Raw genomic sequence first — 72,089 nt, 5'->3', positions numbered from 1 at the left:
ATGCACCTTGCTTTGTAACTTTTCCAGTGAGTATAAAAGGGTGTCATTAATGTCTCCATTTGGTTCATAACAATCTCAATTTATTTAAATGCTCTTCACTGTAATTTAGAAGATGGAGCTGATTCTTCTGGTATTGCAGGATGATAGGAATTATTGGAACCACCTATTTTAGAACTTTTCTTGCATAAATATCCTGTGATCATAAAAACTAAGGGGCAAGAATAATGTAGTTATTGCTTCTATTTTGCAAACATGTATAACCTATAAACCAATATGTTCACTGCTGACAAGGAGAACAATTTCTAGCCGGTGGAGTTTAAGATGCTTAATTTTCCAGCCCAATAGTTTTAGTTTAGTAACTGAAAACAGAAATCTTTTTCTATTCTTTCCTGAGGCCTTGGCTTCTTTTACTTCAGCATGTTTGGGGCTTCTCTCTTTTCTCTGCTTTCCTCAGAGGAGCTTCCTCTCCAGAGTCTTCTTCTGGGGAGATAATAATAAAGAGGAAGGCGACTGTGCGGCCAAAAAAATGGATGGAACTGAAAATGGTGGCGGCACGTCGGAGGGAGGAAAGGTCTGTATGGGAACCTAATGTGGACTCTGGGCCTCTGTGGCGGGAAAAAATGGAAGGGACACCTGGGTGTCCTGGTGACGGGCTGGATCCTCGTCACTGGGTTCCTTGTGGTGGGAGGAGGGGTAAGTGTAAAGATCTGGCAGTCTGTAGGCTCTGCATCATTTTGTGAGTCTCCAGGAGGGGTGAATACGTCTTCCTGTCCTGTGGGGAGAAAAGCGCAAGTCAGGAAACAGGCCTGATGACAGGAGCAGAGGGGAGAGTCTTCAGGTGGAGGCAGGGGAGAAAGAGGGGAAGAGAGAATTCTAGAGTCTCAAAGCATGTTTGAGAGAACTGCCCAGGCCAGTAAAATGAGACACGGACACTCCTTATGACCCAGAAATTCCACTCGGGGGAATTTACCCAAGAGAAATGAGTGCTTATATCTACAAAAGACTAGTTCAAGAACGTTCACAACAGCCTTATTCATATTAACCCAACCCTGCAAACAATGCCAGTGTCCATCAATAGGAGAATGGATAAACAAACTGTGTATTCATACAATGAAAGAATACTCAGCAATGAAAAGGAAGAATTACTAATACAACAACATGGATGTATCCCATGTTATGTTGAGCAAAGAAGTTAGACACAAAAGAGAACATCCTGTAAGATTCCATTTTTATGAAGTTCAAGAACAAGCAAAACTAATCTATGGTAAAAAAAAAGTCAAAAATAGTTAGCTTAGGGTTAGCGTAGGTGTTATTTAGTGGAAAAAGTAACTAGTGAATTCTTTAGATCTCGATCTGGGTGGTTGTTACATGAATATGGAGATAGATATACACACACACACATTTATATTTACACATACATACATATATACACAAAAATACAAATGTACACACATATGTATACACACACACATATCTAAAATGTGATCAATATGTACCTTTAAGATTTGTGCATTTTATTGTGCATAAATTATAAATAAACAAAGAAAATTTGATGGAAAAAAAGTAATGTAAATAAAAGACCTGCTTCACTTTCCCAGCAGTGAAATCATTCCCTGAAGAGGAAGGGAGGGAACATCTACTTGCTCCAGGGGAATGAGCACTGAGGACCAGTATGACATTAATTTCTGAGAAGAAATTTGGATCAATCTCCAGTGTCAAGGTCTTCCCTCTAGCTGTATCATACAATCAAACTGGCTATGAAAAAGCAAGCTTTCCTTTAGGAAATTATTTCTTCACTTCCTTAGAGACTTACCAAAACAGGCCTGGAAAGGGTTGCTGAGTGTGAATGATGGAAAAATGAATTCCTCACAGTAAGTTGAGAGCTAGATTCCCCTCACCTTTAAAACAGCTGAATTCAGGTTTCTTGGTTGTACTGGGTATGCGTATTCATAGCCTCTTCTAGAGATTGTTTCACCCATAATACCTGGAAAGGTCAGTACTACACTCCTTTGGCTATGGCTGATTGGACTGTTGTTAGACACTCAACTCATTCATTGGCTGGCCAGTGACCAATCAGATTCTCACTGAAGAACTTCAACAAAGAGACACAGCTAGTGGAAGATGTTAGTGGAAGGGGTAGGGAGGGGGCTGGAGTGTCAGGTATTGGCCAGTTGAATGTTGAATAAACAGAGAAACCAATATTTCCATAGCCGTGAAATGGGAAAACCTCTCAAAGAGAAAAAGAGACAAGTGCCTATGTGGTAACAGAGTGATGATGAGAGTAACCTTGGCTCTTGACTTTCTCAGGGCTGGTCTTTTTGAGGGCTGGCTGTACTTAAGGTCCTTGGAAATATCTTTATAATAATCACCACACCTCCAGCTCTATTCTTTTCCTTTTAAGCCAGCTTGAATGGGTGTCTGTTTCTTGAATTAAATATTGACCCTTTCTCCCATATCCACCCAGGCTACTGAGTATTAAAATCTTATGGCTGAAACTAGATTAAGACATTTCAAACTACAGAAGATGATGAAATCCCGTATTACTCATTCTTTCCTCTACACAATCAGATCAATTCTGAACCTTTGTAACATGAAAACTTTGTGCTGAGAATCCAGTCACTAGGGGAGAAGCTAGCCTTATTCTTATTATTTTTTTTTAATTTATATATTATTGGCTGCATTGGGTCCTCGTTGCTATGCACGGGCTTTCTCTAGTTGCGGCAAGCAGGGGCTACTCTTCGTTGTGGTGCGTGGGCTTCTCATCGCGGTGGCTTCTTTTGTTGCAGAGCATGGGCTCTAGGCACACGGGCTTCAGTAGTTGTGGCTCGCGGGCTCTAGAGTGCAGGCTCAGTAGTTGTGGCGCACGGGCTTAGTTGCTCCGCGGCATGTGGGATCTTCCCGGACCAGGGCTCGAACCCGTGTCCCCTGCATTGGCAGGCGGATTCTTAACCACTGTACCACCAGGGAAGTCTGAAGCTAGCCTTATTCTTAAGCTCCATCTTGACATTTTGCTATCAGATCAGGCTTAGCTAGGTCTTGGGCTCTGCCACTCAGTAAGCTGGACTCCAGTTTTTAAAAACACCCCCCTCCTTGTGCTTTTTCTACTTCTTAAAACTGAGGCTACTCTCCAAATCCTCCTGACAATGGTGCTCTAGGCTTCTGGAACCAGCTTTTTAAAAGCCCAGGGCCATGGATGATTTTTGTTGAAGTAGTTTTTGTGGGTTGGAGGAAACCAAGTCAGATTCCAGTGGATTAAATAGGTGGGAAAAAATAGACTCAGAAGTGTGTAGACTTCTCTTTGAAGTGAGAGAAGTAGAACCAAAGAAGTTTATGGTAGATCATGTCTCATTTCCTCAGGGAGGCCTTCTGTCCCCTGAGGCTGGCTTAAGGCCCCTGGCAATATGCCTCCCTAGCACCCTGTGAGTCCACTTTCATCATACTCATCAGTCACGTGATTACTATTCAGCGGTTATCTTCCTCCTCCACTGAAGTACCTGTCTGATCATTCTGTATACCTGGTCTCATCGCTAGCCCAGTGCCTACAGTGGACTTGAACAGACTGAGAGAAATCTCAGTTTCCACAATTTCAAAAGTTACCACATTCCTACCTCTCAGGGATAATGTGATCATTAATAAGCAAATATTTCTTATTATGTAACATACTGACATGACACCAAAGATACTGAATATCAAACACGAAGAGCTCTTTTGCAACCATAATTAGACCAAAGTAGGTCAAATATTTAAGTGCAGATTGGAAACATTTTGAGAAGCAGAACGGCATAGGATCCCTGAGCTCTGCCGTTTAATAATTGTGTGACCATTGACAGCTTCCTTAACTTCTCCCAGTCTTCTTTTCCTTATTTGTAAAATGGAGAAAATAATACTACCTATCTCACTGGCTTGTTGTAGTGTCTAAAATAAGATATGTGAAGTGCTGAGATCATGCCTGACATATGCATTTAGTAGGTCTTAGCTGTTGTTATTGGGCCTCCATCAAGACAAGGCTTGTTGACTCTGTTGGTCATTGCTATGTCCCTAGTACCCAGAACAGTCCCTGGCTTAGCCTCGTGCCCAGTACATAGCTGATTAATTGAATGAGGCAGATGTTGAGTGTAGATGCTGAGTTCCTCTCTGTAGATTTTTGTGAAGCTCAGTATTTCATTCCAGTCCCAGAAAAAAATTAAAAAAAAAATTTCTTTTGGCCTCGTTGCCCGGCATGCAGGATCTTATTTCCCCCACCAGGGGTCGAACCTGTGCCCCCTGAAGTGGAAGTGCAGAGTCTAACCCACTGGGTAAGTCCCTCCAGTCCCAGAAAAATTGCAATAATAACTTGCATTCAAAATTAGAGGATAGGGCTTCCCTGGTGGCGCAGTGGTTAAGAATCCACCTGCCAATGCAGGGGACACAGGTACGAGCCCTGGTCTGGGAAGATCCCACATGCCGCGGAGCAGCTAAGCCCATGTGCCACAACTACTGAGCCTGTGCTCTAGAGCCCGCGAGCCACAATTACTGAAGCCCGTGCGCCTAGAGCCTGTGCTCCACAACAAGAGAAGCCACTGCAAAGAGAAGCCTGCGCACCGCAATGAAGAGTAGCCCCTGCTTGCTGCAACTGGAGAAAGCCCGCACTCAGCAACGAAGACCCAATGCAGCCAAAAATAAAATAAATAAAATAAATTTTAAAAAATTAAAGGATAATAAAATAATCAAGACCCAGAATATTGCTTGGAGTTTGGACATCAATTTTAAGTGAGTTTACTATAGTATAGACATGAAATTCATCGTACACTAACAACTAGTACTTTAAAAAAAAAAAGTAAGGGTGAGATGACCTTTTTTTAAAAAATAGAATTATCTGTAGTCTGTGGTTATTTGGGCAGACAATAGCTGGTTTGTAGTGAACTACCCTGATTTTTAAGAGAACTAAGTTTTATACTTGATATATAAGTATGCAGTTCTTCTTTTACACTTGGAGTATCACAAAAATTCTCAGGTGCCTTTAGAGTCGAACCAAAAAGAAATATAAGTCCTGTGATTAATTCGCTCACAGTAACTGCAACTTAATTCATTTTGTAGACTCACAGAATAACTGGCTATTTTGGCCAAATCTCTAAGTTTACAGATAAAGACATTGGAGCCCAGTTCATACAAGTTCACGCAGGCCTCTTTCAATCCTATGCTATAAGTCTAGTAGTTTCAACAGTGTGCAGGTTACTTTGTTACGTGCTGTGACAAATACAGAGACGACAAAGACATGGGGCCCGCCCTCGAGAGGTGGGGAGACGCTACAAATGCATGGATCTATAATGCAGAGCAGAATGCAGTACGGACCATAGGTGATACACAAATTGCTATAAGAATTCAGAGATCAGAGAGAGGGAGATTGCAGTTTTAAAGCTATGTGCCTTAAGAAAGCCTTTGTGCAGGTAATACTATAGTGACATTAAACGTCACCATGTGAAGCAGAATTGCAATAAACAGAGGTGAAAGCAGGAGGGGGCGCAGCCATAGCTGCTGCTATGGAGGAGAGAGAGAACAGGGTGAGTTTGGAGACCCACACGTGACCCCGTCTGGCAGAGCCAGGGCTTGTGTAAGTGGGTGATGGCCTGGAGCCAGGGCTGCCTGGAGAGAGTGAAGCAGCATTTGAAGGTCTCTGAGGCTAGTCTGAGGGATAGTGGGGAAGAGTGAGCCTAAATCAGAAATCACATTTTAATGGTGTTTTTAAAAAAATGTGAATAAACCTCTAATCTCATTATAACTTATTTAGCTACGTATTTACAAGGTTTCCTGAAGAGTGGTTGACTTTCTGGAAAGGTGTCCGGTGTCAGGTTCTGTTTTATGGTGCCACTTTCAGATGTCACTTTTAGCGGGTGATGTCTGCAGGTCTTGTCTTGGGAATCGGGCAGATGTTCTTTGTAATCTGTCTCCTTGCCCTCTGATCACCTGAGTTCATGCAGAGATTGGACAAGGTGATCTCTGGTGGCCTCACCACCACCTCTGATGTCCCTGCCCCTTTCTGTTCTGTTGTGAGCTTTGGTGGATGGGTGCAGGGAACTTGCTAGGGGATGACTAGGGTCTGACTGAGCCCCTGCAAAGCCCCAGGCCACGTGAAAGTGGTGGAGGACTCAGTTTGACTCTTGGGGCCCTCCCCCTTTTCTTTCCTGTCCTCAGGGTTTGCAAACCAATGCTCTGGCTCAGGCCACCTGGAAATTTTGTAGTGGGGGAAAAGGAAAGAGAAAGGAGTAGGGGAGAAATTGAATCTAATAGAATCTTAAAGAAGTGTAGGCTAACCTCCGCAGCACCAAGACACAACTGACTAGATGTGATTAACTAAAGCAGTTAATAAACAGAGACTGAACACCCACCATGGGCAAATTACCGTGCTGTTGGGCATATAAAGAGGTGGACATTGCTGTAATTCAGGGTGGAAATTGTTAGCTCTATATCAATAATAACTAGTATTCATATTGTGCTTGAAGGAGGAAGAGCTTTTCTTGCATGATAGCTCATTTGGTCCTCACGACCCCCATAATAATGGACATCATTAATGCTGTCACTTCACACTTGAGGAAATGGATATCAGAGCAGTTAAGTGTGTCTAAAGTCACATAGCTAGGGCTGAGACTAGGACCTTCCGATGATAAAATTCAGCCTCTTTCTCTTTAACCACACAGGCTGATGAAAGCTGACGTAAATATTTCCAGTTCATGACATGTATAATCATGGAGCCAAATTTTGTCTTTTCACACAACTTATTAATTACTGGACCCACAGTAGAATAAAAACAAAACCCTTACCTTCTGCCACAGTTACCACCAACCAGCAGACCAGTAGCCAGTAGAAGCAGAGTCTGTGAGCCAAGGCTTCTACCCCAAGCAGTCACTGCCTTGAACCCAACATGGCTTTAAAGGGGTTGGTGAGTCACCCGCAGCCTGATTCAGGGAGTTTTCATTTGCATAGTGGACCACAGGGATTAGGGCCTGCGGTGTGAGGGTAAGAAATCAGCAAGGAAATACCAGACAGTATTTGTCAACCAGAGCTTCTTGTAATGACAGCCAAACATCATTCATCTGTCCTTGGCTGGAGTTGGATTGTGGACAACCACGCCCCTACTATCCTTTTAATTCCTTCAAATCTTTCCCTCTTAGTGCCTTCTCATTACTTGTGTAAATAGGTCTCCCTCAGCAAGAGAAATAATCTGTCCAGGAAATATTCAGCACCGCTTCCCTCTGTGTAGCTTACTTACTTAACAAAACCGAACAAGACAGGGAGGACATTATCTAAAGGCTTTGTGACCCCGGCAGTTTGAAGAGCTTGTTCACAGATCTCGGATCAGGGATTACGACTTCTTCTCTGCTTTTGTCAAGGAGCCAAGAGCAGCAGAGTCAGAAAACTATCTTCTCTAGTAGCCATCATGGTCACTGTCTAAACAAACATGAAAATTTTGGGAGATTAACTTAGTGATTTGTTCTTCCAAGGCCCCCTCTGATTCATCAAATTGCCCATAAGATGCCTGGTTTGTTTCCTGTCAGCTGCTGGAGGAATGGGAGTGGGTGGTCACGAGTGCTTAAAAGCACGGACCTTGGAGTTAGAGAATATCATACTAAGTGAAGTAGGTCAGAAAGAGAAAAACAAATACCGTATGACATCACTTATATGTGGAATCTAAAATATGACACAAATGAACTTATCTACAAAACAGAAACAGACTCACAGACACAGAGAACAGACTTGTGACTGCCAGAGGGGAGGGGGATTGGGGGAGGCATGAATTGGGAGTTTGAGATTAGCAGATGCAAACTTATATATAGAAAGGATAAACAACAAGGTCCTACTGTATAGCACAGGGAACTATATTCAGTATCCTGTGATAAACCATAATGGAAAAGAATATGAAAAAGAATGTAAATATATGTATAACTGAGTCACTTTGCTGTACAGTAGAAATTAATACAACATTGTAAGTCAACTATACCTCAATAAAATAAATTAAAAAAGAAAAAAAGAGCATGGACCTTGGAATTAGGACAAACTGATTCCAACCTTGGTTCCTTTTCTTACTAGCTGGGTGACTTGAAGCCTCAGGTGCCTCATCTGTAAAATGGGGCTTGTAGTATTTCCCTCAGAGGAGTGTTGTGATGAATAAAAGAGGTAATTGACATAAAGCTCCAACCACAGTGCCTGGCACATGAAAGGGAGTTGTTGTGGCTGCAGTTAAATCACAGTGACTCCAATTCTTTGTTCTCTTAGGAGGTTATACTTGCCAACTCATTCGATCACTCAAAGGCCTCTACATCGAGCAGCCCTTCAAAGCCAGGACCTGCGTTCTCTTTTGTTCCTTCTGCAATGGCCAGGAAAATATTCTGCTCAACGTGGCATGGCAATGTGATTCCAATGCAGAGGGCAAAGTAGTATATGTAATACACCCCAATTGACATAAAATTAATTATGTTTCTCTGTTTCGTAGCCCCCAGTACTTCCTTTATTGTAACATTCAAACCCTTTCCTGTTATTCCTTATTAATATTTAATGTCCCTGCCAGACTGGAAGCTCCATGACAGCAGGAACCCTATCTTTAGCCCCAGCACTTACACCAGAGCTAGATGTGGCACAGGACACGACGTCAACAGAACCACTGAATCTAAGGAACTGAGCTTGTTCCCTACTTCCTTTCCAAACTGCTGACAAATCGTCCATTTAATCACCTGTGTCTAGAATTTTGCCTAGGATTATCATCAAGCCTGTGGAATTTACCATGTCCTAGTTGGTGAGTGTTTGCATCCTTACTCACGTTGCCATGCCAATAACATTAGATCCACATACTCTCTTTACTACCCAGTGTTCTGTTTTATGGATTTATTGCAAATTATTTAACCAAACTTTTTGTTGATGGACGTTTGTATTATTTCTTCTGATCCTCTTTCTTTCCTGTATTGGATTTCTGATGACCTTTCATTTGAAATGCTGATGAAAATAAATAACAAAAGCAAAATTGTATATATATTTTTTCTGTTTGCATCTATCGTCCTGAAATTTATAAAGGAATAAAACTTCAAAGGGAATGAAATTTTTAAAAGTTTCATTGAATTCTTTTTTTTTTTCCTAATTTTTTTTTTTTTTTGGCCTTGTGGCATGCGGGATCTTATTTCCCCAACCAGAGATTGAACCTGCGCCCCCTTCAGTGGAAGCGCAGAGTCTCCACCACTGGGCCGCCAGGGAAGTCCCTCATTGAATTCTTATTTGACAGAAAATTCTAACTTATATATTTACTGTTGGTATATAGAGTAAGTCTTGACAGTCTTATTTATTTGTATATTGTAGTTTAGACCAGTGATGTTCAGAAAGGCTGGACTGCTCTAGCTGTCCATCTGCAGCTTTGAGGGCCGCTCTGCAGAACCGCCTTTCACATGCTCAAGGACCCCCAGGTTATCTGCTTGAGGGATGATCAGCTGCACCTTGCCTCGCTCATCTCTGCAGTCCTATTGGGATGAAGTCCCCTTTTTGCTACCAAGCCTTAGAGAACCAAAGGCGAGCTACAGTTATGTCCAATGAGGCTGGTCTCCTGCTGCAGAAACCGCTGAAGCTGTCTGGAGGAGGCGTTCCCCTTACATGGCCGTGTGAATAATCTGGGAAGCTGCCATCAGGACTTCCGTGAATCAGGATTACAGGTAGCATGGGGAGTGATTGGTATCGGGCCTGCCCCCTGAGTCAGGCTGAGAGAGTAGCGGCTGGCGCTGCGAGGCTTATTTCCCGGAGGCCTGGGGGTGGCGTTCTCTGTCGGAAGGAATTGGGCACATACTCCTTCAGGGAACCCATAAGTTCTGTGGTTGGCGCCGATTTGAAGGTGCTGCTTCTGGAATGGCCTGTATGACTCTCTTGCAAGGCTTGCTAGGGCGTCTTCTGCTGGGATTTCTCCTAAAAGGGATTTCAGGCACTTGAGACATATTTCCAACTCCACCGTTTTGCAGATCAGAGACTGAGGCCTGGAGAAGGTTCCTAACATCATCCCAGTGATTTAACAAAAGAAAGGCAATAACATCCTACTCAGGATCAGAGTGATGCCCAAGACATGAGAGCCCTCATTTATCAATGGTTTGAAACAGTATTAAACCAGTGGGATAAATCAGTGTTCTAGTCTCTGCCTTGCCACCCATTAACTGTGAGACCTTGGACCAGTCGGCCTCACTGACCCTCAATTTCCTCACCTGTATAATATATCATTTGCTTTATTCTAAGCATCACTGTTCTAATTATTGTACATACATTAAGCCATTTAATTCTCAAAATAACCCAATGGGGTAGGTAGTATTGTCATCCCCACTTAAAAGATGAGAAAATTGAGGCACAGAGAGGTTAAGTCACGTGGCTGGTATGTGGCAGAGCCATGATATGAACACAGGCAATACGGCTCTAGAATTCTTGCTCTAATCACTGTGCTAGGTGGGCTCTGATCCCCTGGTCATTAACTTGCTGCTGTAAAAGCTCTGTGAAACTATCCTGAAAATTCACCAATGTACTGTAGGACAAAAGACTTGGTTTGTTAAAACAAGTTTTTTTTCCAAGGCAAAATAAATAAAGAAAAAAAGGTAGAGGGACAATTTACAGATTAAAAGAGATTTAAGAGACATATCAAACAATTATAACGTTTGGACCTTATTTGGATCCTGCTTCAAATAAACAAATCGTTAAAGAAAATACAATTGGGGAAATGTGAACACCTACTGGATATTTGATGATATTAAGTGATTATTGTAAGCGTGATAATGATAAATGACTGTCAAAAAAAAAGTAGAGTCCTTACCTTTCAGAGATAGATGCTGAAATACTGACAGATTATAAGTTGTCTGGGATTTACTTCAAAATAATCAGAGGATGGGGAGTGAGTGGGGGCATTAGATAAAACAAGATTATCCATGTTTAATAATTGTTTAAGCTGGGTGATGGGTGCATGTGAGCTTATTACACTCTCTACTTTTGTTTGGAACTTTCCATTATAAAAAGTTTAAAAAAATCACTGTGTATAAGTTTTTGTTTTATTCTCTCAGAAATGTCAAAGCCCCATGGACCTACTTCTCAGGGCTGGTGGGAAGAATGACAGCCCATAGGGAGACAGGGGGTGGGACACTGCTTCAGAGGTTTGCCTTCCAGTGGGTCATTGATTTGAGGGTGACCCCCAGTGCTTCCCACATGGCAGACTCTTAGTGGATTCTTTCTGGACTATGTGAATGCATGAGCATATGGATGAATGAATGGGAATGAATCCAATTCACAATGACTTGGAGAAATGTTCTGTCACAAGATCAGGAATAGAATCTAATTTCTGGGCCAAATATAATGATGAAATGATTCTGTATGTTTCTCAGTTAACCAAATTGTGCATTTAAAGGCATCTTTATCTATCACCATCATACCAAGGACCAAAATATTCCTATAGCTTATCCTGGTGGACAAATGTACATGAAGAGATTTACTAACACAGAAACCTTCACTCTGAAGCTATGTCCCCACCACCACACCTCTCAGAGACAACACTGCTCTGAGCTCCACTGCCACTGTTTTTGCTTGCCCAGCCCAGGATCCTTCCCCGTTCATCTGATTACCCTGAGTTCCCTCTGGGGAACCATCATTTCCCTACTTTCCCTGGCTTCAGGATTGTCTGTAACGTACATTTGCCAATCACAGCGTAGCTTTCCTATGGTCACAGCGATTGGGTTAGGGATGGGTGTTTGACTCAAGCCAAGTCAACCAGGCCCAGTCAAAACTAGCCCTGGGTCTTTTGTATAAGTGACTGGAAAAGAGGCACACATTTTGCCTTTGGACTTGAAGTTGGGAAGAGACATACCTACATGAAGAGAGAGTCTGCTCAATAAAACAGAGTGGAGAGATATCAGATTCTGACAACATCATTTGAACCCCTGGATCCAGCTATACCTGAAGCCATACACAGTGCACAGCATGTGGTATGCTAAAATGGATTTTAAAGTATTCCCAACATAGACTTATAGAAACAAATCACATAGAGAATAAAGATTCTAAGTCTAGTGCTGCTTGCTAAATGGAAAGAAGAGCTATTAACTTTTATATTCTTGTATTTGATTACAAACTACAGAAGTAAACAGGGAGTAGAAAATTATGTCAGTTCCAGTGGTTGGGTAAGGCATTTGCAGAGATTAAGACCTATCTTTTTCTCATTCCATGCATTCTTCCTGAGAGCTGAGAGAAACCCGGTGACTAGACAGACTCCCGAGCAGGTGGAAGCTGTGGATACCTGAATGTCTTGGCTATATATGCGGTGAGGTGACTTCACCCTGCATGCTCAGCCGCCCTGTTTATGCTGGGCGGTAGCATCAGACAGATCCAGATTGTGGCGATGAGTCACTATGGGCTTTCCCCAGCTTCAGACAGGGTGAGTTCACATTTTATCCTTCAGCCTCTAACTGCCCCAGTAGGAGCTCCTGAATGGAATGATTGAAGTCTGGCCTTCAGGTGTTTTGAATATTCAATAGTAATTCAGCATTCAGTGAATCGAAATCTCTGGGTCTGGCGTTGTAGATCAGGGTCCACAACGTGTCTCTGTATAATAGCGAGAAAATGTGTCATTATACCAGCTGTGAGACCATGAGCAAGTTACCTGACTTTTCTGTCTAATTTCCTCATCTATAAAATGAGACTAATAAGAGTACCTACCTCATAGGTTTGTTGGGGGGTTAAATGAGTTAATACCATTTAAGCACTTTCAGTGGAGATTGGTGCCATGTAAATGTTAGCTATCATTACTATTGAAAAATAATAACTTTCTGTCTTGGACAAACATCTCCTCTAGAACCTGGATATCTGAAACAAAACAAAGAAAAGGCAGAATGTGAGGATTTATGAAAATTGTGAAAAGTTCTATGAGAGTGTGCAATACTTCTCAGGTAGCAGTACTTTGAAGTCCTGTTTTTAGTTTTTTGAGGTATTGAGTCAGTTGGAAAGCTGAATGGGAAATTTCTCAACAGGAAATGAAGGGGGTTTTCTTTGGGGCTCTGCTAGGTGATCAGTCACAGGCAAGCTAACTAAAATCTTGTCATCATACCTTCCCAGACAGTGGTTTCTGTAAATTGCAATAGTAAAGCTGGCAGGGGTTTGAGAGAGTTCTTTGAAATATCCAGGAGTTACAGGAAATGGTAGTAATTTAAGACTTGCATCCAACTTTAGCCAATGTCTCCAGGAGATGATGAGGGTAATGGTAACAAGCAACTACTAGTTTTTCAGAAATGGCATAGTTTTGATTTAAATTGGTAGAATGCTGTTAACATTTTATTTTCTCTCCCTCCCTCCCTGCCTGCCTTTTTCCTTCCTCTCCTTTCTCTCTCTCTCTCACACCCCCCCCACCCCCCCAGGAAGTATACGCTCCCTTCTCTAGAACTAACCACTTTTAACAGTTTGCCATATATCCTTCCATTCCTTTTTCTATATATTTACATACACGCACACTCAGAAATTGTTTTGTAGGTGGGTTTAAAAAATTTTTATATACATGGGATAACATTTTGTGTTGCCTTCTAAATTATTTCTTTTTCACTTAAAATATGTCTTTTCTTTTCATGCCAATCCATATAGATTGATCTCTTTCTTTTGAATTGTTGCTTGTTATTGCCTTGTATGGGTGCACCATAGTTTTATTTATTGATTCACCACTTGTTGGAATTTGGGTTGCTTTCCATTTTCTGCTCTTACAAACAATCCTCCCATAGCCCTCTCTGGGCACATGCAGAGTGCCTTTGCTATAAGGTACATTTAAAAATAACTTGCTGAAACTGTTTTTAGATTTAAATTATAGAATACATTTTCATTTCACTCTAAAATTTTCCAGTCCTGATGGGTCTTGGTGAGTTTGATCCTTTGGATAGCCACATTTCATTGCTGGCTAAAACCATTTCCTATCTTTTCAACAAAATATGTCCAGATAATGGTGACAGCCACAGAAAGGTGAAATGTACATCTCAGTAAGGCATTCCCTACTTTTAAGACCCACCCACAAGTCATAGTCACTCATAGAGTGGCAGCCAAAACATTAAAAAAAAAAAAAAATTATTTATTTATTTATGGCTGTGTTGGGTCTTCGTTTCTGTGCGAGGGCTTTCTCTAGTTGTGGCAAGTGGGGGCCACTCTTCATCGCGGTGCGCGGGCCTCTCATTATCGCGGCCTCTCTTGTTGCGGGGCACAGGCTCCAGACGCGCAGGCTCAGTAGTTGTGGCTCACGGGCCCAGCTGCTCCGCGGCATGTGGGATCTTCCCAGACCAGGGCTCGAACCCGTGTCCCCTGCATTGGCAGGCAGATTCTCAACCACTGCGCCACCAGGGAAGCCCCAAAACATTTTTTTAAATCCTCAGGATTTCAGAGGTCATTCCCTTCAGCTGTATAGCCTGGCAGCACTTTGTACCATTATAAAGTCTACCTCTTTTATAGGCACCCGTACCCTTCATTTCTAATTAAATTCTATGTTGAGTACACTTTGCTGGCAAGTCTGCGACTGACGCCCATGTCCACGAGGTGCTCACCTCTAGTGTTTGTGGTTGGCATTCTGCACAGCCTGTATGCTTCATTATCTTTGTTTGATAAAACACTTCTCTTTTAAAAAGCATGAGGCCAGATTTGCTGAGTCATATGTGACGTTATTTTTTAACTGCACAAGCTCTACCACAAGGATTTGGGAAGTTTATTATCTGACACAAATCTGTCGGGGACTCCTCAGCTAAGGTTAGTTCAAAGACTGTCTATTTAGTAAGTGACTGGTTACTCTGAGACAGTGCTACTCAAAGTAGCTAGTCCAGAATGAGATAAGGTGCTCCTCGTTCTACAATGTAAATCAACATGTTGTTTCATTCAGGGAGAAAATCTTGCTACGAAAAAATGTTGACTAAATAGTGGGCTTGGTGATGTAGTTGATTTACTTTCTGGTGCCAGCTCCTTCACTTGGACACTGGTCTCTGAACCACATGATGAGTAGCACTGTCTTAAGTGCTTTATGAAATCGAAAGAATAAATGAATGAATGAGACATATCTAAGGTAGATTAAATGACTTTTCAGGGTTGATGTGGGAGGATATGATTAAATAAAATTTTCCCTTTCAGTGGGACAATGTTACTTGCCTGCTTTTGAGCTGCCACAGAGAGGGAAAGTTTATTTAAGGCACAAATAGCTCAACTGGCCACTGTTGTCTGTACTACTATTATTCCCTATCTCCCAATCAAGTTCATTTTCCCTTCTTGTGTTTTGCCCTTCTTCCTGTTCTTATCTCCTTTTCCCATGCTCCTGCCATGGCATTTAAAGAGAGAAAAATAATGTATGGAGAGCTCATTGTATGGTCTATGTTTTACAACCAGTTAAATATAATTCTCACTACAACAGGGTGAGGAAGGTATTACTGCCCACTTTGTAAATAGAGTAGCTCAGTAACTTGGCCCGGGTCCCATATGTAATAAACTGACAGGCTTGAGAATCGAGCCCAGGTCTGTTTGGTTCTCCCCAGGTGGTTGGGTCTCCTACTCTCGCATCTGAGGAAGGTGCTAACAGAATCCAGGCCCTGGGACAGAACCTTTTAAGGTGCCCACACTGACGCACTTAAGTTCCATTTTGGAACTTGGAGGCTCCATTAATTTCATAGGCACCTACTTTAATTGCCACGGTCCTGCCATGTTGCCCACTTCTCTGTGTTTGTGTTACATACATGTGCGTCCCTGTAGGCTGTGAATTCCTTCATCTAATCATCTGTGTATCCCTCGCAACAGTGTATGGGGCTTTGAAAGCGGCACACTCGATGGGTTATGACGTTAAATATGCTAGTCTATAAACTTCTTTATGTGCCTAAGATAAATATTAAATGAATGAGACTGAGACTGAAGCACATACTTTAAGATGTTGCAGTATGAATTCTATTGCGCATGTGTGTCTACTAATAAAGCAGGGCACAGTGAGGAGAAAGGCATCAGGCAGCCCATCCTCCTGAAGTGCACTCCTTGGTGTCCCTGGATTATGACTTTTGGAACGTCTTACTAGTCTCTAACTTCCTTGAGGGCAGGAACTGGTCTTTTCTTTATTGGTTCTCCAGTGCCTACATTTTCTGGCATACAGTTCCTGAAACTTGAAAAATACTTGTGAAATTGTTGGATGTGCTACATTCTCAGCATTTCCTCTTAAACTGCTGTTCCTGGTGCTATGGACCCCCATGCGGTTCTTAGGTGACAGATTGTATCTGGCTTCTGCTTCTGAGGTTTCCTTGTACTGGTCCGACATTTTCTTCTCCCAACTCCATCTCTTCCAGCTCCTGCTTTGCATCAGGCATAATTCTATGACCAGAAGTACAGCTGGGAGGAAGGTGAGGGATGTGGGAGCATGGGCACCATTGTTTCTCCTGAGCAAATCTCCAAAAGGGAGATGTGACAGTTCATAGAAGTATGGTGAAATGAAGTTTGAGGAATCCAAGTCTGAAGATAATCAGGTGTAAGCTTCCAAGAGTCCTCTCTTAGTGCAGTACTTAATTCCTGTAGCATGGAATTGTGACAACACATAGGAAATGCTGCCTACCAGGGAAGCTCATGAAAGATTCAGTGTCCAAGTTTTCCTGGGGGCTGCTCATGTACGTACTCTTTGCCTAAGATATTCCCCAATATCAGCACATTATCAAATGTGCTCGGCATAAACCACATTGTTTCTACAAACTGTTGAGGCACAGAGAGCCCCTCTTATCAGTTAGGGAATGGTGGAAACCTTTCTGAAATCCAAATTCCCAGATGCCAGCCAAGAGTCAACCTTGCAATCAGTTCTTTCTACAGACAGCAGTCTCAGGCCTGCTATGTTAATTCCTTTTTTTCAGACCCCTCAGCTTCAGATTTGTGTGTGGGGTGTGCCACCTTTACAGCTCTTACAGGATGTAGGAGCAGTGGCCCCCATCATATCTCCATTTAATTCACCACTCTGGCTCCTGCAAATTTAGATAGATGCTGCAGGATGACAGCAGACTAAAGCAAATTCAGCCAAGTAGTAGCCCTGACTACGGCTGTGTGCCAGATGTGACATCTTGCTAGAGTCAATTAACATGGCTCTGGGTACATGGTATGCGATCAGTGATTGGTTGGGTGCATGCTTTCCCATCCCTATAAAAAAACAAGATCAGAAACAGTTCATATTCACATGGAATTAATAAAAAGCAATGTTAACAGCCTACGTTATAACTCTCCTGCTTCTGTTATAATTGAAAGAGACCTGAACCAGGTAGATATTCTACAGAAAATCACTTAGTTCACTATATTGATGGATTATGTTAATCAAATGGGATGAGCAAGATGTGACTAGTAAACTTGAGGCCTTGATAAAGTACATATGCTCTAGGGGGTGAGATAAAACTCATGAAATTCAGGGGCCTACCACATGAGTAAAATTTTGGGGGAGGAGTGTCCAGTGACCAGAGGCACGCTAGGACATGCCCTCTGAAGTAAAAGACAAATTAGTACAACTTGCATCTCCCACTATGAATAAGGAAGCACAATGCCTAATAAGCCTCTCTGGGTTCTGACGGCAGTGTATTACAAATCTAAGAATACTGCTCTCAGTTATATACTGGTGACATGAGGCTGCCAGTTTCAAGAGAGGCTGAAAGCAGGAAAGAGGTCTATGGCAGATTCATATTGTGGTGGAAGCAGGCCTGCTACTTGGGTCACCTAACCTAGCAGACTCTAAGATATTACAGTTATTGGTGGAGGAAAAAATGTAGCAGAAGTTAAAGCAAAACCACTGTATACATACTCTTGATTTTTCTCTGCTCATTTTATTGAATAACTGAATGTATAAAAACCACATAGAGAACATTACTGGAAAAAAATTTTATTCTTCAAATATATAATGGATTCTTCACCACTCAAATTATTTCTATAATAATTTTATCTTTTTATTAAAACTAAACATATATTTTTAATACATTTCATCTTTTCTCAAATGAATGACTATGGTATAATTGTGATTATCTTTAGCAACCAAAATCTATTTCCAGAAATTTAAATTTGATATGGAGAAAAATGCCATATCAAGTCCTTTGTACCTGATTTGGTGCTGAGGTTGGGTTTGTTCCAGGATCCAGAGGTACAGGTACAATCAGGTACAATCAGGTTGTACCTGATTTGGTGCTGAGGTTGGGTTTGTTCCAGGATCCAGAGGTACAGGTACAATCAGGTACAATCAGGTTGTACCTGATTTGGTGCTGAGGTTGGGTTTGTTCCAGGATCCAGAGGCTGTTCCAAGCGTGAAAGCGAAGTGATATCCTTAGGTTGGCCTTGGCTGCTTAAGGAACCTCTGGATGGGGGATGACTGGCTCTGCTCTGCACAGGACAGTTCCTTCTCAGGCTAAGCTGGAACCTCTGGGAACAGTGGACTGAGGGATGTACCATGTTCAGGCATTTGTTTGCGTGGCAGGTGGGGAGGACCCTATCTCTTATGTCAGATTTCTATCTATTGGTAATCATTTCTCCATAAAAATAAATGGCAAGAGGGCAGCTCTGGGTTCTTGATGATACCAATACTTTGCCCACAGTTCTCTCTCTCTCGATGATACTAAGACCAACGAAAAAGAAGACAAAAGCTGAGTTCACTGTGAACACTAGTAGTAGAAGTGACTGCGGCAACTGTGACGATAGTGGCAGAAACTGGGAACGGATTCTTGGAAAGGTCTTCTGGGATTGATTTATTCTAAGCAGCCAGTAGAGATCTAGGATTTGGACATACTGTGCTTGGATCTATCCTCTTAGTCTTCTCCACTGTCCACTGACTTTAATTTTTTTTTTACTCAAAAACAGGTTGAGGGAAAGAGTCTCCATCTCTATCACAGAATCTCCATAAAACTTAAGATCATACCCAAACTTCCCATTAGAGTGTCCACTATGAATTCAAAATTAAATAACTCAAATAAATAATGGGTAGGTAATGAGTTTTTTTTAAGGTAGTAAAAAGATAAGACCTCCGTGATTTCTTCTTAGCATAATGCTAATCTTTCAAATGTGGGTAAAATCCCATTTAGAGGGAAGGTTTGGAATCCTACATAAAAATGTAACGTGCATTAAAACAGAAAATTCTTAAATATAAAAAAATTCAAGTGACCATATCCTTACTGATATTAATATAACACAAATAAAATTACAATGAACACTGGCAAAAAATGCAGCTCATTTCTAGTTAACACATTGAAATAACTGATACTCAAATTGTAACTATTATAGCATGGACGTGTGAATGAAGTTCATGAATGTACACATGCTTCAAAGTAGAATTTGGCTTTGGGCTAGTAATTTTATTCTGATCCACAGTGTTTACGACTCTTCATTTCAGTTGTTTTTACTAAGAAATTAGGAGATAAACCTAAATTTCTGACCCTTGGATTAATCAGAAAATAACTAAGAGTTATTCTTTTGTAAATTCAGTAAGAAGCTATTCTAAAATTGCTGTTTACTTATCTATTTCTCTAAATAAAAGCTCTTGGATAGTAATCTACTCTCCTAATTACAGGAAAATATTATAACTCTCTCTCCAATTCCTATTTTAACTAGAAGAGCCACATCATTATTTTTAATGGTTTCTTCTGTATTTTGTATTTTAAAAAATGTTAGTAACACTACTTTCTGTAAAATACAAAACAGCATTGAAAGTATCCAGTTACTACTGGCATTCAGATTTTGAAGATATACCTTTAAGATGAAATAACAGTCATGAAACAAACTGTTCAGAAGTGTCAGAGTAACCATTTGAAAATCAGATTTATGACCCTCTTTAAAAATTTGTTAAAGCTGTGCTGGTTTACATCAAAGTACTCCTAGTGAGGAGAAATGATGTACTGTACCGAGAAAACAAGACCTCATCAGGGGTCTTCTTAACTTGGCTCTGAACAACTTTAAAAGCCAAAAGATCTGCACCATATGTTGTTCTCAAAGTCAGTACCATGGGATGCCCTGTAAAAAGATCTTTTGGTATTACTGATAACAAAAGCACCTTGGATTGGATCCAAGATGGACATGTGTTATAAATGAATTCTGCTTTGTGGTAAAATACAGTTAAAGTACAATTCAACATACTTACCATAAAACCTACATAAGCAAAGGTACTCCTTTGAAGCCAAAAATCTGATGCTGCTAAAGTGTCCAGTTTCTACTATTACAGCCTAATGTGGCTGATTTGAAATCATTTCCTTAGTCCTACAGAATCTTCTTGATCTTTTAACATCTTACAATAGTGACCTGGCACTAGTTTAGGTCTATAAAAACATAATTGTCACAAGTCACCCAAAAACATGAGAACCAGCACAAATTTCTGCACATCTTTAAAAAAAAAAAAGCCTTTGGATAATAACACTAATGCGTAATGCTGCGGAGGATCCAAAGAAGCACTCTAATTGACAGATATTATTTAATGATGGTAATCATTTTCTGAAAAGCTGTACCAATAACAATTTTAGGTAGAACATAACATGAAATTATTTCATGAAATATAGTCTTGTTCTGTGCTCTCCCGACACCACTCCCAACAGAAAGCTTCCAGTCTATTTGCTGTTTCTTGGCTGATGAGACATTCATCCTTTAATTCCCTGATTGTCTTCCTCAATGATTTTTGTAAACGTCTTTGTCGGCCTAAAACATTCTGCAGACTTTTCTTGGTATCCTCTAGCTCGCTGATCACTTGATCTAACTTATGCTTAAGTTTCTTTGGACTGTCCATCACACTGTAGCTATGTTCCTAAAAACATAAACACCAAGTTATTAAACCAGACAGACAAGCAGTGAGATAAAAAATTATAACTAGGCCTCAGCTATTTCTCCACTTACTATACTTAGAGAAGATCTTTAAGTTGGTGATACTAAGAGGTTTAAAGAACATAGGAAGAGGATGGGGGTAGAACAGTATTTCAGGCGCCTAGGGCCTCCCTCTTTGTCTAAGGCCAGGCATACACGAGGAGTACAGAATCCTGTGGATGGGAAGCACTTCTCACCTGGAGGTAGGTATCTGCTTATGAACAGCATGACATTCACAATGACTATACAGCTTTTGGTCCCTAAGTGTGGAGCTGCTAAGTTTAAGTTTTACCTATCACAAAGACTTAAATTTTAAAACTTTTAACTGAATTGCTTTATTTTGATGAATATTTCACTTTATAAGGTATGACAGGAAAGGAGCACTGAAGCAGGTCCTCAGGCTGGGTGTTATGGATTTAGAGAGGACTCTGGTCTTGGGGTTTTAAAGAGATAATTTAAGTTCTCAGTATTTATTGTGGTTATGTTTATGTCTGCTGGGTAGACTTTTCTTCATCCAAAAACAACACTGACATATCTTATAAATGTAACATAAAATAATTTTGAAAAGCTGTTACTTGAAATTAAAATTAGTAAAATTAGTGAATCTTTCAGCCAAGATGAGATAACACAGACTGGATTGACTCCTATCTAAAAAAACGCCAACACAAGGCCAAAAGATGTAAAAATGTTTGAAGATAAACAGACATCAGGCAACGAAGGCAGATACTGCAGAGAGATGGGAAACAAAGAGGTGAGTCCTATGATTGCCCAGCTTACTGCCTTGAGAGAGTTCTAGGCCTCAGTGTAAGGGGAGGAAACCCAGGTAGAGCTTGGTAGATAGAGTTGAGGAGATAGTGCAAAGTATCCAGGGAGACCAAGGTGGCTACAGTTCATAGGGCAAAGTATTAGAGAGGAAAGAGCTACATAGAGAGAGAACGCTGGAGACCTTCAGAGGCTCCCCCTCAAGTATTTCCTCGTAGGAAACTGCTCGAGGTTAAGGAAAGAGTGACCAGAAAAGATGAGGAGTGCCCTGAGCTCACAGGGCATAGACACTACTCCCACCAGCCAGACCAGATTCATGGGGCACTGAGTAGAGTATACAGAAGTCTTGCCTCAGTGGTGGAGAACAAACAGCCCGCGACTGAGCACGGTTCTAGTCCTGCCTAACAAAGCAAAACCTGAAAGGATCAAATTGTTTCCAAATAACCAAACTCCATAACCAAGCTCAAGAAAACAGGACAAAAAACTATCCAACATCCAGCGAAGTAAAATCTGGCACTCAAAATTTACCAGGCACGCAAAGCAGCAGGAAAATACGAGCCATAAAAAGAGATAAACCAATCAATAGAAACCAACCCAGAACTCACAAATGTTAGAATTAGCAGACAAGGGAATTAACAAAGTTATTAAAACTGTATTATATATGTTTAAAAGTTAAGCAGAGACATGAAAGATATTAAAAAAGAATCAAATAGGATACCTGGACATAAAACTTACAATTTAAATTTATTTATAATAAATTTAATAGATTTATTATCATAATAAATAATATATAATAATAGATTTACTATTATTTAAATCTCTTTAAAAGATAATTTACTGTTTAAACAAAAATAATAAAATGTAGTGTGGGGTTCATAGCATATGTAAAGTGAGATGTATGATAGCAGTAGCAGAAAAGGTTGGAGAGGAGAAATAAAGTATACTATGATAAGATTCATATACTATATGCTAAGTGGAATAATATCACTTATCATGTAGCCTGTGGTAAATTAAAGATGGAGGCTATAAACCTAAAAGCAACTATCAAAGATTTATGGCTAATGAGTGAAAAAGAGGAGATAAAATGGAATTGTAAAAAAAATTCAGTTAATCCAAAAGAAGGCAAAAAAAGAAGAAAATGAGAACAAAGCACAAATGGAACAGGAAATAAGTAAGATGACAGATTTAAACCAAACCATATCACATTAAGTCATGTGATATAAAAAAATTTAAAAGTAATGTAATAATCACATTAAGTATAGAGTTTAAATAATCCAATTAAAAGGCAGAAATTATCAGGTTATATTAAAAAAATCAAGACCCAAGAGTACATGCTGCCCAGAAAAAAGCACTTTAAAGATAAAAAGACACAAACAGGTTGAAAGTAAAGAGTTGAAAAAGATATACTACAATAACACTAACAGAGAACTAGAGTGGATATATTACCATCAGACAAAGTAGACTTCAGAGCAATGAATATTACCAGGGATAAAGAAGGCCATTTCTTAAAAATAAAGGGGTTAATTTATCAAGACATAAGAATACTAAATATTTAGTACCTAATAACAGCTGCAAAATGTAACAAGCAAAAACTGACAATTTAAGGAGAAATGAGACAAATCCACAGTTATACTAGAAGATTAACAGCTCTCTCTCAATAAAAGATAGAACAAGTAGACAAAAATTAATTAAGAATGCAGATTTGAACATTATCAATTTGACCTAATTGACATTTATAGAACATTCTGGCTAACATCAGCAAACTATACATTCTTTGCAAATGCATGCAGAACATTTACCAAGACAGACCATACTGTAGGCTATAAGTCTGAAAAAAAAGAATTAAAAGCATTCAAGTCACACAATGTATATTCTCTGACCACAAAAGAATTAAGTTAGAAATTAATAATAGAAAGATATCGGGGAAATTCCCCAATATTTGAAAACTATATAGCACACTTCCAAATAACCCATGGATCAAAGAACAAATCAAAATGGAATTTGGAAGTATTTTGAACTAAATGAAAATGAAAACACATTTAATTTGTGGAATGCCGCTAAAGCAATACTTAAGGATAAATTAATATCACTAAATGCTAACGTTAGAAAGGAAGAAGCCTCAAATCAATGACCTCAGCTTCCATCTTAAGAAACTAGAAAGATGAGCATATTTTACTGAAATAAGTAAAAGGAATAGTAAAGATGAGTGGAAATCAGTGAAGTAGAAAATAAAAACAACAAAAAAGAAAAATGAGAAAAATCAGTGAAAGCTAGTTCTTGACAAGATCAATAAAACTGATAAATCTCTAGGCAGACTGATCAGCAATAAAAGAGAACAGAAACAAATTACTGATATCAGAAATGAGACAGATGGTATCACTACAGATTCTATAGATATTGAAAAAATAAGGAAATGTTTTGAATAATTTTAAGCTAATAAACTTGACAACTGAAATAAAATGGACAAATCCCCTGGACGATAACAAGCTCCTTAAAAAACGTTCCCACAAAGAAAATTACTGTCCCAGATAGTTTTACTGGGGATTTCTACCAAATACTTATAGAAAAAATAACTGCAAATCTATACAAACTTTTCTAGAAAATTGAAAAATAAGGCAATATTTTCTAACTTGTTCTTTAAGGTTAGCATTATTCTGATACTGAAACCAGACAAAGACATTCAAAGGAAAGAAAACTATAGGCCAATATTCTTTGTGAACATACACAGAAAGATTCTAAACAAAATTTTAAATCTAATCCAACAATATATAAAAGGGATAACATCATGAAGAAGTAGGGTTTATTCCAGAATGCAAGGCTGGTTTAACATTAAGAAATTAATTGGGGAATTCCCTGGTGGTCCAGTGGTTAGGACTCTGCTTTCACTGCCGAGGGCCCAGGTTCAAATCCCTGGTGGGGTAACTAAGATCCCACAAGCCATGTGGTGTGGCCAAAAAAAAATAAAAACAAATCAATCAATGTAACTAATCACACTAACAAACTAAAAAATAAAACCCAAATGATGTCTCAACAGACACAGAAAAAGCATTTGACAAAACTAACATTCCTTTCTGATAAAAATTCTCAGCAAAGTAGGAATAGAAAGGCACTTCCTTTATACATAATACCCTCTAGGTATTATGCTAAGTGAATTTAAGTCAGACAGAGAAAGACAAATACTGTATGATGGAATCTAAAAAACAAAACAAATGAACAAACATGAAGCAGAAACAGAGTTGTAGATACAGAGAACAAACAAGTGATTGCTAGAGGGGGTGGGGAGGAAAGAAACAGGTGAGGAATTAAGAGGAACAAACTTCCAGTTACAAAGTAAATGAGTCAAAGGTATGAAATGTACAAGTGTTGGGAATACAGTCAATAACTATGTAATATCTTTGTATGGTGACATATTGTAACTATACTTATTGTGATCAGTTTGAAATGTATAGAAATATGGAATCACTATGTTGTATAACAGGAAATAACATAATGTTGTAGGTCAATTATACTTCAAAAACAGACAAACAAACTCATAGAAAAAGAGTTCAGATTTGTCGTTATCAGAGGCAGGGGATAGGAGGAGGGAGAATTGGATGAAGGCAGTCAAAAGGTAAGAACTTCCAGTTATACGAGAAATAAGTACTAGGGATATAATGTACAACATGACAAATATAATTAACACTGCTGTATGTTACATATGAAAGTTGTTAAGAGAGTATATCCTAAGACTTCTCATCACAGGAAAAAAATTTTTTTCTATTTCTTTAATTTTGTTTATATGAGATGATGGATGTTCACTAAACTCACTGTGATAATCACTTCCTGATATGTGTAAATCAAAACATTACTGTACACGTTAAACTTATACAGGGCTATATGTCAATTATATCTCAATAAAACTGAAAGAAAAAAATTGAAAGGTACTTCCTCAATCTGATAAAGGGCAGTTATGAAAAACCTACAGTTAACATCATATTTAATATCATATGAATATCTTTAATAGTGAAAGACTGAACAACTTCCTCCTAAAATCAGGAGCAAAGCATAAAGATCATTTCTCAGTACTTCTCTTCAGCATAACCTTGGAGGTTCAAGGTAGTGCAATAAAGCAAGAAAAAGAAATGAAAGGCACTCATATTGGAAAGGAAGAATTAACACTGTTTTTTTTTTTGGCCACACCACATGGCTTGTGGGATCTTAGTTCCCCGACCAGGAACTGAACCTGGGTCCTCGGCAGTGCAAGCGTGGAGTCCTAAACACTGGACTGCCAGGGAATACCCTAAAACTGTTTTTAATGACAGACACCATGATTGTCTATGTAGAAAATCTGATAACCTCTAAAAAAAAGCTTTGATAATTAATATGTGAGTTTAGCAAGTTTGACAGATACAAGATCGATACACAAAAGTCAATTTATTTAATAGAGAGCAGACAGCAGAAGCAAGAAGAACTACAATCCTGCAGCCTGTGGAACAAAAACCACATTCACAGAAAGATAGACAAGATGAAAAGGCAGAAGGCTATGTACCAGATGAAGGAACAAGATAAATCCCCAGAAAAACAACTAAATGAAGTGGAGATAGGCAACCTTCCAGAAAAAGAATTCAGAATAATGATAGTGAAGATGATCCAGGACTTCGGGAAAAGAATGGAGGCAAAGATCGAGAAGATGCAAGAAATGTTTAACAAAGACCTAGAAGAATTAAAGAACAAACAAACAGAGATGAACAATACAATAATTGAAATGAAAACTACACTAGAAGGAATCAATAGCAGAATAACTGAGGCACAAGAATGGATAAGTGACCTGGAAGACAGAATGGTGGAATTCACTGCTGCGGAACAGAACAAAGAAAAAGAATGAAAAGAAATGAAGACAGCCTAAGAGACCTCTGGGACAACATTAAATGCAACAACATTCGCATTATAGGGGTCCCAGAAGGAGAAGAGAGAGAGAAGGACAAGAGAAAATATTTGAAGAGATTATAGACGAAAACTTCCCTAACATGGGAAAGGAAATAGCCACCCAAGTCCAGGAAGTGCAGAGAGTCCCATACACGATAAACCCAAGGAGAAACACACCAAGACACATAGTAATCAAATTGGCAAAAATTAAAGACAAAGAAAAATTATTGAAAGCAGCAAGGGAAAAACGACAAATAACATACAAGGGAACTCCCATAAGGTTAACAGCTGATTTCTCAGCAGAAACTCTACAAGCCAGAAGGGAGTGGCATGATATACTTAAAGTGATGAAAGGGAAGACACTACAACCAAGATTACTCTACCAGGCAAGGACCTAATTCAGATTCAATGGAGAAATCAAAAGCTTTACAGACAAGCAAAAGCTAAGAGAATTCAGCACCACCAAACCAGCTCTACAAAAAATGCTAAAGGAACTTCTCTAACTGGGAAACACAAAAGAAAAGGACCTACAAAAACAAACCCAAAACAATTAAGAAAATCATCACAGGAACATACATATCGATAATTACCTTAAACGTGAATGGATTAAGTGCCCCAACCAAAAGACACAGGCTTGCTGAATGGATACAAAAACAAAACCCATATATATGCTGTCTACAAGAGACCCACTTCAGACCTAGGGACACATACAGACTGAAAGTGAGGGGATGGAAAAAGATATTCCATGCAAATGGAAATCAAAAGAAAGCTGGAGTAGCAGTACTCATATCAGATAAAATAGACTTTAAAATAAAGAATGTTACAAGAGACAAGGAAGGACACTACATAATGATCAAGGGATCAATCCAAGAAGAAGATACAACAATTATAAATATATATGCACCCAACATAGGAGCACCTCAATACATAAGGCAACTGCTAACAGCTCTAAAAGAGGAAATCGACAGTAACACAATAATAGTGGGGGACTTTAACACCTCACTTACACCAATGGACAGATCATCCAAAATGAAAATAAATAAGGAAAGAGAAGCTTTAAATGACACAATAGACCAGATAGATTTAATTGATATTTATAGGACATTCCGTCCAAAACCAGCAGACTACACTTTCTTCTCAAGTGTGCATGGAACATTCACCAGGATAGATCACATCTTGGGTCACAAGTCAAGCCTCAGTAAATTTAAGAAAATTGAAATCATATCAAGCATCTTTTCTGACCACAACGCTATGAGATTAGAAATCAATTACAGGGAAAAAAACGTAAAAAACACAAACATATGGAGGCTAAACAATACGTTACTAAATAACCAAGAGATCACTGAAGAAATCAAAGAGGAAATCAAAAAATACCTAGAGACAAATGACAATGAAAAGACGACGATCCAAAACCTATGGGATGCAGCAAAAGCAGTTCTAAGAGGGAAGTTTATAGCTATACAAGCCTACCTCAAGAAACAAGAAAAATCTCAAATAAACAATCTAACCTTACACCTAAAGGAACTAGAGGAAGAAGAACAAACAAAACCCAAAGTTAGCAGAAGGAAAGGAATCATCAAGATCAGAGCAGAAATAAATGAAATAGAAACAAATAAAACAATAGCAAGGATCAATAACACTAAAAGCTGGTTCTTTGAGAAGATAAACAAAATTGATAAACCATTAGCCAGACTCATCAAGAAAAAGAGGGAGAGGACTCAAATCAATAAAATTAGAAATGAAAAAGGAGAAGTTGCAACAGACACCGCAGAAATACAAAGCATCCTAAGAGACTACTACAAGCAACTCTATGCCAATAAAATGGACAACCTGGAAGAAATGGACAAATTCTTAGAAAGGTATAACCTTCCAAGACTGAACCAGGAAGAAGCAGAAAATATGAACAGCCCAATCACAAGTAAGGAAATTGAAACTGTGATTAAAAATCTTCCAACAAACAAAAGTCCAGGACCAGATGGCTTCACAGGTGAATTCTATCAAACACTTAGAGAAGAGCTAACACCTATCCTTCTCAAACTCTTCCAAAAAATTGCAGAGGAAGGAACACTCCCAAACTCATTCTATGAGGCCACCATCACCCTGATACCAAAACCAGACAAAGATACTACAAAAAAAGAAAATTACAGACCAATATCACTGATGAATATAGATGCAGAAATCCTCAACAAAATAATAGCAAACAGAATCCAACAACACATTAAAAGGATCATACACCATGATGAAGTGGCATTTATCCCAGGGATCAAGGATTCTTCAATATACGCACATCAATCAATGTGATACACTGTATTAACAAACTGAAGAATAAAAACCATATGATCATCTCAATAGATGCAGAAAAAGCCTTTGACAAAATTCAATACCCATTTATGATAAAAACTCTCCAGAAAGTGGGCATAGAGGGAACCTACCTCAACATAATAAAGACCATATATGACAAACCCACAGCAAACATCATTCTCAATCGTGAAAAACTGAAAGCATTTTCTCTAAGATCAGGAAGAAGACAAGGATGTCGACTCTCACCACTATTATTCAACACAGTTTTGGAAGTCCTAGCCACGGCAATCAGAGAGGAAAAAGAAATAAAAGGAATACATATCGGAAAAGAAGAAGTAAAACTGTCAGTGTTTGCAGATGACATGATACTATATATAGAGAATCCTAAAGATGCCACCAGAAAACTACTAGAGCTAATCAATGAATTTGGTAAAGTTGCAGGATACAAAATTAATGCACAGAAATCTCTTGCATTCCTATACACTAATGATGAAAAATCTGAAAGAGAAATTAAGGAAACACTCCCATTTACCACTGCAACAAAAAGAATAAAATACCTAGGAATAAACCTACCTAAGGAGACAAAAGACCTGTATGCAGAAAACTATAAGACACTGATGAAAGAAATTAAAGATGATATCAACAGATGGAGAGATATACCATGTTCTTGGATTGGAAGAATCAATATTGTGAAAATGACTATACTACCCAACGCAATCTATAGATTCAGTGCAATCCCTATCAAACTACCAATGGCATTTTTTACGGAACTAGAACAAAAAATCTTAAAATTTGTATGGAGACACAAAAGACCCTGAATAGCCAAAGGAGTCTTGAGGGAAAAAAACGGAGCTGGAGGAATCAGACTCCCTGACTTCAGACTATACTACAAAGCTACAGTAATCAAGACAGTATGGTACTGGCACAAAAACAGAAACATAGATCAATGGAACAAGATAGGAAGCCCAGAGATAAACCCACGCACCTATGGTCAACTAATCTACAACAAAGGAGGCAAGGATATACAATGGAGAAAAGACAGTCTCTTCAATAAGTGGTGCTGGGAAAACTGGACAGCTACATGTAAAAGAATGAAATTAGAACACTCCCTAACACCATACACAAAAATAAACTCAAAATGGATTAGAGACTTAAATGTAAGACCGGACACTATAAAACTCTTAGAGGAAAACATAGGAAGAACACTCTTTGACATAAATCACAGCAAGATCTTTTTTGATCCACCTCCTAGAGTAATGGAAATAAAAACAAAAATAAACAAATGGGACCTAACGAAACTTCAAAGCTTTTGCACAGCAAAGTAAACCACAAACAAGACGAAAAGACAACCCTCAGAATGGGAGAAAATATTTGCAAACGAATCAACGGACAAAGGATTAATCTCCAAAATATATAAACAGCTCATGCAGCTCAATATTAAAAAAACAAACAATGCAATTCAAAAATGGGCAGAAGACCTAAATAGACATTTCTCCAAAGACATACTGATGGCCAAGAAGCACATGAAATCTGCTCAATATCACTAATTATTAGAGAAATGCAAATCAAAACTACATTGGGGTATCACCTCACACCAGTCAGAATGGGCATCATCAGAAAATCTACAAACAACAAATGCTGGAGAGGGTGTGGAGAAAAGGGAACCCTCTTGCACTGTTGGTGGGAACGTAAATTGTTACAGACACTATGGAGAACAGTATGGAGGTTCCTGAAAAAACTAAAAATAGGATTACCATATGACCCAGCAATCCCACTACTGGGCATATACCCAGAGAAAACCATAATTCAAAAAGACACATGCACCCCAATGTTCAGTGCAACACTATTTACAGTAGCCAGGTCATGGAAGCAACCTAAATGCCCATCGACAGACGAATGGATAAAGAAGATGTGGTATATATATACAATGGAATATTATGCAGCCATAAAAAGGAACGAAATTTGGTCATTTGTTGAGACGTGGATGGTTCTAGAGACTGTCATACAGAGTGAAGTAAGTCAGAAAGAGAGAAACAAATATCGTATATTAACGCATATATGTGGAACCTAGAAAAATGGTACAGATGAACCAGTTTGCAGGGCGAAATTGAGACACAGATGTAGAGAACAAACGTATGGACACCAAGGGGGCAAAGCGGCGGGGGTGGGGGTGGTGGTGTGATGAACTGGGGGATTGGGATTGACATGTATACAGTGATGTGTATAAAATGGATGACTAATAAGGACCTGCTGTATAAAACAAAATAAAAAAATAGTAAATTTATTTCCCCACATTAACAGTAAATAAAACAACACTGTCTATAATAGCATCCAAATATATAAAATATTTAGGGATAAATCTGATGAAAGGAGTGAAAGACCTGTACACTGAAAACTACAAAACACTGCTGAGAGAATTTAAAGGTCTAAATAAATGAAGTGATACAATGAATTCATGGGTTGGAAGACTTAAAATAGTCTTATTATGACGTCAATTCTTCCCAAATAGATCTGTAGGTTCAACATAATCCCAGTCAAAACTCCAGGATTTTTGTAGAAATTTACTAAGTAATTCTAAAATTCATATGAAAATGCAAAGGACCCAGAATATACAAAACAACTTTGAAAAAGAACAAAGTTGGAAGATTAACACTGTCTGATTTCAGGAATTATTATAAAGCTATAGTAATCAAGACAGTAAAACAGATCCGGATTCCAGGCCTGGTTCTAACATCAACAGGCAATGAGATGAATAAAGCTTCAATACTGTGTGTGTACGACTGTCCTTTAAGAAAACCTAAAGACATAACTTTTTTAAATTAGATATTTCTATATAGAAACTACAGTACCTAAAGGGAGGAATTAATTATTGTATTTTATTGGTTGAAATATCCTTGTGAAAGCACTCTTTGAACTATGTAACAAAAGATTAACTACCTGTGGACCGTTATTGCAAATATATAAAGTATAATGGCCCTGGGAAGCAATATTTCTGGATATTACATATTAAAAAAAAATCTCAAACACCTAAACTCCTAGTTTTTCAATAAGATTTTGAAAACTTAATCCTAATGGAGAGGACATGGTCATCTTAATAATATTAACATTAGCCCAGTAAGTAATTTTACTTACAAAAATGAACTGGGACTGGAATTCTTCGATACACGAGGAAGCACCAACAAGCTGGTGATTGTGGTTTGTGACTGGAAGGGCTTTGAGGGTGAAGTTTTTCCTACAATGAAGCTTTTGTCTTTTCCCCTGTTAAGAATAGTTAATAACAATCATTGTAGATTTTCTGTCCTTTTGAAAAATTTCAACCTTCTTAACTTTATGTAGTAAAATTAATATATTTCTTTTTATGGAAATTGCTCTTAAAGGTCAGTAAAATTTAAATTCACTGAGAGTACTTTAAAGGAACTTCCCCAGAGTAACTCTAAAGTTGATCTGGAAACATGAATTTTTCTGGGAAAAAAAAAAAAAAGAGTGATAATGAGGGAAGATATACCCTACAAAGTATTAAAAATACCCTACTCAGTAACAATAGTTTAAAAAGTGTACTACTCTCTTAGAAAAATCTGAATAGATCATGTAGATAAGAGCCTTTAGGATAAAAAGTGGCATTCTAAATAAGTGGAGAAAGGCTATAAATCATGAAAAAATGAACTAATTATGAAAAACAGTTATATCCTTTATGTATAATAAGTCACAATGAAATTCTTTTTTTTCTTTTTTTTTAAGATGTAAATTTTTTTGTTCTCGGTTAGAAACAATTAAATTTGAAGGTGGCACAAATCAGTGATGAACTAGTGACCAGGAGATCAAGATTCATATTCTTTTTTTTTTTTTTTAAATTTTATTTATTTATTTATGGCTGTGTTGGGTCTTCGTTTCTGTGCGAGGGCTTTCTCTAGTTGCGGCAAGCGGGGGCCACTCTTCATCGCGGTGCGCGGGCCTCTCACTATCGTGGCCTCTCTTGCTGCGGAGCACAAGCTCCAGACGCGCAGGCTCAGCAATTGTGGCTCACGGGCCTAGTCGCTCCGCGGCATGTGGGATCTTCCCAGACCAGGGCTCGAACCCGTGTGCCCTGCATTGGCAGGCAGATTCTCAACCACTGCGCCACCAGGGAAGCCCATGAAATTCTATATACGGAAAATTTATGTAAGAATGAAAACAATGAGGAAGTAGAAAAATACATGGGAAATATTTACATAATCTTAAAGGGGAAGGCTAAAGTCAGATAGCACAAGAGAAAATATAGGACTACTCAAAATAAAGTCTGAATTTCAAACAAAACAAAACAAAACAAACCAACCCCATAATGTGCGGTAAAGACAAATAACAAAAAGTAACTGCAACATAGATGGCAGTTAAATGATTCATAGCCTCAAAATCTAGTGTTGTTCCAAAACAGCTTAGAAAAAGACGAAAATAGAAGAGGACCTGAATAAGTAATTCACATGAGAAGAAATAAAAACATCTAATAAACATGAAAAAATGCAGAAACACATTTTCTAATATTCATATTAGAAATATTCATATTCTAATATTTTCTAATATTCAGAGATAAATTAAAACAATAAGATGCCATTTTTGCCTATCAATTTTACCAAAGGTTGAAATCACAACTTACATTGAGGATTAGGGTGAACAGACACTTTTATGCATAACTAGTAGGGGAGCAGATTGGTATAAGCTTTATGGTGGGCCTTTATATATGTTGACTTCATTATAAAGTTTAGTTAAAAAATTGATGTTCCATATAGGTTTCTCTTAAAAACGTGATCCCTTGAGCTGCAACAAAATCATGCGGGGTGCTTGTTAAAAAGTGCAGATTCCTAGACTCCGAACCAAACTTGCTGAATCAAATTCTTTGGGAGAGGGGCACAGGATTCTGCATTTTAAGCAAGCTCCCTGGATAATACTCATGTAGACTAAAGTTTGAAAGCCACTGTTGTGGAAAAAATATGTATTTTTAAGAGGACATTTGTCACACTGTCCTCGTGTCTTTTTTTTTTTTTCTTTTGGCCATGCCACATGGCTTGCGGGATCTGATCAGGGATCGAACCCGTGCCCCCTGCAGTGGAAGCGTGGAGTCTTAACCAGTGGACCACCAGGGAAGTCTCCTTGTGGAAAAATATTTAACATCATGGAAAACAGTAGTTAAGAGTGAACTTTGGAGCCAAAATGCCTGGGTTCAAATCCAGCCTCTACCATTTAACAGCAGTGTGACTTGGGGAATGTATTCCAGCTTTCTGAGCCTAAGTTTTCTCAAGTGGTTAAATGAGAATAATAATAGTATTTAACTCTTATGGTTGTTTTGAGGACTAAAAGAGTTAATATATATGTAAAGTGCTTAGAATCGTGCCTGGCACACAGCCAGCACTATATGAATGTTGAAAGAACGAAAGAGTGAAGCAAAAAATAAAAAGGATATACAGTATAATTGTATTTTGTAAGAATATATAAACATAGATGAATTTATATACAAACATATACATACAAACGACTGGAAAGATACACATCAGAGTGTTAACAATATTATTTCTGGATTACGTGATTATTGTTAATCTTAGTTTTCTTTTTGATTGTATCATCTAATTTCCTATAATAAAAAATGTGTTATTAGGAAATAGCTTTTGAAAGTTAGTAATTTATGGTTTATTTGATTTAGTATGTCCATATTTCTTAAGGTCCTCTTAACATTACAGATGACTCCCTGCTATAGGAAACAAACCCTTGAGAGCAAATTGCACAAGATACTGTTCACTTATTAATATGGAAGAAAGTGAGGCAGTCTCCACCGGATAGCTCAGGTACTGCAATATGAACACCCGCGAACGTGAGCCAGACCACCTGGGAGCAGGCACTCTTCTAGACTACTTCCCCCGTTTCCAGCTGTCAGGAAGGAGACACCTTTCAGTGGAGGTTCATGACTATTGTTGTGGGAACCCACAGGCTCTCCCTGAATTCTCCACATTGGAATCAGTCAGTCTCTATAGTTTCTGGACGCGAATACACTTTCAGGTATACGAAGTCAAGTGAGATACTGAGGGTGAAGCTGCCCACCCACGGCACTAACATCATTGAGGAAAACACACAGAATTCAACTAGAGTTTACTTCAACAATCCTTTAATTGTCTTTTTCTGACCTCTCTTCTCCTTTCCTTCTCCCGTTTTGGTTTTCTACCTTCTAGTCCTACCTAGGCTTTAAGCTTGAATGTGTGTGGCTCTAAAAGTATACTTTGGGGCTGTCAGAGGCTCTGCTCTTGACTTCTGCTGCAGTGTGAGAAAGCACTGCCAGCTTGGAACTTCAGTCCAACCCTCTCATGTTCCTCCAGTTTTCAGACACGAATCTTGAGCTATACCAACTCCTAAGGTAGCCCGCTTCACCAAACCTTAGTAACATACAGACATTTCTGAGTGGATACTGGTAAAATTCTCCTACTACTCATTACAAAAGCTTAAGCAGCAGTTTACAAATCTAAAAACTTAAAGCATGGGCTTCAAATTAATAAGCAAACAATAAAAATGGTAGCAAGTGTGGTGAAGTTTCTTAAATAGTACCATAAAAAGTGGGTAATGACGGTAAGCAGTATCTCATAAACAAACCTGTGAGTGAGATGGGGAATCAAAGATAGAAGGTATGACTCCAGGTTTCAGTTTAATATTTGGAGCACTTCTGTCAAAATCTGTCTTCTTAAAGTGCCTTGAACACAACACATCTCCTTTTTTAGGCTCCCAAGTGTCTACAGCATTCACATCAAATCTTTTCATTGCTAATACCCATTTTCTTTTGACGTTTTCATCTGTCGGGAATCTAGAAAAACATACAAGAAGTATTTTAAAATTAAACACTATAGATATATACTTGAATTAAGGCTGTGCCTAAATTGATTCTTGGTATTACTCTTGGGAACTGGGATATTGAGGAAACCATCATGACTCATGCTTTCTTAACTTTCAGTTTTCATAGTCAGATTTTTCTACCAAACATGCTGCAGGCATATGGCCCTCATTTACATCTTTCTCATATTATAAAGAAGAAAAGTTTCAAACGACATTTAACACCTTTTAGTAAGATCCGCAATTGAAGGTTTTTCTTCATCTGTAGATGATAAAGAATATCACTTGGGCCTTTTTCCTATCTGAGGAATTTATCCCAGATGAACAGAGACACTTGTACTTTCATTCTTCGGTCAGCATCAAAAAAATTGCTTAGTACAGCATTTAATACAAAACAGGGGTATAAATGCTTAGTGAATGAATGCAGAGAACACCTGCAGAGTTTGGAATTCTGGAGATCAGAATTATTTTGAGATCTGGAGGCCAATAACCATATCTTTTCCAATTTTTCCAGCGGGTTCAAATCCTTTTTGGAATACGGTAGGATACACATACTCATTTTTGATTTCCTTATACCTAGCAAAGTAGTTAGCAGGTCTTTCTCTGGCACACAGCACAGTGCCTGGCCCAAAAGCAGCAAAATAAACCTTTAGCAAATGCATAATTATTAAATCTTATTGCTCCTTTCCTATTCTGTCAGAATGACTAAAATTTTAAATTAGGACCATCCTAAACTTGTAATCTATATTTTTTCTCTACAACATAAACTTGATCTATTTCTAAAGGACAGAATATATTTAGGCAAAGATCCTTCAGACTGTAAGCTATACGTAAACAACACTGAACTTCTTAGAAGTTATGTTAAAATACAAAGTAATAATATTAGCAAAAATGAGGTTGATGATATTTTTGTTAATCAGCCTGTGATACCTTTGCAGGTATCTTAAGCTTCTAAACGAAATGATAAAAGTGTAAAAGTATCACTGTCATTTCAAATTCAACTCAAAAGGCTATTTAAAAAGAACCTGAGGAACCAAAGTTCAAAATTGAACGTCTAGGGCGTATAGCTCAGGGGCAGAGCATTTGGCTGCAAAACTGATGATTTAAGTAGAACTGTCTTCTGCTTTTTCTAACAGTCAGAAGTACTTGGCTTAACTACAGCAGAATCTTACACGTGAAATGTCAGTCCTTTTAGCTTGGAATTTGGTAAACAGCGAGAAGCACATCCAACGGCCGAGCAACATTTCACCATGGTTTTAGCAACTCATACCAGAACTGAAAGAAAATTAAAAGGGTAAGCGTTAGTTAACTCCAAAGCTAAGGGGAACATAGTTACCTTTCCCGGTACCTTCCAGTATGTTTTAGGTAACATGAAATCATGTTAGAAAGCCAAAGGGAAATATTTTCTTCCAAAACCTGCAGCTCTGCTCATACAATTTTCTAGGGGTTTGGCTCTCTAATAAGGCAAGTCATATTTAGCGATGCACCGAGGCGCCCGGTTTCCATTTAGGAGGCCGGTACATGTCCCTCCCACCACTTCGTACAGGCACCATGTTCCCTCGCCACCACGCCTTGGCACACTGACTCCTCCTGGCACCCTAACCTAGGCTGAGCTCCCAGCCCAAGCGTTGCTTCCCCAGGGAGCCCTTCCCTGACAGCCAGATTAAGTCAGATCCCCTCTAGGATTAGCTCTCGGGGAGCACACACGTCTCCTTCCTAGCACTTCTCAAAGCTCTAACCCTACATTTATTTCAGAGTCCCCGATGAACGTCTTTCTCGGCACCAGTCTGTGAGCTCCCTGAGGGCAGGGTGGGGCGTGCGTTTTTTCTCACTTTGATCCCCACGGCGTAGCTGGTGACTGGCACAAAGTAAATGTTAGGATCTATACTGAAGGAATGAAGAGGCAATGAAGGAGAAAAGGACGTAAGAAAGGAGCTCGGGGCGCTGAGAAGCGCCTGGGTGCCTAGCAGCCGGCAGCGCGCGCGCCGGACCCGCTCAGAGCCAGGAGACCGGGCCGAGCTCCGCCCCTTTCTCGAGGCTCCGGCCGCCGCCGGGAGAGGGAGGGGCCGCCCTGTCACAGGTGCGGATGTGGCCAGAGAGCGGCCTTTGCTCAGGGGCCGCCAGGCGTCTCCGCGCCGCTGCGGTCCTCCTCGTCCCGAACCACGCCCAGGGTGTGGGCGGGTAGCGAAGCGGGGAAAAGGGGAGGCAACCTAAGAGTCATTACCGTTAGCGGCGAAGGCAGCAACTAACACCGACAACAGAGATTGCGCTTCCCCTCGCTTCCGTCCCGTCAGCTCGGGAACCGGAAATCCGGTTGCCCCGGGTCACGTGCCCAGCCGCCATCTTGGCTCCGGTGGCAGCTGTACGCGGGAGGGGCTAGGGTAGAGCGGCGATGCTTCTCAGGGCGTAGCTTTCGTCCTGGTGGAAGGGTCCGTGGAATTTGAGGGCAGGTGGAGGAGATGGCGGCCTCGGCGCGGGAAGACGGCGCCCGCCGTCAAGCGCAAGGACGGCGGGGCTGCGAACACTATGACAGAGGATGTCTCCTGAAGGTGAGGACTTAAGTGGGCTCTTCCCCTACGAGCTTCCGCCGGGCTGGGCTGGGGGCGGGGTGGGCAGGCAGGGCGGTTTTAGGCTTGGGCTGAAGTTTGAGGTTAAGCCGTTGTCTGGATACCTTCCCCTTTCACTGGGTTCCTGCTGTAGAGAACGTTTTTGGCAAGGCGACCACAGGCCCCACTTATTCTCTTGTGTTGTGCTTTGCGAGCAAAGGTCGTCTTGCTTGGGAAGAGCCTGGCCTTGCACATTGATTACTTTATCAGTGGGTTCATTTATTTAGTCTCTCGCTGCTGGAAGTAGACTGAGGCAGCGTCAGGCCTGTGCCGGCTTATCTCCAGGATCACTTTCAGGTGTGTGATGACATAAGCGAAGTGGGGTAAGCGAGTGGAGAATCAGAATACGATTTCATCTCCTGTCGTAAGTAAGTTTTACAGCTTGCTAGCTTCGTTTGAGAGTCAGTGAGTATGCCTAAGCCTGCCAAGGAGGAAACGTACGTGTGTAATAGGAAGCTAGTCATGTAATTGCCACTAAATAGGGAATGATGTATAGGAGAGTGTCTAGTATGCATATACTGTTACTTTAGCTGTTTCAGAAAAATTCCTAGTCAATCTAGAATTTTAAAAATTCGCATCCATCCAATTAAAGTTAATTAATTTTTCTTGCAAGAAGCGGTTTAAATATTTTGCTTAGAAGGCTTGAGCTTTGGAGTCCCACAGCCGTACCCCCCAAATTTTAGCTCTGCTCTTGATAACTCAGTACTTCTGAGAAAACTACTGGTTAATGCCCCACATATAAAATATGGGTGATAGAAGTTCCTGTTTCATAAAAAAGTATGAGGCCTGTAAGGATAACCTGAAGCCTTTTTTGTAGGCGGTGGTTTGGTGACCATTCCTCCACTGCACTGGATAAAGCTCTTTCAAAGGTGGTCATTCACCAGGTGTTGTTTAAGGAGAGTGAGTGCTATCCGTGTGATTCCATTTCCATTGAGATGTGTTAGAGTTTCAGACTTCAGGTCTAAAACTGCATTCAATATCCTCGTCCTCCTCTCCTCTCCCCCCAAAAAATCACACAAATATCTCTGTGTTTCATAGCACTCAGGTAGTTGACCCTGAGTATCAAATGCTTTTTTGCCCCCACTCCCTTCCCTTAAATACCAGAGACCAAGTGAAGAGTTTTAAGGAGGAAGTAATCAACTAAATTAAAGGCTGCTGTTTGCCTTTAAGTTTGGCAAGGAGGAGGTCACTGGTGATCCTGACGAGAAAAGTTTCTGTGGTGAGGTTGGGGCAGAGTGTGATTGGAGTGGATTCAAGAGAGAATGGGATTAGTGGAAATGGACGTAGCCTTTATAGACAATTGTTGGAGTTTTGCTGTAAAAGAGAGCAAAAAAAAAAAAAAAAAAAATGGAGGCTGTGGTTGTTGGGAGATGTGGGATCATGGGATTTTTCTTTTTTTCCCGTGGGAGGGAAAGATGGGAGGTGTTGCAGCATGTATGTATATTCTTAGAACTGACCCCGCAAAATGAGAACATTTATCATGCAGGAGGGAGAGGGAAAACTGTAGGAGCCCTGTCTCTCAGTAGCCAAACTGAAGATGGGATCCAGTGTACAAGGAGAGGAGTTGGCCTTAGATAAAAACATGGACTGTAGACTGTAACAGAAGGACAGACAGTGTGAGGTACATTTGCAAGTAGGTTGACAGAGTTTGTGGGAGAATGTTCTCTTTTGATTATTTCTGTTTTCATAGTGAAATAAGCAAGAGTGTAGCGGGAAGAAGAGGTTTTTGAGGTTTGAAGAGAGAGGAGAAGATACGAAGTAATCATCTAGGTGTTCGGTCCTAGACGGTGGAAGAATGAAGGAATTGACTAGGGAAGCATGGTAGTAAGAGCCCACTTTTCATTAGGGGTTGTGACTTAAACGTGAGAACAGCCAGTGTGGGGGTGCTTTTGCTTTAGCCATATTTAGGTGTTCCTATGCAGGTTGAGTAGGAGAGAATTGGATTTAAGCAGAGTTGGGGTTCTGGGTAGGTGAGTATGTAAATAGAGAAGGAAGGAACTAGGGTGTGTGCAAGGGAAGAAGCGGAATGAGTTGGAAAAGGAGGAGGTAGTGGTTAGAGAATTTAATGCTTGCAATTAAAATACAAACAGGATTCAGTTCTTGTTCTAAGCAGTGGCTCTTAAAGTGTGGGTAATGGGACCCCTGGGAATTCCTGAGACCCATTAGAAGACTACTGTGTACTGCTAAGACATTTTTGTCTTTTTTAGCATGTGTGAAACTAATGACTAAAACTGCTAGCACTTTAACATGAATCAAGGCAGTGGCACTGAACTGTACTAAACCTATAGTTAAAAAAAAAAAAAAAGCCAGTTTCACTTAAGAATGTCATTGATAGAATTAAAGCAGTAAAATTATTAATTGTATAAAATATCAACTATTGAATACATGTCTTTTTGTATGTTTGAAATGGGATGTTTTCATCAGGCACTTTTGCAAACTTACATTAGGTGCTTGTTATGAGGAAAAGCTCTATGCAATTGGATTATGAACGGAACAAGTTTCTTTTTTAATGGGGCATTTTTTACTTGAACTATGATTATTCAGACTTGAGTATTTGGTGGACATTTTCTCGACTAGGAGGGAAGTGAGACTGTCATTGCAAGGAAAACAATCAGCAGTGATAAAATTCAAGCTTTCATGTAAAAATTAGAGTTTTGGAAAACCTGTGTTAGCCTCTGTGAGCTTGAAAGCGTCACAATACTTAGTTTTCTGATAAGATGGTTAGTGATGTTAACAAATGTGATTTTTTGATATTGCATGTCAAATGTGGGAACATTGGGAAGAGCTACATAATTCAGTGAACTGATATTTTCCAAATGACCAGTGGATGGATAAAAGGTCCATTCACAATGCAAGATAGATCAATGGAAGGGAGAAAAGTTCACTGATGAATTTCAGATTTCATGTTGCAACTACCTGTTCTTAAGATTTGTTGAGTTTTGGTGTAGTATCAGAAGACTATCCATAATTTTCTAAGAAGGTTATTAAAATACTCCTCCCTCTTCCAACTACATATTTGTGTGAGCCCAAAATTTCTTCATATACTTCAGCCAAAACTGAGTGAATGCAGAAGCACATATGAGAATCTACCTATTTGGGGGGAAAATATAGCTGTTTTTCATTAAAATATTTATGTTAACATGTAATTGGTTTGTTGCTATTATTTTAAAAATAAGTAATAAATATTTTAAAAACCTGTAAGTTTTAATTTATAATATGGTAGGTGTCAATAGATATAATTTCACATAAACAAAAGCTCTTTGGGATCCTCCATAATTTTTAAGACTATATGTAAAGGGGTTGAGACCAAAATGTTTGAGAACCACTGTTTTGTGGTATGACTGAGAATATGTGGCTGAGGAGGGTTGGAGGACAAGGCCACTGAAGTGAGAAAGGGAACTGAGAGTTCAGGGTATTGGAGGGATTATCACTGTTGGATGTGCAGATAACTAAGGTTTAGGACAAGAGTAATATTGGAAAGAAAAGGAGCCAGTTGAGTGTTAAAATAAGAAAGGAATAAGCTATGTTATGGGAAGTCATGGCATAGGAAGTCTTCAGAAATGAGTGGATCTGAAAGGTCGCAGTGTACTGGAAAGTATCAGGTTACCTTATTGGCCTGCAGACTTCTCCATGTACTAGTTAGAGTAAGGCTAAGTTGCTGTAACAGAAAGACCCAGTAGTAATGTGAGTTAAAGAATAAAGAGTTTATTTCTTCTCACCTAACAATTCAAGGTGAATGATCCAGTTTGGTAATGAGGCTCTGTTTCACATGATCATCCTAGGGACAAGTTTTTTCCATTGTATTATTTTGCCACGGAGGAGGAGGCATGCCCAGTTTCTTAATACGCAGCCCCAGGAGTGGCACTGATTTCTTCCGTGTGTATTCTGTTGGTAAGAACTTAGTCGTTTGGTCACAGGTAACAGCAAGGAAACTGTAGTATAGCTGGGCAGTCATGTGCCCAGGAAGAAGGAGACAGTAGATTTTGTTGGACAACTGGCAGTCTTTGCTGCTCTTGAAAACAAGGACTGTCTTTTACATTTATTGCATCTTCTAAAGTATCAGATACATAGTTGATGGTTAGTAAACTTAAGAGGACTAAAATATAATCTTTATAGTATTTAATGCTTTGGGGTTGAAGTTGGTAAATGAATTTATCTGGAATGTCTAAGTAGAAGTTGCCTGCCTGCCATTTAGGCTGAGAATGAGTTTAGGGTGTTGTGGGATTAGTTTTGCAATCTAGGAACTTCCATCCTTCACAGTTCTTCTGTCTTTAACTACAAGGTTGTGTTCAACTTGATACAGAAATGTAGACGTTGAAGGGAACACAGTGAAATGTCATGTTTAGTGTCAGTTTACCAAATGATCTATTGGTTGTAATCTTTTGACCTTGTTCCAAGGAGGAGGAGGAAGGAAATTTCTTTTTGCATTGCAAACTTGTCTTTTCTTGCTTCTTGTAACTGTTTTTCTCCCTTGGGGATTAGGCACCATGCTGTGACAAGCTTTATTCTTGCCGGTTGTGTCATGATAACAATGAAGATCATCTGCTAGATCGCTTTAAAGTAAAGGAAGTGCAGTGCATAAACTGTGAAAAAATCCAACGTGTAAGATTTTATCACAAATTTCTATTTTCTTTCTTTTTAAAAAAATTATCCTAAGGTGGTTTTAAAAATTTAATCAAGAGTATTGCCAATATGACTTCTTTAGCTCTTAAAGTAAGCCTTATCTTGGATTTCAGTGTATAAAAGCTTGTAAAGATAAAACTGCATGTACATTAATAAAAATTCTGGATATTTAAATAGTAATTCAAAATGTTTCGGTAAACTGTAATTTTTTAGTTACATGTGTTTTTTTTAGGCACAACAGACTTGTGAAGAATGTAGCACATTGTTTGGAGAATATTATTGCAGTATGTGCCATCTGTTTGACAAAGACAAGAAACAGTATCATTGTGAAAACTGTGGAATTTGTAGGTACTGTATGTATTCTTTTCTAATTGCTTCTGATATATCTGAGGAATAGTAGTTTTTAAAATCAACTTAGTTGGAATATAATTATTGATACATCTTATAAAATGCATTCATTTTAAGTGTCCAGTTCAGTAACTTTTGACAAATATATATACTGTGTTATTACCAACACAAATCAAGATTAAAAAAATTTCCATTCTAAAAAGTTTCTTCATGCCTTCATCATTTAACTAGGCCATCAACAATTGTGTGCCTATTTAAATTTTAACTTTGGGGTAGAAAATATGCTTTTATATGAAGTGTTTTGTAGGCAACTAAGGTAAAAAATTAGGGTAGATATTTTTCCTTTTTGAAGATTAGTTTAAAAAAAATTGTCAAAAGTTTTGATAAAATCACTACAGACTTAAAAATTGGAAAATACAGAAAAATAGAAAGAATGAAAGTATTGATAAAACAGCCTGAAGTCCAATCACCCACTGACAAGGTACTACTGACATGTTGATATATAGGAATTTTTTTCTTTCTAAAAATCCTGAAGTGTTAGACGTATACATAAGCATATATGTAACGTGTGTATGTTTTAAAGTATACTAATACAACAAGCCACTCATTTTAAGAAATAGAATGTTACCAGTACTGCTGGAGCTCTTAAGTATTCTATGTTAATCCTTTCTCCTTGTTCCCACTGGAGAATTTTAAATCGCTTTCTTTTCTTTTATGTAGTTGTTTTTAAGGAAGGATAACAAACATACCAAAAGATGTATCAATCATAAGCAAACAACCTTTTCTAGTTTTTAACTCCAGAAGTTTGATTTGGGTCTTTTTTATATCTTTCATGTCTATACTATTTGAATGTATGGAATATAGTAATAATAATTGGTTTAATGTCCTTCTCTGCTAATTCTAACATCTGTGTCAGTTCTGGATTGATTTTGATTGATGGATTATTCTTTTTTGGTTGGGTTTTCCTGCTGCTTTGCGTCACTGGTCATTGTTGGATACCAGACACTGTGATTTTTACCTTGTTGGGTTATTTTCATATTCCTGCAAATCTTTGTGAGCTTTATTTTGAGATGCAGTTAAGTTACTTGGAAACAGTTTGGTACTTCTGGGACTTGCTTTTATAATTTGTTAGATGGATCTGGAGGTGTGCTTATTCTAGGAATAATTATTCCTCACTACTGAGGTGTTGCTCAGTACCTTCCTGAGTACTCTACCCAGTATCCCATGAGTTCTAAGGTTTTCCAGTCTGACTGATGGGAGTAAGCACTGAAACTGGCCATGTCTGAGTGCTGAGCACTGTTCCTTCTAGTTCTCTTGGATGGTTCTCTCTCTGGCCTTGGGTAGTTTCCTCACATGCATGCACTGATGTGTATTCTGCTGAATACCTGAGGGGCTCCCCTGTGCAGCTCTGTCCTCTCTGGTACTCTGTCCTGTGAACTCCAGCCATCTTCTCAGTCAGGAAGTCTTTTTGGCTCTGCCTTACTTCCTTCAACTTGTTTGACCTGAAAGTGCTCTAAGCAGTAAACTGGGGCAGCTGTAGGGCTCACTTAATTTGCTTCCTGTATCTCACAGATCACTGTCCTTCATTGCCTGATGTTCAGTGAAACTTGTTTCATATATTTTGTTTGGGTTTTGTGGTGGTTGTTTTAGGCAGGAGGGTAGATCCAGTCTCTCTTATTCTGTCTTGGGCAGTAGTGGAAGCCTCCCTGCAGGGTTTTACCTGTGGAATTTGACAGGCTGATTCTAAATTTCACCTGGAAGAGAAAATTCACATAGCTAAGCAGATTTTGATTTTGAAAAGGAAGAATAACAAGGAGGGGATTGCCTTTCCACATGATCAAAACATGATAAAGTTAGAGTAATTCAAATGGTGTGTTCTTTGTACAGGAATAGACAAATAGATAAAGGGAAGAACAGTGTGTTTGTGAGTGTGTGTGGGTACATTCACATATTTATACATAGGAATTTATAACAAAAGTGGCATTTCAGATCAGGGGAAAGGGCATTAGGAAAATTGATTATCCATTTGGGAACAAAAAATTGATTACTAAAACTGTGCATTCATTAGAATGTGGTTTTAGCATGTTGTGACAGAAACTCTAACAAGTGCTTCGGAAAAGGTAGACGTTTATGTTTCTTATGGAAAAGTCTGAACCATATAGTTAATTAAACAGAAGTCCAGGTTCCTCTTATTTTTTTGCCATCCATAAGATATTTTCTTGCCTACGTAGTTTAGAAGAGTCCATATTCTGGTCAGTGGAAAGGGGGAAATAGGTGAAGGGAAGGTATATACCCTTTTCTCCTAAGGACATGAGACAGAATTTTCATTTGTCTCTTTTGTTCATACCTTCAGACAAGTTAGAAAATAGTTTTTATTCTGGACAGCCCTGTGCCTAGCTAAATGTTCTGTTGTTGTGCAAGAAGAGGTATAAGAGAAATTTGGGGACAACTAGCAGTCTCACCTTTACCATACCTAATACATTTCAAATGGATGAAAGAAAAATATAAAAATTATAAGCCATAGTGTTAGAAGTATATAGAGGAATGTGTTCATGACCTATAGGTTTCAAAAGTCTTTTCAAGACCAGAGGCAGAAGAAGCATAAGGCATAGAGGGAAATATGTCTTTTTATTACATAAGAATTAAAATGACTGTATGACAAAAGATGTAAAAAAAAGATAGATGACATACCAGAAAAATAATTGTAACATATGCAAGTGAAAAAGATTAATACCCAAGATATGTGAAGAGCTCCTTTAAATAAGGTTTCTCAAAAAAACTAAAAGTAGAACCACCATATGATACTATATGCAATTCCACTCTTGGGTACGTATTCGAAAAAAATGAAAACACTAATTTGAAAAGGTACATGCACCCCAAGTGGTACTGTTCATAACAGTATCACTTACACACACACACAGAGGAATATTACTCAGCCACAGAAAAAGAATGAAATTCTGCTATTTGCAATGCCGTGGGTGGACCTAAAGAGTATTATGCTTAGCGAAAAGCCAGACAAAGACAAATGCTATATGTTATCACTTATATGTAGACTCTAAAAAATAAAACAATGAATGTATATAACAAAACAGAAACAGACTCACAGATATAGAAAACAAACTAGTGGATACCAGTGGGAAGAGAGAAGGGGGGAGGGGCAAGATACAGGGGTAAGGGATTAAGAGATGCAAACTACTATATATAAAATAGATAAGGAACAAGGATATATTGTACAGCACAGGGAAATAATAGCCATTATTTTGTAATAACTTTAAATGGAGTGTAATCTATGAAAAAATTCTTTTAAAATTTTTATTTATTTTTGGCTGCGTTGGGTCTTCGTTGCTGCATGCGGGCTTTCTCTAGTTGCGGCGAGCGGGGGCTACTCTTCGCTGCGGTGTGCGGGCTTCTCATTGCGGTGGCTTCTCTTGTTGCGGAGCACGGGCTCTAGGTGTGCAGGCTTCAGTAGTTGCAGCATGCTTGCTCAGTAGTTGTGGCTCGCAAGCTCTAGAGCTCAGGCTCAGTAGTTGTGGTGCACGGGCTTAGTTGCTCCATGGCATGTGGGATCTTCCCGGACCAGGGATCGAACCTGTGTCCCCTGCATTGGCGGGCAGATTCTCAACCACTGTGCCACCAGGGAAGTCCTCTATGAAAATATTGAATCACTATGCTGTATATTTTTGAAACTAATATAATATTGTAAATCAAGTATATACTTCAGTTAAAAAAAGAGCTTTTTAAAAAACATTTATGTATTTGCTGTGCTGGGCCTTAGTTGCGGCACACAGGATCTTTGTTGCCGCGTGTGGGATCTTTGTTGTGGCGTGCGGGATCTAGTTCCCTGACCAGGGATCGAACCTGGGCCCCCTGCATTGGGAGCATGGAGGCTTAACCACTGGACCACCATGGGAGTCCCCAAAAGAGCTCTTTTAAATTGATGAAAGACAAATACCCTAGTAGAAAAATGAACCAAGCCCATGAACAGGCAATCCACGGGAGAAATCCAAATGGTTCATAAACATTAAAATATGCTCCCTGTCTCATCATTTGAGAAATGCAAATTAAAATGACTTTTCAAATTTGTCTGTCATATAGGTAACCAGTGTTGGCTAGGGTGTGGGGAACGTGGGTGCTGTCACACACTGTTGGTGGGAGTATAAACTGTACTGTCTTTGGAGGTCAGTTTGGCAGCATCAGAACTGATGATGCAATGCCCTCTGACCCCATAGTTTCACTTTTAGGAATCTTATAAAAAGTCATCAACATGTAGGTTGAGTGATGTCTGTATACAGATATTTATTGTATCATTGTATGAACTAAAGATAGTAAATTATATCAATAAAAGGGTATTTAAAAAATTATGATATATCCATACCATGTAATATGAAACTGTGGAGAGGAATAAAGTGGTTCTATGTATTCATACATAGAATACTCTTCAGGAAATAATTGTTTTCTTCAGAAAGTTGCAGAACAGGATATATAGAAAGAATCCATCTATGTAAAAAACAAAACCCAAAGTGTGTGTGTCTGTATATATATATGGGCAATTTTATAGGAAAAAAAGACATGGAAGGGTAGGTACCATTCTGCTTATAGTGCTTTTACATTTGGGGAATGCTGTTGGGGAGGTAAGGGTTTACTCATATTCTTCAGTGTGGTTTGAACTTTCTTTACAGTGAAACTAAACTTATATATGATGAACAGATTATCACTGTAGTAAAAAACGTGTTTGTTTTCATGCTTTTTTAAGGATTGGTCCAAAGGAAGATTTTTTCCACTGTCTGAAATGTAACTTATGCCTCACAATAAATCTCCAAGGAAAGCACAAGGTATATAATTCAGTTTGCATGATTTAAAAAGTATTACAGTGTTTTTGAAAACAGCTCAAATCCTCATTTGTTTAAAAGCATGCTCATTTTCAGATATTACCGAGTACAATCATGTCGCTTTTTATTTTTAAGCAGTATTAAGTAGATATTCTAAAGTATACACGTTAGAATATCTGATCTACAATTCCTTTTCTTCTCTATGGTGTGTAAGAATACTTCCACCAGTTATTAGTATAATGTAGACAACTTCTAAATTGGCTTATGGATTCTTATCATTGATACTGGTTTTAAGAATAACTTTTAGAAAGTGTGGTACAGGAGAAATACAGAGCAGTGTAACCTTTTGTTAACACAGCATTCCAAGAAAATTCAGTATTCCTTTCATAATTAGACATATTTTTCATTTGGATGTAGAAATTTTATGTCATGATCCTAGGCCTGTTAAAAATTATTTTTCATTACTTAGGAGAAAATCTAATAAACTATCGTTTATAGTACTGATTCTATCCAAGAATTTAGAGAATGGAGAGACTAACGAGGGTGTTTTAAAAATAGGTACTAGATAATAACTGGCCTAAAATACTAAGGTGGTGAGATGAATAATGAACATAGGGGATATTGTGATGAGTATAAGGGAGAAACAATGGGGCTGAATAAAGATGACACCCAAGGTTTTTAGTGCTGGCTTAAAGTACTTGATTAATAGATTGTGAATTTGTAGGAGATAAAAGATTGGTTTTGGTTTTACCGACTTGAGTTTAGGGTGATAGCAAGATATGCTTGCTGTGTTGTCTTTGGAAAACTGTATACTCATTTTCTCTTGTGGTATTTTTATTTAGTTTCTCAGTTATTTTTTATTGTTTATATTAGTAAATGGTCGTATCATCTACTCAGGTGCTTAATTAAAAAACCTGGGCATCATCCATGGCTTGGTGCTTTTTCTCTTACCTCCTCACACCTAATCAGACACTGTCTTGTCAAGTTAAGAACTCAGGCCCTGTGGGCACCGTGTTGGAGCTCAAATATATTTCCACCTCTTGCTACCATATAATTTTGGGAGTTCTTCAGCTTCTCTAGGCCTCAAATACATCATCTGTAAAACGGGGTAATAATTGTACCTGTTTCATTTAGTGTTGTGGGAATTAATTGAGGTAATACAGGTAATGAACTTGGCATATGGCATGTAGTACAATCTCTATAATATGAACTGTTATTATTTATATATAAAATGAAGATAATTTGAATAATTAAGACATATTAAGCAATTTCATTGTTTCAGGTAATGTGCAAAGCCATAGTTGTGAGAGTTAACTGTTCAATTTTTGTCTGACATATAAGAAACGTGTATTAATGTTCATTATTATCTTTAATAAGCTGGTATTGTTTCCTTAGTTAGTTTTTATTATTAATACTATGGTTATATCATTTCCATCTAGTTAAGCTTTGGTAATTTTAGTTTTGCTTTTAAACAGTGTATTGAAAATGTTTCCCGGCAGAATTGTCCAGTATGTTTGGAGGTAAGCTTAAAATATTTTTTGTTTTGGAAATATCTCCTCTTGAATTTAAAATACTGGGTATTTATATTGTCTTCATGTAATTAAGCACTAACATTTATTTCCTTTTACAGGACATTCACACATCCCGTATTGTTGCTCATGTCTTGCCATGTGGACATCTTTTACACAGGTAAAGTAACTTTGGTTTTTTTCCTAAAAAATGTTTGGAAATAGTGGAGGTACTTTTTGCTTTATTAAAATAATGTTATATTTTTCAGAACGTGTTATGAAGAAATGTTGAAAGAGTGAGTGTTTCATGGGATTTAAAAAAACTGTAATTGTAAGACCTCTGTTTTCTTTCCTTTTCTTTCCTTTTTTTTGTTTTTTTGAGGGGAGGGGGAAATGGGCAAACCTTGCAGTTACTTGCACCATATTGGACATGGTAGATCTTTCTCTCGAGATGGGTTGGGTAGATGGGTAGTGTTAAATTGAGCAAAAAGCATGGTGGGGGCATAGGACTATACCTTTGTCCTCATGTTTCTGTTATGCCTTATCTCATCCCGCAACTTGAGACAGATAACTCTCATTTTCTGGCTATACTTATTGGGGAGCTCAGTCTCTGCCAGAGGCAGTCATAGCGTTGTAAAAAATAAAAATGCTGAGGCATGTTGCTCAAAATTCTTAGTTGTTTTATTGGCCCAGTATAATGACCTGCCAAAAAAAGCTGATAACAAGATTTATCTAATGCTGATTTTGTTGTGGGGAAAGGATGCTAAAGTGAGATACAAATAGTTAGGAAAGAGGAGACTGTGTAAATGTATTTTGGTCTTGCAAACTAATGAGTAGAAACTTTAAGAGCCGGATAGAAGGGAACTTTTTCAGAATTTTTAGAAAGGAAATAATATGATCTGAATAAGTTTTAAGGAATACAATCTCTCCTTTGCTTGAATAGATTAAGAAATTGAGGCTGTTTAGCTAAAAAGCAGTTTAATTGGTTTTTAAAATATATTGAGTATATTCTACAGAGAATATTGAGTAATTCCTCTTCATTTTAGAGAACTGAGGAAAAAGAAGTAGGTTTAAAAAATACCCTATGACACAGGATTGAATTGAAAACTTTTATATTATGAAAGTTTCCAGATTTGTAAGATGATCTTGAAATATAAAATAATACCTGTCTTGGATGGTTTATGTACCAGTTAGCATGCATCTTCTTGTATACCTGAGTTGATATACTCCCCATTTAATGTTTGGGAAATAACTCTTTTATCTCTCCTAGAGGCTACAGATGTCCATTATGTATGCACTCTGCTTTAGATATGACTAGGTACTGGAGACAGCTGGATGATGAGGTAGCACAGACTCCTATGCCATCAGAGTATCAGAACATGACTGTGGATGTGAGTAGAATCAGTGCTTAAAAATGCTTTTCAGGTTCCTTGTTGATGTTCATGTTTATTTTTTCCCGTTTGCTCAGATCTGTCTAAAAAATACTATTTGGGCGTAGATGCCAATGTGATGATTAATGGGAAGGACAGAATAATCTTTAAATTTTAGTTATTCTGAACTCAAAAGACCAGGAAAAAAAATCCAAGAATATCTTTGTGAAATTCTTCCCAACACTAGATGGCAGGCAAAAACTTTATTCTGAATAATTTACATATCACTTAGCAGAGTCAGTTGGTAATGTAACTGAGTAGAGGTGGATTACTGGTTTGATGTTTTATTTTAATTATGTTTTAATTTTAATTATTTTAAATTTTATTTCAGGCAAACATGTTTACTGATTTTTTTTTTTTTAAGATTACTTCTTGGTTTTTAATGTTTATTACCCTTTTTAGTCTAAGACTTTATTTGGTCTTCGCCTGTAATCTAAAATATAAGAGGTATTTCTGTGCCTTTTGCCTCGTGGAGAATGATCATCTTTTCTCCATTAATTGAGATGTGCTGCTATCTAGTCTCAGCATAGTACATTCAGTTACAGGTTAGACTTGGAAAGTAGATAGCTTTCTGGTGCTTTAATAATTTTTCAACATATGAATTTTCAAAACATCTTCATTTCAAATACTTCTACACAAAAAGATAAAAACCACTTAACAAAGCCAGATAAAAATTATTTTCTATTTAATTCACACTGGAGCATTTCATAATTCATGTGGATAATTGAATTGTTAGTAAGATCAATGAAAGATCACTTTTGTAGTACTGATAGTTGTATCATGTTTTATTAGAGGCTGTAGTGTGCTGTGTCCTATTTAGATCATTTTTTAAAATAACAGCCTTATTGAGATATAATTCACATACCATACAACTCATCCATTTAAAATGTCCAGTTCAGTGCTTTTTAGTGTATACTTGGAGTTGTGCAAACATAACCACCATCAATTTTAGAATATTTTCATCACCCCAAAAGGAAACCCCATAGCCATTAGCAGTCATTCCTTAATCCTCTAGCTCTAGGCAACGAGTAATCTATTTTCTACATTTAGATCATATTCTTAAAAGAATTACTTTCCAAATTATAATTTAGAGAAAATTTGGATGTTTTCTACTTATTATGGTGTGGCTCTTCTAAAGCTAATGCTTTTCTCACATAGTAATTTATTGATCTTTTTTCAGGTTAACACCTTTTTTACTTTTCAGGATCTCAGTACTAGAAGAGATTAATTCCTAAGTGCCATCTTATTGTCATTTTAGGGATGAGCCAAAAGCTTTTCTTTGTTCAACTTTAGAAAGTATTCTTTTGGACTTTAATTCATTTTTGAGGCATGGAAGGCTAGGAACTTAGTATATTAAAGAATAAGCAAAAATATTATAAGTATGTAAAAATTTGTTTTGTTAACTAAGATAATATTCTAAGTGTCAACAAAAAATAATGAAATTGTTGTTTTGAATTAGTATAGGTGTTGATCTGATTATGATGCCTATGTTAATTTTTGTGCTACTACTATTTATACTATTTGGGAACTATTTTAAAATAAGACTTCTTAGCTCAAATCCACATTTTCATTTTCTAAATTCAAAGCTACTCTCTTATTAGAGTTTTTAGTGAACAAATAAAAGGTATGTTTTCATATCTTAAGTATGATTTTCGAGGAATTGTTTTGAGCAGACAATGCCACTTTCTATCTATAAGGTTTAGTATACTTAATTTTAATTCATCTCTTTTCAGATTCTCTGCAATGATTGCAATGGAAAATCTACAGTCCAGTTCCATATATTAGGCATGAAATGTAATTTTTGTGAGTCCTACAATACTGCTCAGTCTGGAGGATGTAGAATTTCAGTAGATCAGCAATGACCAGCCTATACTGCACTGGACAATTCAGCATTTTCTGATATAGAAAAAGGCTATCTTTTTATCATGATGTGTCAGAATCTGTGCATTAGAGTTGATGTGTTTAGTATTAGTGTCACAGGGTAAAATCATATTACAGTACTTAAGGATTCAGGGTCTCTTTATAGAATTATCACAGCTCTACATTGAATGAAAGCCATCATGCTTGTGTTTTGATTGGAAATTCCTTTGGTGTCAGTTGTTTGGAAGTTAATGTTTGCCACTGAAATTCACATCCATAGATGGATTATACTTACATGGAACTTTGTTTTAAGTGCCACTATGCACACAGAATTCATTTCTAGTTCTTGATAGAATAGAACTGTACTTAATTCTCAGTATTATTCTTGACTTTTTAAGGGCTGTGCTATGAGAATATGTTCTATCTTACTGTTAAAGTCTAATTACATATACTTTAGAATTTTCTAAGACAGTCCTTTGGATCCTGTAAACGTGACTTTTGATGTAATAACTGCTAATAAAATTATATTGAAACAGTATTTTATAGAAAGTTTTTTTCCAAGGCTATCTATTTTTGGCTCAGAGCAATCCTCTTTTCTTTATTTTGAAGTATTCTTCCATAAGAGTAATTGGGAAAAAGGTAAAATAATAGAACTCTTCTAAGCCTTAAGAAAGCCATCAACATTGAAAATAATCGTTTTGGTTGTCCAAAATTATTTTTTCAAAGAATAATTTATTCATTCAGTCAGCAGTTATTTAGTGAGCAACTATTATGTGCTGGGTATGGTTCTAGATGCTATAGAGATAACAGTGAACAATACAGATGAAAGTCCCTGCCTTCATGGTGTTACATTCTAGTGTCCTTCACACTTCACTAGCTTTTTCCTTGTTTTTCTTTATGCAGTGGTTGTCTTTGTTGTGAATGAGGTGGATTCTTTCTTCTCTAAATGCTTGAAAGTAGGTATGGATGAGTAGAAGGGACATGAAATGTAACTTTTTCAGGGACTCGTGATGGAATTAAATATACCTCTTAATTCAGGAACATGGTACACAAAGATGTTTGATGACCTGAACTTTTTTACAGCAGTGTCCCAGTATCCAACTTAGTCTGTTTATAAAAAGCTTTAGGTTAGGAAGTAAAATGTGTACATATCAGTCGACAGGTATTTATTAAACACCAATTATGTTTCCAGCTTTGAGCTAGTTGAATCTCCTGTGAATAAGGAAGATAGCCTTTTAACTAAAAATCCTGACATTTCTGGTACATTTATTTCTTTGTTGAAATCTCTACCTGGACAAAGGTAGCAATATTTGTTTGTTTGTTTTGGCCACTCCGTGTGGCCTGCGGGGATCTTAGTTCCCCGACCAGGGATCGAACCTGCACGCCCTGCAGTGGAAGCATGGAATCTTGACCACTGGGCTGGCAGGGAAGTCAAGGCAGCAGTATTGATTTCCAGTTTTGGGCCCAGATCTTCTTTATTGTATCCTGTCTTCCTGTCTTCCATGTTCTGTTCTTGTGTTCTCTCCCTTTGTCCGTTTCCTCTGCCTGGGCAGAGCACTCGTGCTGATCTTGATTTGGGGATGGAATGGGATATTTTGCTAGGTATTACCAGTCAGTATACAGATAAGGAAAGACTAGTTTTCCAGTTGTATTACTTTTTATTTCTGTTATCTAATCCTGCTAAACTAATTTAAATCATACTGTTGCTTTTAATCATAGAATCATTGGCTCTTTGAGTAGGAGTGAGTATTGTAATAGTAACAGAGTTCTGATTTGAGCATCTACTGTTTGCCAGGCTTAGTGATTAGCATTAATCACTACCATAATTCTGTAGGGTAGGTGCTGTCATTTCATAGATGAGAAGGCTGAAGTTCAGAGGTTAAATGACATGCTTGAGTTAGTGACAGGCACTCAGTATTGGAGCTGAGAATCAGATCCAGGTCTATGACCCCAAAACCACTATACCATGCTGCCTTTGACTCAAACTTCCATTTTGCTAAACTACCCTTGATAGCTAAGTCATCTGTCATGGAGGAGCTTGTGATTTGATAGACCTTCCATTTTTAGATGTCTTCTTTTAACTCTAAATCTGATTAGTTATGTCTTCAACTCAGGATGCAAATCTGTCCAAAATAATGCAGAATTGGTAATGTAAAAGCTTGTTTATGATATCCAGTCATGTGCTTGAAGCAGTTTTCAAATGCCCTTGAAGTTTATGTACCAAGAGTTTCTTCAAGGGTTTGTCCATGACATGTCAATTCAATGCTTAAAATCCTTCAACAGTTCTCATTCACAGTCAGAAGTTCCTTAGCATTCAATACATAATACTTAAAATGGAAAATCTTAAAAATTTTTTTGGCTTGTCCTAATTCAAAAATATCTTTATTGTAGGAAAGAGGTAGGAAAAGAAGGTTAAAAAAACCTTATCTTTCAGAGATGACTACTGTTAATATATTTTAATGGATAACTTCGTTCTTTTCTTGTTCATAGAGACTTTAAAGAAGCTTGTAGGAATGTTAAACGCTTAGTCTGATCTTTGGTATGGTGGTATGATAGAATTGTCTGTCCCTGAAATAAGTCAGATTGCCTTGCCACAGAATTTGTATGTACAGTGTGCTTACTGTAAAAACCAGTAACTCAATATGTTTATGAATTTCTTGGTGCATGGAAGCCTGTTGACCCCTTTTATCATTAATGAAGTGTGTATATCATGTTGTTCACTTTTTACCTCTTGTAGTTTCTAGAGTCTTCTTAACCAGTTTGTGGAGTTCTGTATGATATTGACTTTAGCTCATGTTTGAAGTAGTAGTATGTTTATGGTGTTATAGATTTTTAAACTCATTCTTGTTTTTTTCCCACTAAAACCTATTTTCATATTGTACACATACTTAATTTTCTCTTAATTAAAAAAATTTTGGTCATGAATCACAACAAATGTGAGTAGTAAGGAGCCAACATCCTATCTTATATGTGCTTGACACCTAATAGGTGTTCAGTAGTGAATAAATTAATTTGAAGTGAATTAATTAACTTGAAATGGATGTTCAAAAGTCTCATTTCTTTAATCACCTCTAAGTTCTCTTACAGTTTTTGCCATTTGTATTATTTCACTGAATTTATTTCTTACTAAGTGGACTTATTTCTTATTGTCATTTTCATGTCAATGTTTTTCCCTTGTGCTTGTCCAGTTAATCCTTTGTATTACATGCCACCTTTGGGCAGGTCTGCTTTTGTAATTTGTTCTTACACATCTTCTTTCATTCCCATAATAGTTTCGTACCTACTTGGTTGTCTTCCATCTGATTTCACTTTCTGTCTCCCTCACGTCCATCTTGCCAGATTACTTTTCCTAAACTTAGACTTGTTATAATTTTAGTCAAAATAATGTACACGTTCCCTACCGTATATTTGATTAAGCTCAGATTCCACACATTGACGTCTTTACAGTATTGTTCCAGTTTTTTGGGGTTTTTTTGATAATCTTTATTAATTCAGTTAGCATTTTTTTTTTTTAAATTTTATTTATTTATTTATTTATGGCTGTGTTGGGTCTTCGTTTCTGTGCTAGGGCCTTCTCTAGTTGCGGCAAGTGGGGGCCACTCTTCATCGCGGTGCGCGGGCCTCTCACTATCGTGGCCTCTCTTGTTGCGGAGCACAGGCTCCAGACGCGCAGGCTCAGCAATTGTGGCTCACGGGCCCAGTTGCTCCGCGGCACGTGGGATCTTCCCAGACCAGGGCTCGAACCCGTGTGCCCTGCATTGGCAGGCAGACTCTCAACCACTGCGCCACCAGGGAAGCCCCAGTTAGCATTTTTTTTCATTTTATTTTATTTTTTATACAGCAGGTTCTTATTAGTAATCAATTTTATACACATCAGTGTACACATGTCAATCCCAATCTCCCAATTCATCCCACCACCACCCCCCCCCCCCACGGCTTTCCCCCCTTGCTGTCCATATGTTTGTTCTCTACATCTGTGTCTCAATTTCTGCCCTGCAAACTGGTTCATTTGTACCATTTTCTAGGTTCCACATATATGCGTTAATATATGATATTTGTTTTCCTCTTTCTGACTTCACTGTATGACAGTCTTTAGATCCATCCACGTCTCAACAAATGACCCAATTTCGTTCCATTTATGGCTGAGTAATATTCCATTGTATACATGTACCACATCTTCTTTATCCATTCATCTGTCGATGGGCATTTAGGTTGCTTCCATGACCTGGCTGTTGTAAATAGTGCTGCAAGGAACACTGGGGTGCATGTGTCTTTTTGAATTATGGTTTTCTCAGGGTATATGCCCAGTAGTGGGATTGCTGGATCATATGGTAGTTCTATTTTTAGTTTTGTAAGGAACCTCCATACTGTTCTCCATAGTGGCTGTATCAATTTACATTCCCACCAACAGTGCAAGAGGGTTCCCTTTTCTCCTCACCCTCTCCAGCATTTGTTGTTTGTAGATTTTCTGATGATGCCCATTCTAACTGGTGTGAGATGATACCTCATTGTAGTTTTGATTTGCATTTCTCTAATAATTAGTGATGTTGAGCAGCTTTTCATGTGCTTCTAGGCCATCTGTATGTCTTCTTTGGAGAAATGTCTATATAGGTCTTCGGCCCATTTTTGGATTGGGTTGTTTGTTTTTTTAATATTGAGCTGTTTATATATTTTGGAGATTAATCCTTTGTCCGTTGATTCGTTTGCAAATATTTTCTCCCATTCTGAGGGTTGTCTTTTCGTCTTGTTTATGGTTTCCTTTGCTGTGCAAAAGCTTTGAAGTTTCATTAGGTCCCATTTGTTTATTTTTGTTTTTATTTCCATTACGCTAGGAGGTGGATCAAAAAAGATCTTGCTGTGATTTATGTCAAAGAGTGTTCTTCCTATGTTTTCCTCTAAGAGTTTTATAGTGTCCGGTCTTACATTTAGGTCTCTAATCCATTTTGAGTTTATTTTTGTGTATGGTGTTAGGGAGTGTTCTAATTTCATTCTTTTACATGTAGCTGTCCAGTTTTCCCAGCACCACTTATTGAAGAGGCTGTCTTTTCTCCATTGTATATCCTTGCCTCCTTTATCATAGATTAGTTGACCATAGGCGCGTGGGTTTATCTCTGGGCTTTCTATCTTGTTCCATTGATCTATGTTTCTGTTTTTGTGCCAGTACCATATTGTTTTGATTACTGTAGCTTTGTAGTATAGTCCGAAGTCAAGGAATCTGATTCCTCCAGCTCGGTTTTTTTCCCTCAAGACTGCTTTGGCTATTCGGGGTCTTTTGTGTTTCCATAGAAATTTTAAGATTTTTTGTTCTAGTTCCATAAAAAATGCCATTGGTAATTTGATAGGGATTGCATTGAATCTGTAGATTGCTTTGGGGAGTGTAGTCATTTTCACAATATTGATTCTTCCAATCCAAGAACATGGTGTATGTCTCCATATGTTGGTATCTTTAATTTCTTTCATCAGTGTCTTATAGTTTTCTGCATACAGGTCTTCTGTCTCCCTAGGTAGGTTTATTCCTAGGTATTTTATTCTTTTTGTTGCAGTGGTAAATGGGAGTGTTTCCTTAATTTCTCTTTCAGATTTTTCATCATTAGTATATAGGAATGCAAGAGATTTCTGTGCATTAATTTTGTATCCTGCAATTTTACCAGGTTCATTCATTAGCTCTAGTAGTTTTCTGGTGGCATCTTTAGGATTCTCTATGTATAGTAACATGTCATCTGCAACAGTGACAGTTTTACATCTTCTTTTCCAATTTCTATTCCTTTTATTTCTTCTTCCTCTCTGATTGCCGTGGCTAGGACTTCCAAAACTGTGTTGAATAATAGTGGTGAGAGTGGACATCCTTGTCTTGTTCCTGATCTTAGAGGAAATGCTTTCAGTTTTTCACCATTGAGAATGATGTTTGCTGTGGGTTTGTCATATATGGCCTTTATTATGTTGAGGTAGGTTCCCTCTCTGCTCACTTCCTGGAGAATTTTTATCATAAATGGGTGTTGAATTTTGTCAAAAGCTTTTTCTGCATCTATTGAGATGATCATGTGGTTTTTATTTTTCAATTTGTTAATATGGTGTATCACATTGATTGATTTGCATATATTGAAGAATCCTTGCATCCCTGGGATAAATCCCACTTGATCATGGTGTATGATCCTTTTAATGTGTTGTTGGATTCTGTTTGCTAGTATTTTGTTGAGGGTTTTTGCATCTATATTCATCAGTGATATTGGTCTGTAATTTTCTTTTTTTGTAGTATCTTTGTCTGATTTTGGTATCAGGGTGATGGTGGCCTCATAGAATGAGTTTGGGAGTGTTCCTTCCTCTGCAATTTTTAGGAAGAGTTTGAGAAGGATGAGTGTTAGCTCTTTTCTAAAATTTGATAGAATTCACCTGTGAAGCCATCTGGTCCTGGACTTTTGTTTGTTGGAAGATTTTTAATCACAGTTTCAATTTCCTTACTTGTGATTGGTCTGTTCATATTTTCTATTGCTTCCTGGTTCAGTCTTGGAAGGTTATACCTTTCTAAGAATTTGTCCATTTCTTCCAGGTTGTCCATTTTATTGGCATAGAGTTGCTTGTAGTAGTCTCTTAGGATGCTTTGTATTTCTGTGGTGTCTGTTGTAATTTCTCCTTTTTCATTTCTAATTTTAATGATTTGAGTCCTCTCCCCCTTTTTCTTGATTAGTCTGGCTAATGGTTTATCAATTTTGTTTATCTTCTCAAAGAACCAGCTTTTAGTGTTATTGATCTTTGCTATTATTTTCTTTGTTTCTATTTCATTTATTTCTGCTCTGATCTTGATGATTTCTTTCCTTCTGCTAACTTTGGGTTTTGTTTGTTCTTCTTTCTCTAGTTCCTTTAGGTATAAGGTTAGATTGTTTATTTGAGATTTTTCTTGTTTCTTGAGGTAGGCTTATATAGCTATAAACTTCCCTCTTAGAACTGCTTTTGCTGCATCCCATAGATTTTGGATCGTCGTGTTTGCATTGTCATTTGTCTCTAGGTATTTTTTGATTTCCTCTTTGATTTCTTCAGTGATCTCTTGGTTATTTAGTAATGTATTGTTTAGCCTCCATGTGTTTGTGTTTTTTACGTTTTTTTCCCTGTAATTGATTTCTAATCTCATAGCGTTGTGGTCAGAAAAGATGCTTGATATGATTTCAATTTTCTTAAATTTACTGAGGCTTGATTTGTGACCCAAGATGTGATCTATCCTGGAGAATGTTCCGTGCACACTTGACAAGAAAGTGTAATCTGCTGTTTTTGGATAGAATGTCCTGTAAATATCAATGAAATCTATCTGGTCTATTGTGTCATTTAAAGCTTCTGTTTCCTTATTTATTTTCATTTTGGATGATCTGTCCATTGGTGTAAGTGAGGTATTAAAGTCCCCCACTATTATTGTGTTACTGTCGATTTCCTCTTTTAGAGCTGTTAGCAGTTGCCTTATGTATTGAGGTGCTCCTCTGTTGGGTGCATATATATTTATAATTGTTATATCTTCTTCTTGGATTGATCCCTTGATCATCATGTAGTGTCCTTCCTTGTCTCTTGTAACATTCTTTATTTTAAAGTCTATTTTATCTGATATGAGTACTGCTACTCCCGCTTTCTTTTGATTTCCATTTGCATGGTATATCTTTTTCCATCCCCTCACTTTCAGTCTGTATGTGTCCCTAGGTCTGAAGTGGGTCTCTTGTAGACAGCATATATATGGGTTTTGTTTTTGTATCCATTCAGCAAGCCTGTGACTTTTGGTTGGAGCATTTTATCCATTCACGTTTAAGGTAATTATCGATATGTATGTTCCTATGGCCATTTTCTTAATTGTTTTGGGTTTGCTTTTGTAGGTCCTTTTCTTCTCTTGTGTTTCGCAGTTAGAGAAGTTCCTTTAGCATTTGTTGTAGAGCTGGTTTGGTGGTGCTGAATTCTCTTAGCTTTTGCTTGTCTGTAAAGCTTTTGATTTCTCCATCAAATTTGAATGAGATCCTTGCCTGGTAGAGTAATCTTGGTTGTAGGTTCTTCCCTTTCATCACTTTAAGTATATCATGCCACTCCCTTCTAGCTTGTAGAGTTTCTTCTGAGAAATCAGCTGTTAACCTTATGGGAATTCCCTTGTATGTTATTTGTCGTTTTTCCCTTGCTGCTTTCAATAATTTTTCTTTGTCTTTAATTTTTGCCACTTTGATTACTATGTGTCTCGGCATGTTTCTCCTTGAGTTTATCCTGTATGGAACTCGCTGCGCTTCCTGTACTTGGGTGGCTATTTCCTTTCCCATATTAGGGAAGTTTTTGTCTATAATCTCTTCAAATACTTTCTCTTGTCCTTCTCTCTCTCTTCTCCTTCTGGGACCCCTATAATGTGAATGTTGTTGCGTTTAATGTTGTCCCAGAGGTCTCTTAGGCTGTCTTCATTTCTTTTCATTCTTTTTTCTTTATTCTGTTTTTCACTATCATTCTGAATTCTTTTTCTGGAATGTTGCCTATCTCCCCTTCATTTAGTTGGTTTTCTGGGGTTTATGTTGTTCCTTCATCTGGTACATAGCCCTCTGCCTTTTCATCTTGTGTATCTTTCTGTGAATGTGGTTTTTGTTTCACAGGCTGCAGGATTGTAGTTCTTGCTTCTGCTGTCTGCCCTCTATTGTTCTAGTTTTATCTTTTCAGTTTTATTGTTCATTTTTCATTTACATATATTTCTAAATACACCGCCTTTGAATTTTTGCTCTTTGCCTTTGCATTTTTGCTCTTTGCACACGTGGTTCCTTCAGGATGTTCATTCTTAGAAAAATGTAGTTGTCAAAGGCCTGCCTCTTGCTAGTCCAGCTCAAAGTTTGCCTTCTCCATTACTGCTGATTAGCATCGAGAACTCTTTTTTCACCTCTCCTTTTTCTAAACTATAGCACCCTGTATGAGCCTTAAAAGGACTTAGCATTTCCTTTATTATTGTTCAATTTTTGTCTTTCCCCTTCTCATTTCAGCGTTGTATATGAGAAGGTATGTATATAAAGCTTCTCAAGCACAAAGCTGAGGTAGGGGTACAGCTAAAGCTACTGAAAGCCCAGCTGCGTTGCGGAGGGCAAGCGAGGTGGAGGCAAGCGCGGTGGAGGTAAGCAAGGTGGGCTGTGGCAGACACTAACCCCGTGGGCTTGGGGGTGAGAAAAGCCTGTATTGCTTTCTGAGGATAGTGATGGAGCTTTTCACGTCTTCAAACACCTTGTTCATAAGAAGTTTTTGAATTTCTAGTGACATTAAAAAAAAAATTGTTTGCAAGTGTTACTGTGTATAAGAATTTGATACAAGTTTGTGTGTGTACATGTATGTGCAAAAATTCCTTGAAAAGACAAGGAAGTGGTTAGTACTAGGATATATTGATTGAAGTATGATGGTATCACATCTTTCTCAAACTAGAAGACAGGAATCAAGTCATGCTGGAATCTGATCGATAGGTTCATCTACTCATTTATCGCATTTACCAGGTATTTACTTCGCACCAAGTGTGTGCCAGGCACAATATCTAGAGCTGGATTATTAAAAAAAAAAATGAGTAAAATGGTAAATGACCTCAAGTTGTTTCTGGCATAGGAGAGGTGGGTATGTGGCTGGTAGTGTTACATGAGTGCTTTTGCTGATTTCTAACAGTCTCAAGTGGCTCAGTAAGTCGTGAGCCCTTTAGAAATAGCCTCTTCAGGACAACTTTTTGGCTTGGTTCTGCCACACAGGGACCACAAAATTACAGTCTTTGGGAAGTTTGTAAGCCTGTGACTTACGTGTTCTCTATTTTAGAATAAGCAGTTAAGCTTAAATTCCTATGGATGGAAACTAACAGGCCCACTCTGTGATAGGTGATACACAGGGTCCCTGCTGTAATGCTTGCCATTCCCCAGTTCATTAAGGATTGTCCTTGTCCAGATTTTGTTGCTTAGGCATGCCGAACATCTACTCTTGTAAACCTCGGATCAGGATCAAAGCATCAGGCTGGTCGCACTCCCCCTGCCCCCCTCCCCCAGAGGCAAACAATATGATACTCAAATTGAAGTCAAAACTTCCCTTAATCACCCACCCGCTTTCAACTATTCTGTCCAGTTTTCACTCTGTCCTTATTACCATCTTGCATATTTATTTTTCTAGCGTCGGAATTCAGAATGAGCTAAGTATGATAAACATTCCTTTAGCCTCTTTAGGGGCTGCTGTGATTTCAGCCATTGCTCCTCATCCTCTTACGTGGTGGAGACCCCGAGGAACTGAGCCTGCCTGAGCCTGGGGAACCTTGAAAGGAAAAGACAGTTCTGGACATTCTCCCCCGGTCTGGTCACAATATCAAAAAGATTTCTTTTGGAGACCCATGACAACTGCCCTGGACTGTGGTCCCCCGCCCGCTTCTCGCCACCTCCCACTGGGCATCACAACAGCATTTACTTGAAATCTCTGATTGGCATTTGTTCCAGTCTGCATTGCTTAGATTATTTACACTTTAATCTCCTTGTTGAATTCTAATTTCCTTTAGAGCAAATTGTACAGTGCCTGATATTGAACTTAATATGATCTGTGCCTTCTCTTAAAGCTCTAGAGAGTTACATTCCTCCAGAGTTCTGAATCAATTTGGAAGTAAATATGGGAGTGAGATATTGCTGCTAAAGCTGGAAAGGAGATTGAGGCTTGGAACCAAGGCCAAATTGAGTTTTCTCTTCCTTATTCTAAGTTGAATTTACCCACACAGTCACTGATGGCAGGCTTTACTCCACAGGGGAGTCTCTGCCCTGAGGAGGGGACCAGTGAGTCCTAAGCACTGCAACTGCTGGGGACAAGGCTAGATCCAAGAAAGGGCTTAGACCACGCATGTGCAATGGCTTTTTCCCAAATCTCACCATGCATGTGCAATGACTCCCAAATCTCACCACTATCAGGTAACTCCCTCTGATGGGGTAGGGTGAATGGGGAAGCCATGGGGAGAAGGATGGAGGCTTTCTTAATACTTCCAAAGGGGGCAGGATTGATTACCTGAGGAAAGAATATGGAGAAGCCCTGTTCCAAAGACCCTGAGATAGCCCTGTTGTCCTGGCATCCGTTGGATGGAAGGTAATCTGAATCTGGTCAGACCCTGTGGGCCAAATGGAACTTGTAGAGGATGAGATAAATAACCTCTTCCTGTTATAGACTCTAAATTTGGCCTGACCTCCAGGGATTGTGGGCTGTGACACCAGGCAAAGCCTACCTTCCAGTCTGTCATCTTGAGGGTGAAGCAGTGCTGGCTGGAGTAAGTCTGGGCACTTTTTTTTTTTTTTTTAATTAAATCATGTTGATATTCTAGGCAAAGAGCAGTATTTGTTAGAATTAATCTATCTCCTTTTGACCTTTTTCTTTGTGAGTTGATGTATTTCTTTGGGGCTATTTCATTGTGAAGATTAACAGAGTTTTAAAAAAATAATGGAATCACAGACTTTAGACCTGGAAGACCATATAGTGCAGCCCACCCTGGTTTTGCTTGATCAAACTGAAGCCCAGCAAACTTCAATTTACTTGCCCAAGCTTTCTATGAAGCCCTGCAATGGGAAAGTTTCTTATTATTTTCTGCACCATTATCTCCTCTGAGGCTCTGTATAATGCACATGCATTGGAGGCCAGAATAAATAATGTTGTCCCCTTTGATAAACACCAACTCAAGACATATAGACCAAGAGAGATGATCTGGGTTGGGAGAAGGGAGACATGAGGAATATGGGAGAAAGATGGGAAACATGGAGGAGTAAATAGAAGAAGTGTCTTCTCTAAGCTGTACTTCCCAACGTCACAGTGAGCATTGCAATCTAGGTGTATTTGTATATCCAGACATTTCGGCTCTTAGGCTAGTCTAAAATTTTTGGGGAAGGGCCAGAAACAACTCTGAGTTGCCCAATGTCATGAATTGTATGTTGTTGTGAGCAGCCTGATATAATAGAAATGGCTTGGACTTTGAAAGCAGAGAGAAGTTCAAATTCTGTCAATCTAATCTAACACATACTGGCATGTGACCTTGGTCAGTTCTTAACTTCCCAGACATATTACTCTTTGTGGAATAAGGGTGGTAGTGACAGCCTCATAGGGTTCGTGTGGTGAGGTTTAAATAAGATAAAAGTCTAAAGCACTAAAAATAGTGCCTGTGTGTACTGGCCCCTCAGTAGACATCAAGGCTCATATCCTTGTTTGCAGTATTGAGGTGATCTCAGCATATGCTCCCAGTGAACTGTAGCAATATCCCCAAGTCTCCAGTGACTGGAACTGAGTCTGGGCCCTACCATTATCATCTGAGTTCTGGCTGCGGAGGGCTTGGGAGTCTGCCCAGGGACAAATGGCCTCAAGTGGATTGGGCCTTGCTCCTTGCTTTGCCTAGAGGGCCTCACAGCCATGAGGTTCTTCTAGCACCAGGAATGTGGTCCTTTCCATTCAGCCTGCAGCCCAGAGCTCTCTAACCCCTTGGACATCCCTCTGACTCCGCCCCAGACCCGTTAGACTCATTTTTCCACTGAGGAAGACAGGAACTGGTTGCCTTGTCCTTTATGAGGAAAGGTATTTTTCTTCTCTCCCTTGGCAAGTGAACCAGTCTTTGGATTTGGAAGTCTCCGAGTGACTCTGCTCAGCTGATTGGTTGGTTGGTGGATGAATCAGTCTGGTTGTGTAGACCTTGAACTTGTTATAGGAGGAATCCATTCTCTTTGTAAAAGCAGCTGATGGATTTTAGTGAGGTTGTGATGAGAGACATTACTTTTGGGGTCATTGTAATACATTTTGATTTCTCAAAAGAACAAAATTGTTCCTAAATTTCGGAGGGAAAGAATCTTCTAAACTTCAGAATGGTTTTATTGTGGATAGGGGACTTGGATTACTTCCTAATTTCTCTGCTTAGCTTGGGGCAAGTAATTTTCCTGACAATCAGTTTTCTTTTAGATAAGAGCAATAATATCTAATAATAATTCTTGTTACATTTAAAGGAATAACTCTCCCCGTACCCCCTACCCACTGTAGTCATATTTATTTCTTAGGCAGTAGAGCAGAGTGGTTAAGGACACAGACTCTGGAGACAGATCGCTGGGATTTGTATCCTGGCTCTGCCATTTACTTGCTATGTGACCCTGGACAACTTGTTTAACCTTTCTGTGTTTCATGGGTTATTTGTGGAGATTAACCTTACTTACGTAAAGAGTTTAGACAGAGATTGCTATATTATGATGTCTTTGATATCTGCTTGCTACCTCTTGAGATTTCCTACCTCGCTCCCTTTTCCCTTTCCTACTTACTACCATTCAGCTACATACACTGATTGGATTTTCATTCTTTACCTTTACTATCTTGCCCAAATTAAGCCCCATGATTTTCCTCCCCTTTCTGATTTATGCTTTTGCATCTGGGTAAGATGATTGGCAGCCTATGGTACAAGGATGCTGGAGAATCCTGCAGGGAAAATGAACCCAGAGTACCTTAAACTTTGTTTCCTGACAGCAGAGGGTGCCACAACGTTTCTGGTGACAGGAATGTTTTGTACAGAATGATTTTTTTTTCTACCTGGTACTTAAAAGTAAGAACTTTCCCAGGATACTGACATTGAGAAATTTTATTGTCTATTGTAAAATAATGACACAAGCCAACATCAAGAATGCACAGTCTTTGAACAGTTGTAAAATTTAATTAAGCATGTCTGTTACCACAATATTTCATATCTGCCTATTTGTATTCCTTGGGCCAGGTTTGTAAAGGTAGAGTATTTTCAAGAGTATATGGCCAGTGTAATCTGCTGCTATGTCCTTATACATTTTGGAATGGGCAAGAGAGGAGGGAGGAGGAATGGTGAGCAGTCAGGGGTGGAGGTAGAAGTCTGGGTAGCCGGCAGCACCAGTGCTGGAATGTAAATTTTGGTGCCAAGGGGAATCTGCAAGCTGAGAAGGGCCAGATGGATGATAGCTCTAAGCGGAAAAGTGCTGTTTGGCTTGCTGATAATTGGGAACTGGTCAGAGCCAGAGAAACTAATGTGCATGCCAAGGGGGACCCAAAATATGACAGATTGAATATTCTAAGATGGCTGCAACAAGATCTTCATTCCACATGCTCATCTTTCAATGTGACATTGACACTCCTCTCATCAAGACGTGGGACCTACTTTTCTCCCCTTGAATGTGTGTGGCTAGTGACTGTGGTTGAAGTGATGTTTCCTAAACTAGGTTATAAAGGTGATAGACTTGCTCCCTGGGATAGTACTGGGATGCTAGCTCTTGGTACCTCACCACCGTGCTATGTGGAAGCCCAGGTCACATGGAGAGCCCACCAGTAGGTGTTCTGGCTGACAGCCTCAGCTGACATCCCAACCAACAGCCAGCACTGATTGCCAGATTTAGGAGTGAGGAAACCTTCTGATTGTAACTATGTGACAGACTGTGAGTGAGAACAGCACAACTCAACCTAGTCAACCCCCAGAAATATAAGAGATAAGAAAATGATTGTTGTTGTTTTAGCCCACCAAGTTTTGGGATGATTTGTTACCCAGCAATAGTAACTGAAATATGAAGTTAAGGTCTATCAGCCAGAGGGTCTGGTATGAGAGAGTTAAGGCTGAATTTCCAAAGTAAAAGCTAAACAACGGAAAGGAGCATGAGCATAGAAGAAGGACGGAGAAGGGAGGATGGGGTGGGTGATAAGGGAGTCTGTAATGAGGCATGACTGGTCAGGCTTCTGTGACGTGGCAGACTGCTTACTATCCTGCTCTTCTTTTATTATATTTTATTTATTTTATTATTATTATTATTTTTAATTTAATTAATTTATTTATCCATTCTTGGCTGTGTTGGGTCCTCGCCTCCGCACGAGGGCCTTCTCTAGTTGCGGCAAGTGGGGGCCACCCTTCATCGCGGTGCGTGGGCCTCTCACTATTGTGGCCTCTCTTGTTGCGGAGCACAGGCTCCAGACGCGCAGGCTCAGTAGTTGTGGCTCACGGGCCTAGTTGCTCCGTGGCATGTGGGATCTTCCCAGACCAGGGCTTGAACCCGTGTCCCCTGCATTAGCAGGCAGATTTTCAACCACTGCCCCACCAGGGAAGCCCATATCCTGCTCTTCTTAACATAAGCCTGGTTGTAGCCTCCTCCACCCTCTGCCTAACTTTTTATCATTGAAAATAGAAAACATGCAAAAGTGGAGCAACTAATACAGTGAACCCCATATTCATTGCCCAGTTTCAACATGATCAACACGTGGCCAACTTTATTTATACCCTTACTTACTCACTTTTCCCCTTCACATTATCTTGAAGCAAATCTCAGTCATAATATCATATTATCCCTACATATTTCAGATATACCTCTAAAAGATAAAAAACATAACCACAATATTATTATCACACCTAAAGCAATGAAGAAATGAACAATTATATCTATATATCTCTATATATCAACTTCTGTGTTTAAATCAGAATCTGAATAATATCAATAATATCAGTACTGCCATAGAAATATAATGCAATCTACATATGAATTTTAAATTCTGATTAAAAAGGTAAAAATAAAATTTCCTTTAATAGGCTTTATTTAGTCTGTTTTATTTAATCTAGAAGGTTGATCAGATTTAAATTAAATTTTTGTCAAGACTATTTGTACATTATGTTGTGTTTTTCCATTAGGAGACACATAGTGACTGACAGTCAATGACGAACATTGTCTTATATCCAGTACTTTATTAGGGGTTGATGATTATTTTATTATTCAGCTTTTGTTTATTAGCCTGAACATTACTATAAAGAGAAAACATTACTATAAGGAGAAAACTCCCCTTATCCGTTCGGTAATGTAAATAACAACTCTGGCTTGATTTTTTCATTTTGTAAACTATTGCTTCAAATTCATATAAAAATCAGTAAAAATGCCTCTTTTTTTATGGTGAGATTTCTATGCAGATTATAGCATTGCTTAAAGTTATTTTTGTTTCTTATCATGAGTAACACATGTTCATGATAGAAAATATGCAAAAGTAGAAAGAGGAAGAGAGAAAAACAGTGGCCTTGAATTATATCACCCAAAGACAATGCTGCAAACATTTTGGTTTATTTCCTCACAATCTCATCTCTAAGCATTAAAAAAGAGCCCTATTTATAATCATAGAGTCATACATATTTGTATCCTGCTCTTTTTCATGTAATAGAGCAAACATGCTTGTAGTAGTACAATCTTTCTGTAAACATCATTTAAAAGTCTTGCACAGTATTTCAAGTTATAGATACTAAGCATTTAGAGTGTTGCTGATATCTTTCCTTTATAAATGTGTGATGAAGATGTATTTCACTCTTCTGTATTTCAGAGACCATCCTTAGGAAATGCAATTTATTTCAAAAAGCTATGAAAGGTTATGTGCAATGTAGCATAACAAAATCAAATAAGAACTCCACAATCTATTCACTCAATCCCCAAATATCTATTGAATTTCTGTTATGTCTCTATTCTAGGCACTGGGATACAGTGGTAAACAAATAGAATTGTCACTGTTTGCAGATGACATGATACTATACATAGAGAATCCAAAAGATGCTACCAGAAAACTACTAGAGCTAATCAATGAATTTGGTAAAGTAGCAGGATACAAAATTAATGCACAGAAATCTCTTGCATTCCTGTATACTAATGATGAAAAATCTGAAAGTGAAATTAAGAAAACACTCCCGTTTACCATTGCAACAAAAAGAATAAAATACCTAGGAATAAACCTACCTAAGGAGACAAAAGACCTGTATGCAGAAAATTATAGGACACTGATGAAAGAAATTAAAGATGATACAAATAGATGGAGAGATATACCATGTTCTTGGATTGGAAGAATAAACATTGTGAAAATGACTCTGCTACCCAAAGCAATCTACAGATTCAATGCAATCCCTATCAAACTACCACTGGCATTTTTCACAGAACTAGAACAAAAAATTTCACAATTTGTATGGAAACACAAAAGACCCCGAATAGCCAAAGCAATCTTGAGAACGAAAAATGGAGCTGGAGGGATCAGGCTCCCTGACTTCAGACTATATTACAAAGCTACAGTAATCAAGACAGTTTGGTACTGGCACAAAAACAGAAATATAGATCAATGGAACAGGATAGAAAGCCCAGAGATAAGCCCACGCACATATGGTCACCTTATCTTTGATAAAGGAGGCAAGCATATACAGTGGAGAAAAGACAGCCTCTTCAATAAGTGGTGCTGGGAAAATTGGACAGGTACATGTAAAAGTATGAAATTAGAACACTCCCTAACACCATACACAAAAATAAACTCAAAATGGATTAAAGACCTAAGTGTAAGGCCAGACACTATCAAACTCTTAGAGGAAAACATAGGCAGAACACTGTATGACATAAGTCACAGCAAGATCCTTTTTGACCCAGGTCCTAGAGAAATGGAAATAAAAACACAAATAAACAAATGGGACCTAATGAAACTTAAAAGCTTTTGCACAGCAAAGGAAACCATAAACAAGACCAAAAGACAACCCTCAGAATGGGAGAAAATATTTGCAAATGAAGCAACGGACAAAGGATTAATCTCCAAGATTTACAAGCAGCTCATGCAGCTCAATAACAAAAAAACAAACAACCCAATCCAAAAATGGGCAGAAGACCTAAATAGACATTTCTCCAAAGAAGAGATACAGATTGCCAACAGACACATGAAAGAATGCTCAACATCATTAATCATTAGAGAAATGCAAATCAAAACTACAATGAGGTATCATCTCACACCGGTCAGAATGGCCATCATCAAAAAATCTAGAAACAATAAATGCTGGAGAGGGTGTGGAGAAAAGGGAACACTCTTGCACTGTTGGTGGGAATGTAAATTGATACAGCCACTATGGAGAACAGTATGGAGGTTCCTTAAAAAACTAAAAATAGAACTACCATATGACCCAGCAATCCCACTACTGGGCATATACCCTGAGAAAACCATAATTCAGAAAGAGTCATGTACCAAAATATTCATTGCAGCTCTGTTTACAATAGCCAGGACATGGAAGCAACCTAGGTGTCCATCATCGGATGAATGGATAAAGAAGATGTGGCACATATATACAATGGAATATTACTCAGCCATAAAAAGAAATGAAATGGAGGTGTTTGTAATGAGGTGGATGGAGTTAGAGTCTGTCATACAGAGTGAAGTAAGTCAGAAAGAGAAAAACAAATACAGTATGCTAACACATATATATGGAATCTAAGGGGAAAAAAAAAAAAAAAAGAGGTCATGAAGAACCTAGTGGCAAGATGGGAATAAAGACACAGACCTACTAGAGAATGGACTTGAGGATATGGGGAGGGGGAGGGGTGAGATGTGACAGGGTGAGAGAGTGTCATGGACATATATACACTACCAAATGTAAAGTAGATAGCTAGTGGGAAGCAGCCGCATAGCACAGGGAGATCAGCTCGGTGCTTTGTGACCACCTAGAGGGGTGGGATAGGGAGGGTGGGAGGGAGGGAGATGCAAGAGGGAAGAGATATGGCAACATATGTATATGTGTAACTGATTCACTTTGTTGTAAAGCAGAAGCTGGCACACCATTGTAAAGCAATTATACTTCAATAAAGATGTTTAAAAAAAAAACAAAAAAACAAACAAAAAAAAACAAATAGACACAGTCTCTTCCTCTTATGGGGCTAATACAGTCTGCCCTCTGTATCCATGGGTTCCGCATTTGTGGATTCAACCAACCACAGATCAAAAATATTTGGGAAAAAAATTCCAGAAAGTCCCAAAAAGCAAAGTTGAATTTGCTGCACACTGGCAAGTATTTACAGAGCATTTACATTGTATTTATGGCTATTTATGTAGCATTTGCATTGCATTAGTTATTACAAATAATCTAGAGATAATTTGAAGTATATGAGAGGATGTATGTAGGTTATATGCAAATACTATGCCATGTTATATAAAGGACTTGAGTACCCATGAATTTTGGTATCCATGGGGCCGGAATGGGGGTAGTGGTGGTCCTGGAACCAACCCCTGTGGATACCAAGGGATGACTGTGTTTCAGAGTGTGTATGGGAAGACAGACAATAAATAAGTAGATACGATTATTTTAGACGGTGATAAGTACTGTGAAGGAAATAAAACATGGAGGGACTACTTTAGAAAAAGTAGCTCTTTATGGAGTCTCTAGCTAGAGACTAAGTTTGGAATAGCTGAAAGTATGGGGAACAGGGATGAAAGAAGCAGAAAGTAGGATACCAAACTGTATGAACATTCTCTTGATAG

The 72,089-nt window shown here is 38.4% G+C and overlaps 2 protein-coding genes across 4 annotated transcripts; one reads left to right on the top strand and one right to left on the bottom strand.

Annotated features, from left to right (window-relative positions):
• Positions 1-20,428: 20,428 nt before the first annotated feature.
• Positions 20,429-37,981, bottom strand: THAP6 (THAP domain containing 6). 2 transcript variants are annotated; one of them, XM_061191486.1, is made up of 5 exons: positions 37,850-37,981; positions 36,798-36,900; positions 35,392-35,599; positions 31,915-32,040; positions 20,429-20,758 (listed from the first exon to the last, which is right to left on the bottom strand). In XM_061191486.1, the coding sequence occupies exons 2-5, from the start codon at positions 36,875-36,877 to the stop codon at positions 20,504-20,506; spliced, it is 669 nt and encodes a 222-aa protein (XP_061047469.1). In that variant the 5' UTR covers positions 36,878-36,900; positions 37,850-37,981; the 3' UTR covers positions 20,429-20,503. The 2 variants fall into 2 exon arrangements, with proteins under 2 accessions (XP_061047469.1, XP_061047470.1); XM_061191487.1 differs by lacking the exon at positions 31,915-32,040 and having other exon boundaries at positions 37,850-37,979.
• Positions 37,948-53,319, top strand: RCHY1 (ring finger and CHY zinc finger domain containing 1). 2 transcript variants are annotated; one of them, XM_061191484.1, is made up of 9 exons: positions 37,948-38,174; positions 42,714-42,833; positions 43,087-43,202; positions 47,956-48,034; positions 49,507-49,551; positions 49,662-49,720; positions 49,809-49,835; positions 50,810-50,930; positions 52,703-53,319. In XM_061191484.1, the coding sequence occupies exons 1-9, from the start codon at positions 38,085-38,087 to the stop codon at positions 52,829-52,831; spliced, it is 786 nt and encodes a 261-aa protein (XP_061047467.1). In that variant the 5' UTR covers positions 37,948-38,084; the 3' UTR covers positions 52,832-53,319. The 2 variants fall into 2 exon arrangements, with proteins under 2 accessions (XP_061047467.1, XP_061047468.1); XM_061191485.1 differs by lacking the exon at positions 42,714-42,833 and having other exon boundaries at positions 37,949-38,174.
• Positions 53,320-72,089: the final 18,770 nt, after the last annotated feature.

The sequence above is a fragment of the Eubalaena glacialis genome, chromosome 5 (assembly GCF_028564815.1).
Source record: "Eubalaena glacialis isolate mEubGla1 chromosome 5, mEubGla1.1.hap2.+ XY, whole genome shotgun sequence".
Lineage (NCBI taxonomy): Eukaryota > Metazoa > Chordata > Mammalia > Artiodactyla > Balaenidae > Eubalaena > Eubalaena glacialis.
Note: the sequence above shows the minus strand (reverse complement) of the source record. Positions and strands in the feature narration are given on the sequence as shown.

Bases quoted from the DNA above. Each gene is read 5' to 3' on its own strand.
- THAP6 (XM_061191486.1), bottom strand. From the start codon at position 36,877: ATGGTGAAATGTTGCTCGGCCGTTGGATGTGCTTCTCGCTGTTTACCA. The intron at 32,041-35,391 runs GTTTGTTTATGA...TATTCTTAACAG, and splicing joins ATTCCCCATCTCACTCACAG to GGGAAAAGACAAAAGCTTCA. The intron at 20,759-31,914 runs GTAAGTAAAATT...TTATGTTTTTAG, and splicing joins TCCAGTCCCAGTTCATTTTT to GAACATAGCTACAGTGTGAT.
- RCHY1 (XM_061191484.1), top strand. From the start codon at position 38,085: ATGGCGGCCTCGGCGCGGGAAGACGGCGCCCGCCGTCAAGCGCAAGGA. The intron at 42,834-43,086 runs GTAAGATTTTAT...TGTTTTTTTTAG, and splicing joins ACTGTGAAAAAATCCAACGT to GCACAACAGACTTGTGAAGA. The intron at 49,721-49,808 runs GTAAAGTAACTT...TATATTTTTCAG, and splicing joins TGTGGACATCTTTTACACAG to AACGTGTTATGAAGAAATGT.